The 72,089-nt window shown below is 41.6% G+C and overlaps 5 protein-coding genes across 9 annotated transcripts; 4 read left to right on the top strand and 1 right to left on the bottom strand.

Annotated features, from left to right (window-relative positions):
• The first annotated feature begins 14,190 nt into the window (after window positions 1–14,190).
• LOC134193148 (tyrosinase-like) lies at window positions 14,191–17,436 on the top strand. Its single transcript, XM_062661948.1, has 4 exons — window positions 14,191–14,338; window positions 15,556–15,639; window positions 15,781–17,106; window positions 17,169–17,436. Exons 1-4 carry the CDS (start codon window positions 14,278–14,280, stop codon window positions 17,246–17,248), a joined length of 1,551 nt encoding a protein of 516 aa, XP_062517932.1. The 5' UTR covers window positions 14,191–14,277; the 3' UTR covers window positions 17,249–17,436.
• A 22,202-nt stretch (window positions 17,437–39,638) lies between these two features.
• LOC134193153 (uncharacterized) lies at window positions 39,639–44,741 on the top strand. Of its 5 annotated transcripts, XM_062661953.1 has the most exons (6): window positions 39,639–39,693; window positions 41,254–41,515; window positions 41,572–41,657; window positions 43,005–43,205; window positions 44,259–44,356; window positions 44,506–44,741. In XM_062661953.1, exons 2-6 carry the CDS (start codon window positions 41,275–41,277, stop codon window positions 44,600–44,602), a joined length of 723 nt encoding a protein of 240 aa, XP_062517937.1. In that variant the 5' UTR covers window positions 39,639–39,693; window positions 41,254–41,274; the 3' UTR covers window positions 44,603–44,741. The 5 variants fall into 5 exon arrangements, 4 of the variants coding, with proteins under 4 accessions (XP_062517937.1, XP_062517939.1, XP_062517940.1 ...); XR_009972019.1 differs by lacking the exon at window positions 39,639–39,693 and having other exon boundaries at window positions 40,988–41,515; window positions 43,005–43,300; XM_062661955.1 differs by lacking the exon at window positions 39,639–39,693 and having other exon boundaries at window positions 40,988–41,515; window positions 44,259–44,352.
• Window positions 44,742–45,395: 654 nt separating this feature from the next.
• On the bottom strand, window positions 45,396–48,460 carry LOC134193163 (tyrosinase-like). The gene is given in 5 exon segments (XM_062661967.1): window positions 45,396–45,675; window positions 45,740–46,308; window positions 46,311–46,821; window positions 46,962–47,045; window positions 48,263–48,460. Coding segments are annotated over 4 exon segments (1,125 nt in total). The 5' UTR covers window positions 48,447–48,460; the 3' UTR covers window positions 45,396–45,675; window positions 45,740–45,962.
• A 1,179-nt stretch (window positions 48,461–49,639) lies between these two features.
• LOC134192825 (short-chain collagen C4-like) lies at window positions 49,640–61,070 on the top strand. The gene is made up of 6 exons (XM_062661583.1): window positions 49,640–49,650; window positions 49,707–49,776; window positions 49,823–49,876; window positions 56,976–57,015; window positions 60,316–60,390; window positions 60,446–61,070. The coding sequence occupies exons 1-6, from the start codon at window positions 49,640–49,642 to the stop codon at window positions 61,006–61,008; spliced, it is 813 nt and encodes a 270-aa protein (XP_062517567.1). The 3' UTR covers window positions 61,009–61,070.
• A 3,574-nt stretch (window positions 61,071–64,644) lies between these two features.
• Window positions 64,645–70,172, top strand: LOC134192823 (uncharacterized). Its single transcript, XM_062661582.1, has 3 exons — window positions 64,645–64,716; window positions 68,085–68,552; window positions 68,611–70,172. The coding sequence occupies exons 1-3, from the start codon at window positions 64,645–64,647 to the stop codon at window positions 69,316–69,318; spliced, it is 1,248 nt and encodes a 415-aa protein (XP_062517566.1). The 3' UTR covers window positions 69,319–70,172.
• The last annotated feature ends 1,917 nt before the right edge of the window (window positions 70,173–72,089 follow it).

Below are 72,089 nucleotides of genomic sequence, written 5' to 3'. Positions count from 1 at the left end.
TTGTGGTAAGCAAGGCACAATCCACACTATCTTTCCAGACTACATAGCAGCAGTGTCCATCCCTGGTCCAACTCCAGGCGCCTCTATGCTCCCTCGAAAGCAATTTGCCCTTCAGCTGGGGTGGAAAATCGCGTCTCAATCGACGTACCGTTCCAGCTGCATATATACATGTAGGTCTCTGAGCTTTCAAAGATGTTCTAAAGTACAAATAAACACTACTTGACGAATAGTAGTTGTCAACATATAGGTGATATCCTTTAGCCTAGTACCAGACCCTTTCGCGCCGTCGTGCCCGGTTCCCGTATAACACGAAAACGCCGGAGAGGGTCTGGGATCATACCGCCTACTTTCTTCACCTAGGGTCACCCACGTCATCTAAGTGTCACCCCACGTCACCAACGTCAATACTTTCATGCTATTAGTTCATTATGCTGTAACAATACACCATTCTATCAAAACAAATTAGGCATTACGCTATCTACGATATTCCATAATTGCATACATTCATTATTTGTTTTTCGTTCGTCTATGAGACATGGAAACCGATTCATTCACAGAGCGATCTCCTGAGTTCGATTCACGTTATCAGAAGCTGTAAGGTAAAATGTGATTTGATCACCAGTAGCCTGGAGTATATGCATGCACTAAGTGCTGCTCTATGACTGTGCTAGGCTACAAGAACAATATGAGTCGGGAAGCTCATCAGATAGAGTTCCAACGAAAGTGGTAATAAACAGAGTTAACTGTAGCATGTTGGCCGCCGGAAAGGCAACGCTGTCTTCTGTGGATGTTGGCAAACTAGTGCGCCTTGCCTTTGGATCAACTGTAGAGAGGAAAAGCGCCAGAGTTTACGGCTGCCGCTCATACGTTTACTGTGGTATCAGGAGAAAGAGTGATCATGAGGAAAGTCCAGCCAAACGTTCTTACACACGCTCCCAAAATTACATCACTGCTTTCCTCCATAGACCAAGCTGACACCACTACAGGACAAAAAGATATCTACAGCTTGGCAGCAGTCTGCTTACTAGCGAAGAAGGCAAGTCACAAGAGGTTTTCAGCTTCTAGTTAGTCTGATGTTGGTTGCCAGGGCAACTAGTAAACAAGTCATTACTACTCTTAACCATATGAGTGTCTGCTTATCATATAGTCAAACTTTTAGGTATGTGGAAAACGCTGCAAAGGCAATAGAGCAGAACAGAGAGCTTCAACATGGAGACTGGATCGTTGCCTATGACAACATAAATATTAAGAAACGTGTCACCCATTAGAGACATGCCAGACATACAAAGGCATGGAACTTCACGAGCCGTTTGGCTGTCAAAGTAGCCAGAATTCCCTCACCTGATTACAACACAACAGAATTACCACAATGCACTCGAGGAGATTTAGCTGTAGAAGACATTCTACCGAATGATGATGACGACAAAACATTTCACGAATCTGCTCAGACAAGAGTTCAGAAGGTACTCATACACAGGTTCAAATGCTGCAGTCACCTTAAAGCAAGACATCGATATGACAACCATGACCAACCAACAACAAAATCTATTATCCACCCTATTGCAGTGATAGACATAGATGAAAGTTACACTGACAATAATGTTACTATTCTTGAAAAGTTTTAAAATTTTTTGGCGATATATGACACTGTTCAACAATGTGTTGTCGGTGACCAAGCGACCTGCAGGGCAATTCGTGCAGCTCGGTGTAGAAGGATAGCAAATATTCCTTAAGCACGCCTCCTATGGGCGAAAGAGAATCCTGGTGATTTCCACTTCGCATGGGAGTGCCTAAAAGTCATCTTCCTCATATTTTGGGAGTCACATGATTTTCCTGGCTCATTGGCTCATCTCAGCAAACTGATCAACCAAACTGGAGTCACCGCTGCTGCAAAAAATTTCAACAATCCGATGAGTTTCTCAACATGCATTAGAAGCACATCTTACTGCATCCCTCATCACCTTTCTCAACATATCTGCTACAACAGATTTAATTGTACAAGATGCAACCATTATAACGATCTCATGGCTAAATGAAACAGCCAAGAGATTCGCCAATGAAGTGCTAGTTATAGGAACAGATGAAGATGACCATGATGCAGAAAACCTGTATAATTTCCATCGTTCTTTTCTACGCAAGTCCCTCCTTTACGAAGATTTGAGGAAAGCCATCAAGAACGAAGATGGCCCAAGAGTTCTCCAACATTGGCGAATGTGGTTACTGTACTTTCTCGCAACAAAGAGAAGAAACTACAGCAATGAAGCAGCAAATCTCTTAGCCAATCTGATGGCTGACTTTTGCAAGAGGCTTGCTTACATATTAAGTCACAACAGAGCTGTTAATTCTCTGGGCATACCTGGTCATGAGAATGCAATAGACATGACAGTAGAACAGGACAATCTTGTCATCAAAACAGCTTTACGATCTTCTGGTGGCAGTATCACACTCCATCATTTAAGAGTAATAAGCTTAGCATCTCAGCTAATACATGATGCACCACTGTTATGCGATCAGGAAGTTCATTCTCCTCATGTAGGTACAAGGCATACAAGTACAAGTGCTGAAAAAGACATCCAAATGATGACATCCAATCTATTGGCCAGTCAAGTCACTTGTCGGATTCCCAAAAGAAAGTTGCCATCAAACAGACATTTCACAACACCAGAGAAAAAAGGATATCAAGTTGCCTTATCCAAGCAATGGATTGCAAAGTTCCTAAGTAAGACAGACCTGAAAATTGAGGACAATCAGTCAACTGAAGACCATGAAGAAATTGATTCTCTTGATGATATACAGCTATGACAGAAATAGACACATGTACATAATATCGTAACTACTTGTATTGAGAAACATAGCCTAAAGTGAGTTACTAGTGATTTGTAATCTCTCCTAAAACATGTCTACAAGCTGAAGTGCTCCTTGTACCATCACTACTAATATTGGCTATAGTGCAAGGAATGCGAAACTCAATTAACTTAAAACTGCTAAACTGAAGTGCCTTACAACTCCTAGTGACCTAACATCATTTTACGATCGAATCTTATTACATTTTATAATAGTTTATCAATCATAAACATGGATAAGACCCCATCTAGTCCTCTCGTTCTGTATCTTGTGCTACCTGCCGTTCTTCTAAGTTCAAGTAGTGCTTTCTTCAAAGCAGCTCTCTGACCAGCAACAACACGACGTGATCTCAACGGTGCAGATCTGCATGGAATAGGAGGAAGTGGTAAGGTGCAATCCACCTCTGGCTGAAAATATGAGGTCGCTCATCAGATGCATTGCAGAAGGAACAGCACAAATCACTATCAGGTAATGGCTCATCTGACTGCAAAATCTTGTAAACAAGAACTCTTCTCAAACATACTTTATTTGAGGCAAGAGTCACAATTTCATTGTTGCACACTGACAGCCTACTGTCCTGAGAGTGTGCCACAAACCGAACACGGCACAAACTTAGTGAATATCTCCCTCCACGTCCAGCAAGTTGCGCAAGCTCAGATCCACTGTCTGGCAAACCGAATAGAATAACTTCACTGATGTCATCAATGTCCACACCAAGGCCAAACGCACTAGTAGCTACCATGACTCGCTGCTTGCCACACTTGAATTCTCCATAGTGTTGAGATCGCCCCTCAAGTGTCATTGTGACATGGTATTGTCCTACTGTACCATTGGTTATACTACTGCAGCTGTACACAAGATGAACATACACTTTATACAAACATCCTTTGATCTGCAAAATATAAGGGTTTTTGGAATATCTTTAGAATACTTTACAGAGGACAACATAAAAGCTAACAAGTGGAAGACTGACGAAATGGAGGTGGATGAATCCAAAGAAAAATATAAGTTTGGACGATTTAGAGATCCAGATACTAGAACATAGTCAGGAATATTCAGATGTTGGGTTACAGAAGTAATAAGGAAAAGTGGAGCTGTTGCTGAGAGAGCCATAATTGGGACAGTATGCAGGCAAGAACGAATAAAACTTAGTTCCTTGTAAGAAGGTCTAAATGTAGACCCTACTCTTCGATCAGATGTACTTCATCAATAGCAATGAAGGAGATTGCTGTCTTCAATTGCCTAGACAATGCGTTTCGCCAAGAACTTGATGTGATCGCTTCTGGAGACGTATAAACTAGACAAACCACTGTTACCCACCATTGCCTGACCAAAAGATTGTCCAATACTACTCACTTAGTTTGTACTTGCTGGAAGAAATGTCTTTCAACAGTTTCTCGTCTGAGAAGGACTCAATTCGTGTGACAAATACTCTCTTTTTTACCAGTTTGGCGACTTTGAATCATCAGGAGGCTAATAACTAAAGCAAACTGGCTGCTTCAAGCAACTGCATCTATCTGATCATGCATCAATGATATCAGCGGGCTTATGATCACACACTCCGTTCAAGAGAAGGGTAGGCAGTAGGTAGCACAAAGATTTGCCGCCCGAAGTCTTCAGTCGAACAAACACATCCTTGTTCGAAAGAATAGCATTGGAGGCCTCCCGCTGACCTTCACGATAACTATGGTGTCCAAATACGTCGGAAAGAACAGATTTCATACTGAGGTCAAAATTCGCGCTTTCAGAAGCCATTCCGCGCTTTGTGAAGAGTCTGCACACAGCTGCGCAGATCAAGTACCCTATGCTATGTCTGAGACCTACCACTCTGGTACTAGTAAAAAGAATCTACCATTCCGTAACGGCCTACCCAAAGGCTTCCCACCTCCCAGCTTACCGTGTCTTCTACGCCTTCTGAAAACATCCTGCAGGTTGTTCAACGTAAGAGAAATATTGGCGATCGCAGGAGAAACGCGACCACGTCCAAGAGACTTTCTGTGTGACACATGAGAATAGCACTTACACTAATCGTGTTAGTATCCCGAGGCTTTGTGACATACGAGCTAAGATGATCTTGTAATAGCATAAACGGTAGGCAGTATGATCCCAGACACTCTCCGGTGTTTTCGTGTTATACGGGAACTGGGCACGACGGCGCGAGAGGGTCTGGTACGAGGCTAATATCCTTTGCCCAGAGACCTTGCTGGAGCGTCGGGGTTGCGAGGTTCCAAGAGATCGATGACAACCCTGGAGGTCAAGCCTTCTTCGGTGGCACCTTCCTTGAACCAAGGTAAGCATCAAAATCGACAATGTAGCCGGCTCCCAGGGGGAAGTTTGGGTCCCATGATGTTGCTGGAACTCATAGCTTCAACCCCCCAATTGATGGGCTTCTTAGGCATGTGATGTTTTATGCCAGTTCTACCTGTGAAGAAATACATTAGAATAAACAAAACACAACAACCAAGTGCCAACAGATTACCTCTATACCGGAGCATTCGTTCATCTCTACAAACATTCTGCCCCGGATGGTAGAGATGGCGGCAGGCGTGCTTCATCTAAAATTGTAACTGCAATGTGATCTGCATCAATATAAAACTTCCAATACACTTACGTGGTTAAGGACAGGACGGATTCTAAATAGTCTGTACCCAGGGACGCCTGCCTTCTCCGCTTGCTTGTCTGCCGGCGGTTGAACTGGTCTGGCTGCTGGTACTGGTAGTGCAGCTGGTACATGTACTGGTACTGGTTGTGGTGGTGGTGGTAGTGGTGATAAAGCTGCTAGTGGTGCAGTTGCTGCTTGTTCAGCTGCAGCCAGACAAGGTTGTTTCTGAGGCTGTCTAGGAGGGATGAATTTGTTACCTATTTACAACATCAATCAAATCCTTTCAGACAGAAAGCTTGCCTACTTGACATACCTTGACTGCTCTCATGACAGCATTAAACCGCCGGCAAGACATTACAATTACAGATTGTAATCTATGCATCCAAGAAACCGTACGTCGGACAAGTTGTCTGTAATAGCTGGCAACCGGACAATTCCCATGCCCAAGAGGAGGCCAAAGATGGTCTCCAGCTCCTGTGGGTTGGTGTCATGCTGCCACTGGCAGTTCTGAAACTCAGCACGATATTGCCCCTTTGCGTTGGTATGTCAAGCGATATCCTGGAAGACAACTTCCGGAAATAAGACCTGGAACAGATCAATTGGTGATGGTTCCACCATACCTGCTGGAAGCTGGGGACATGGATTTCGTGATGGTTCAAAGTCACAATTCTGAAATAATTCAAATTCAGCGGTCAATGATGAAGCTACTAATTAGCATCAAGTTATATAGTAGCCCACTAACCTGACACTGCAGACCCTCATTTATATCACAGCAATCAGGATGGTGGAGACCAAGATTAATCAACTGTCTACAAAACAGAATTAACACTTAGCACTACCCTAATTAATTATTTAATGCACGAACTGTTCTTGTGCATCAAACAGCCTTCGTCTGCCCTTTGGCAAACGTAGATTAGAGAAGCAGAAGTCATGGCTTCAAATCCAACATACTGAAATACCCACATTATGCAAATTAACAGCAGATTTAGTGCTAGCATACTTCTTGTTCTGGTCTGGAGCATAAAAAGGAGCCTCACATGGTTTCTGTGCCCCTTCACGGGCACGTGGTTGAGCTCGCCTCACACACATAGAAACCGGAAGCTATTAAAATAACGAAACTACGGATGCGAAACAGGCCTGAAACTTGGCGCAGGGACGTTTCGGCTGCGTGCGAGCCCGCAGACCCATTATCGCCACCCTCCTCTTCCTCCGTTCCTGCCACACCCGATTCGTCGCTGCCAAGAAAAAATTCAAAATCAGACAAAACCAAAACGGTCGACGTACGCACAGCCTCATCTAAATTACGCCACCAGCTACGACAAAAATGTGTAGCAGATATAACACGACGAAGTTGCAGTGTATCTTTCTCTCTACAACGCGATATCAAGAAACTCGACGAGGCTGTTCGGTTGCGGTGCAATGGTTGACGTCACGCAAACCGGAAGTCGCATAACACGGTCGAAGAACGTTCTATCTCGCACGAAACTGAACAGAAGAAGCACTTGAAAACTTACTCAGTAGACTTGTTTTCTTCCTGGTCAAACTCTTCAGCCTCCACGACTGCAGCCTGTGCATCAATTTGACGTTGTTGTGCCTTGTCATTCCACTCAGAGTCTTTGTCGCGCTGGTCAGCACCAGCAGCGACTCCGAACTCTTTCTCTTCATCCCCATCAAAATGTACGTACTCCAAATCGAGCTTATCAGGAGCGGAGACAGGCCTACAAACTCGGTTTAAAGCGCGACGACCCTTCAATGTTCTTGTATGACGACAGGTGACAAAAATTCTGAGACTGCAAGAGAACCTTGTCTGTTATTGGTCAACGTTGCCCACGTATTTTGAACCCGTACAACAAAAATTACTTATAATGTAATAGTTAGATGTTGCAGCAGCAAAATCCCGTATATACCGGATGTCGATCGCGCGCTAGTCTAGCAGGCGCAAACTACAATAAGTAGACTTCTCGCTTGTCAGAAACGTGTTGCTAGAAGTTCACTAACGTGATGACTTCTTCGTCAACTGTTGAAATCGATGGCGTCATGGCGAAAATCAAGAGCGAAGCTATCAGACTTGCCTTGGAATGCGGCCACGCCCTAACACATGAAAATTAGATGGCTAGGTTATATCTAGCTAGCGCATGCTCCCATCTCAGTGAATCGTTTTCGCGAAATGAGACCAATCGCTGCAGTCTGTTTGACATATATTGTATGTGGACCCGTGGGTCCGTGTTTTCCACTCAGCCGTGACCGCTTGCTCTTCTAGTATTGCCATTCATTAGTCTACACGTATGCAATTAGGTCCTGTCCACCTCGGAGAGTCTCGCGTAGCCAGACCCCTTTCCGCCGCGGCCTCCCCGGCGAAATGAGGTCTGGTGTACGGCCTTTGATGTCGCTGTGTGCCGCGTAGCCAGAAATCGGCTATCTAAAGACCGGATTTTGTTTCTTAAACGCTTCACTAAAGACGAGACTGGTATGCACGCAATGCAATCCTATCTCAGCTTCTCTTGTTTCGTAGAGAACAACTCGAAGACTACAGCTAGAGTCGTTGCTGTTTGTGAAATCTGCTTTTTCGACAGCAGCGATTAAACGATTTGGTCTCTTCCTGGTTGCTACTGTATGTGTTCACCAAAACAATGCACAAAACACATGAAATGATTACCCAAACACAGAAAGACGACTCATCTTGTTTCGATGACGTCATGCAACTCCAAGCCCTTCCAGATATCGCTCACTCCGGACTGTATGCGGTCACTTTAGACGTCAAAAAACAGCAAACAGCACTGAGTACGTTCGCATTTAGTCTCCGTTGTGGCACGAACGCACAACGCTAGATCGTACGACGTCGATCATGGCTGCATGAAATCGAAGCCTGTCAACGTTGTAGTGTATTGATACTTTGTATTGCGCAGTGCACGTTACTTAGATAAAGCACGCTATTCATTGGGTTCTATAAAAGGACACACGCACCATAAATTAGACATTGGTGTTACACTCACTCGGCTGTCGTGTTGCTACCCGTGCCACCTTACATTTTGGTGACAGGAGTAAAAGTTGTGTTATATCTAAAGACTCTCCGCAAGCGTTTGATGGTTCGGGTAACTTGCTCTCATTTCTTGACCGTGTTTCCGTGTGGACATCTTTGAAAGAATATAATGGAAAGAAAAAAGCGTTGGCTCTTGCCTCGAGACTTGAAGGACCAGCGTTTGAAAACTATCGACGACTGACAGACGAAGAGAGGACAGACTACACAACAATTGAAGCTTCGCTAAAACGAGAGTTCATGTCCGGAGGAGCCGACCGAATGCAAGCGGTGAGAGAATTAAGACAGCGTAAATGGATGGAAGGTGAGGAACCGATTGAAGCGTTTGCTCATGAGATAGCTAGATTGTTTGACTTGGCTTATCCCGAGTCTAATGATGTGAAGACACTTGCACGAGACGCATTTCTAGAGGGTTTACCACGTACCTTTCAACTGTACGTAAAACTAGATGCGTCTAATATGACAAAATCGCTACGTGACCTTACAGATGTGGTCCACCACTTACATTTGGTGGGAATCGGGAAACAATCGCGCAGCTATCCATCACATCTACCGGTAAGTCATGTTTCAGAACCGGAAACGCAGTCATTGATGGAAGTCTGCAACATTCAGTCATTTCACGAGCCTAAAAATATCGCCCAATCAGTGAACAGCCGTCAACACCAGCCTTGGCAACCAGAAAGATATAACGTAGGCCGCGATCGTAGACGTAACCCCAGGAGACGTTTCTGTTATATTTGTGGGAGTCTTGAACACATTCGACCGAATTGTCCGCATATTCGAGATTGTCACCGTTGTCTAAAGCCAGGACACCTCGCCAGGAATTGTACAGCTCCCTGCCCAGCAACAAATCGTGTAGACCAGGCAAAGGAAGGGCGTGTTTCAAATCTTACAACCGCTAGACACGGACTCATTTTGGTAAGGGCTACAATTTACGATCGAAACTACGCGTTCTTAGTCGATACAGGAGCGGATATTAGCCTGCTACCGTACAGCGTCGTGGAGACCAATAATTTACCGTTACGACGTCGTATGGTCCGGCAACCAATAATGGTGGATGGATCCGCTCTTCGGTGTGAGGGCATGACGGATATGTTGACACTAACGATTGGTCCTAGTAACATTTCACAATCATTCTACGTAGTCAGAGGACTTGAATATGGTATCTTGGCGATGGACATACTGGCACATCTCAACGTGCAAATTGACGTTGCTACGAAAAGTCTGTATCTCCATGGTCAAAAGGTCTCCACATTCGAAACTGTCACGGCGGCTACTAGTTCGGTTTGTCTGATAAAAATTCGGTCAAGTCTACTCACTATACAGAGTGGTAATTTCACCAGGAGAAGAACGGACAATATGGGGAAGAATTCATTCAAACACTCCAACCACGTGGACGGGTGTAGTAGAGGTACTGCATGAATTAACTGAACGATCGGGTCTACTGGGATGTGCAACTGTAGCGGAAGGAGGTAAAGAGAAGAATGTTCCTGTTCGCGTCTTGAATGTCACGGAAGACCCAGTGACCGTTTATAAAGGCCAATCGTTGGCCGAGTTTACTGAAGCTATGATGAATGAAGGCAGAACACGTGACGATGCAACAAAAACCGGTAAGATAACGTACGACCCTATCGCAGAAACGACCCTTGGAGAGTCCATTTCCACAGAACAGAAAAATCGCCTTAAGAGGTTACTGCAAAGGTATAACAAAGTGTTCGCTTACCCAGGCAACGAGGGACAGGTAACTCACATTGAGCACACCATTCCTCTAACAACGGACAATCCGATTGCATGTAGACCTCGTCGCCTGCCAACGCAATGGAGACCCGGAGTTGAAGAAGAAGTACAGAAACTGCAAAGACGAGGCGTGATACGACCATCTGAATCGGGCTACGCAGCACCGGTGTGCCCAATAAAGAAAAAAGACGGTTCAATACGTCTCTGTGTAGATTACCGCGCCCTCAACTCCAAGACAAAGGATACGGCGATTCCAACTGGAAATTTAATAGAAGTTGTGGAATCGATGGCAGGAGCCCAATTTTTCAGCCACATTGATCTAGCGCACGGATACTACCAAGTGCCGATTGCTGAGAACGACAAAGAGAAGACGGCCTTTCGAGCCCCGTCGGGCCTTTACGAGTTCAATCGAATGCCATTCGGATTGAAAGGCGCCCCAGCGACGTTCTGTAGGATGATGGCTTCCGTGTTTGGGCACATGACCCCCCTACAACTCGTACTGTATATGGACGATCTTTGTGTTTTGTCGGTTTCGTTCGATGATCATCTTAAACAGTTAGAAGACACTTTTAAGACGCTGTTAAATTACGGCCTCCGAATTAATGCCAAGAAGTGTCAATTTGCAATGACTGAAATTATCTTCTGTGGTCTACGAGTGAGCAAAGATGGACTGGGCCCAGATGCAGAAAAAACAGCCACAATTGCGAAGATTCCCAAACCGGTAAACGTCAAAGAGGTTAGAATGTTTTTGGGTATGGTGGGCTGGTATCGACGGTTTATTCCGCGGTTTGCAGCTATCGCTAAACCAATGTATAACCTCTTGGAGGGTGACAAAGCCTTTAGATGGTCACACGAATGTGAAATCGCTTTCAGCACTCTGAAAGAGATGTTGATTTCTAATACAGTTCTGAGTCATCCACATCCAGATAGAACGTATGTTCTTACAACAGACGCTTCCATGGTCGGGATAGGAGCAGAATTAGCTCAGCAGACGCCAGAAGGAATAAGACCAGTTGCCTATTTCAGCAAGACACAGTCCAAATCAGAAAGGAAGTATTCCGTATATGACAAAGAATTTCTCGCCATTGTGATGGCTGTCCGTCATTTTCGCCATCAGCTCATAGGAACTAAGTTTTGTTTGAGAACTGACCATCGTCCACTGCAGTTTTTGGCCAATACCAAAGACCCCTGGGGTAAACGTGCTAGATGGATTATGGAATTGGAAGAATATTCATTTACTGTAGAATATATAACTAGTCGAGAAAATGTTGTGGCTGATGCTCTAAGTCGACTTGAACACGAGAAAACCCTGAACTTCGACGAATCCGAGAAAATAGGTCAGAACAATAACCCTCCCAACCCGATCGCCGCATTTCGACTTCCGGAAGCTGCAACGATAGTAGCCAGTATAAGAGACGACTGGTCTATGGAAGAATTTATGAAGGCACAACAGAGAGACCCACTGTTAACAGAAATCAGCGATATTGTGGGTAGGGACCAAATTGGCCCACGTGTTGATATGAAAAATCAATCAAAGGTGGTAAAGGTAACACTGAAGGAAAATTTGACTTGGTCCCCTGAATGTGTGCTCCAGAGGATCGCTCCGTCTGGACTGTTGCAAAATGTTGTACCGTCGACGTTAGTTGCAGAAATATTACGTCTTGCCCACGATGAACCCTTTTCAGGACACCAGGGAGTGAAGAAAACGCTTCAAAGAATCTTACAGCGGTTCTGGTGGCCTACAATCAGCGATGATGTTACACAATACACAAAATCATGCGACGTTTGCGCTAGAAGAATGTCGGCATTTCCAAAGGCACGAGCACCGTTAAAAGAGCGACAGCAGGCTACACAACCATTGCAGAATATTGAAATAGACATCAAGGGTCCATTGCCGAAAACTGATAACGGCGCTCAATATATATTCGTCATCCAAGACGCGTTCTCCCGATTTGCAGATATGCATGCGATCTCAAGACAAACGACGGAAGAGGTATGTGAGAAATTGCTTGAATGGATATGTAGATACGGGATCCCCACATGTATACATTCGGATCACGGCACCTGTTTTACGAGTCGAGCATTTGAAGAATTTTGTTCACGGTATGCCGTTAAACATACAATGTCGACTCCATACCACCCACAAGGGAATGGCTCGGTTGAACGCTTAAATCGCTCCTTGGGTGAAACGTTGTCTAAATTGGTCGCCTCGAATCAATTAGATTGGCAGAAACACCTTCCTGAAATACAGTTTTGCCATAATACCACATTTCATGAATCTATCGCCACCACACCTTACAAGGTCGTCTTCAAGGAAGATCCTAGAACAATAATTCATGCGGCCGCAGACGTGATTCATAGGCCACAATCTGCCGGAAGCAACGAAACCCCATTAGAAGTTGCGACGGATAGAGATTCTGGAATATCTAGGCTCTATAGCAGATTCAAGACAAACTCGGAACGAATGGCAGTACAGAGAAGAAAAACTTACAACAAGTCGAAGCTCGTATTCCACCAGTATTAACGTGGTGAGTTAGTATGGGTTAGGAATAGAACGGGAAGACGGAAAGTATCAAGATCTCTTTCATCGCGTTGGATAGGACCGTATGTTGTTGTTAGACCAATATCCGATGTTGTCTACGTCTTAAAATTGCCCCATGGCAGTAAAGAGATAACACTACACCACGATGCTCTGAAGCCATACGTACAACGTGAAGGACGATTTATGCCCGAAAATACATCGAGGAGTCCACGTTCCAGGAGCAGCCGACCAGTAAAACGCCCCACTTCGACAGAAAATCATGACAATACGGTCGGTTGCGAGAGTACTGACTCAGGAGAAGAGTCACCATCCGAAGCGAAGGGAGGTGCGGAAGACCAGCCTGGAATGCAACTAGAACAAGAGAGCCAACGCGCTTCACCTGCACCACCAGTTGTTCTAAGAAGATCTAAACGGATTCGCAAACTACCCAGACGATTGGACGATTACGTTATAGAACCAAACGATGGGGAGGATAGTGATGTAGTGTATTGATACTTTGTATTGCGCAGTGCACGTTACTTAGATAAAGCACGCTATTCATTGGGTTCTATAAAAGGACACACGCACCATAAATTAGACATTGGTGTTACACTCACTCGGCTGTCGTGTTGCTACCCGTGCCACCTTACAACGTCAACGTCCCCGCGGCCGCGTTTAATCGCTGCTGTAGACATGCAGATTTCACAAACAGCAACGACTCTAGCTGTAGTCTTCGAGTTGTTCTCTACGAAACAAGAGAAGCTGAGATAGGATTGCATTGCGTGCATACCAGTCTCGTCTTTAGTGAAGCGTTTAAGAAACAAAATCCGGTCTTTAGGTAGCCGATTTCTGGCTACGCGGCACACAGCGACATCAAAGGCCGTACACCAGACCCCATTTCGCCGAGGAGGCCGCGGCGGAAAGGGGTCTGGCTACGCGAGACTACAGCTCGGACAATTGGATCGCGATCAGTCCGATCCACATTGCGAGGTGGTTTCGATGGCGATCCGATCGCGATCGGTTGAATCTATCTAGAAATAGTGGGCGTTACCTTCACGTACTCTATTCGTCAGCAGCGTGTAGTCGGAACAGCTAACACTCCTCGCTCGTTTTTGTTCTCGCTCACCTTACGTCGTTGTATCAGTGCTTTCCACAAGCAAGGAAGCCACACGTACACATCGGTCATCAGTCACGTGATTTCAAACTGAGGTGGAGGTATCGTTTTCAAACTGCAGTCTGGACGCTCGCCATCCCGATCGGATTGCGATCCATTCTGGTCTAGCGTGGAGAGGCCTCTAATGTGAATGAAATGTGATCCCAACGGTGTAGTGTGAATGACACAGTATCCCTGATCGCTTGACGCACAACATCGTTCATTGCGCAGCTGTGCGATCTCATTTCCTGCACAGTATCATGCGTACTACTGCTGAACTCCTCTTCTTGTCGCTCTCATTTTTGTTCGCTTTCTTCACCTCTTTTGGACGATGCCAGTTTCCCAAACAGTGCATTACCAACGATGGCGGCTCGTTCGCAGTTATGGAAGAATGTTGCCCAGAAGCTGTACCTGGGAATAGTGCTACAAGATGCGGCGGTCAAGGTAACGCCTAGAGATTTGTCTGCATGTAATAGGCGCCTGTGCGGATGGTAAGAATGAGTGATACTGTACCCATTGTCTGCATGGGGACGCCGCACGTCTACCATGGCAAGACAGCTGAGCCCAGGACGTATATCATAAGAGCAAATTTCACGGTCAAACATGTTCTGGTACGTGGTTTCTACTGACCTACAGACAAATCTCGCAGAGTCTAATATCAATTATCGGAGACTTCCCACTAACAAACACTGGCGTACGGAAACCAGACGAAGATTTCTTGTATCTAAGGCATGAATGTAGAGAGTAGTCACACGGTAACACGATGTGCTAGATTCAGCTTGATCACTTGGCGTATTGCTGTTCACGGTGACAAAATTGAACTTCCGCTGCTTTTCCCGTATATCGGATACGCCCATCAAATATCGGATAGTTGCAGGTTTTTGCTTTCGACGGTACCACAGTTCACTGTCTGCACTTTGAAATAATAGGTACATGTCTCTTCTACTCGCAGTGACAACAACAGATCGGCAGCTTTGCATGTTGCTCTTCAGGAAGCTGAAGAAGAGGGGCGGGTCTTGTTCTCTAACATCGAACCCCCGAGTGTGCTTGATGCGAGTGTAAATAGGCGAGAACCGCGATGAACTGTGTTAATACTGACTGCCTTATAATACTGACAATACGGTTGCCTTCAAATTGCCTATTTGCCATAGCTTCACTTTGTACTTCCTTGATGTCTATTGTTTTAAAATTCTTACTTCATGTTGAAAGTATGTTAGGGCGTGGTTACGATCTATCACATGACTTTCGTTATTATCTAACTTTGTGCAAATTTATTCAACCTGCCAATATTGATTTCATACTAATCATTCCTTTCTAATTTTCACAGCCATCATACTAGATAGCTAAGGCGTCACTCATTTACTGAAAACCCCCAATTCCTCCTATGAGTAAAGCACAACCACTGAACTAAATTGGCAAGAAATTAGAAGTATAGTGCAAGTGAAAGCAGATAGTACTCTTGAGTCTGTTATTGGTTGGTACCTCTATAGTCATGTATGAACTAACTGCTAGTCTTACACGCACCTATGCACGCAATCACACACTATACAATGGTTTGCTTTGAGCTTTGCAATTACATGCACATAACTTTTTACAATACCAAGAAGTATTGAAAAAATGGTTAAATTCTGCGTGAAAACATCTATTTCAATTTGATTTAGGCAGAGGAGTCTGCGTCGCCTTGAACACGAACGACTATCATCAGCAGTTCAATAGATCCAGCTACTCAGCTTGTATACAAAACGGTATGACGCCATCTTATTGTTTTCTAAATTAAAATGAGCTTCTAATCTACTAGTCGCTCACAAAGTTAAAATCTTATGCAAGATCGACGCTGTCCTAACATCGTGTCCTCATTTTTAAATTTATTTTTGTGTCATTTTTAGACCCACGAATAGGATGGCCCTACTCATTTGGTGTGAGAAGATACTGCAAGTGCGAAAAGAACTGGGATGGTCCCGGATGTAGAGAGTGCGCTGAAGGATACATAAAGGACACAGACAATAGCTGTGTTGTCCGGACGGGATCCCAAATGCTTATTCGTAAAAACGCATTAAAAATGAATGACGAAGAATGGGCTACATTTTGGAGGGTGATCAACGAGTCCAAAGTTACATCCAGCGATTACTTGGTGTATACGGGAAATGGAACCACAACAACAGACGGGAATCCTCGCCTTGTCGGTAACTTCAGTTTTGTTGACAACGTGACCGTTTACAATGTTTTTGTCTGGTTGCATTACTATGCAACAAAAGGAAATTATGGCAGTCCGCCAGTACCAAAGCAATGCGATTTTGCGCATGAGCAGTCAGGGTTTCTTACTTGGCATCGCGCCTGGTTACTTTTTGTTGAAAGAGAATTGCGAAAATTGAGTTCTACGCCAGACAATTTTACAATTCCTTACTGGGACTGGACAGACCCGAGCTCATTAGTTCCACTGTTTAATAACAATAAGCGATCACGAATGGGCATAAGTTATTTCTACGACGGTGTCGACGCAATGCCTAAAGTAATAGAGTACACGAGTAATGAAGCGGCCAATTTTGAATCAGACGAATGGCAAACGGTTTGCGTCAGTGGCAGAAACGAAGGACCGAATATCGAGTCCGTGTGCGACCCCTCTAACCCGGATAAGGACCATGTGAAACGATGTCTTGGATGTATTGTGGGAGCTTTGGATAACAGAGAGCTACCAACTGCGGACGAACTAGCAAAGATGCTAAACAGCGCGCCCTCCTTTGATGCACCGCCATGGAACAAGGAGCCCAATGGTGTCCAGAGCTTTCGAAACTCACTAGAAGGCTGGGTTCACATATCTACAATCGATCAACCAGGAAATCCAACTTATCACGAGTTTCACAACAGGGTTCATATTTACATGGGTGGAATTATGGCTGACGTTTCGCCAGCTCCTAATGATCCAATTTTCTTGCTCCATCATGCTAACATCGACCGTCTCTTTGAAGTATGGTTGAGAAAAGAAGACCGAGGAGAGTACGTGCCGAATAGTAATCAAGCCGTTCATCCGGGACATGCCAAGAATGATTGGATAATACCAATTGTTCCCTTTGTAACGCACGGAGACATATACAAGACCGCACCGGTTCTTGGATATGAATACGACAATATCGAGTTCCCACATGAACCCACTATGGCTACTAAAGCTAGTGCAGATACTGAAGCTACACAAGGGACTGGAGCAGCTGTACACAGTACGTAAACTTTAGTTGAAATTGAAACTACAATTTTGTAATATTGATTTTTTTGGTTGCAGTGGCTGTTCCCGCTTTGACACAAACCTTTATGGTTGCTGCTGCTGTTCTTGTTGGCTTAATGTGTCACTATTTTACTTGAAATGTTGGATGACAGCTGACTAATGCATGCTAGATTACTGAAGCTGCTGGTTAAGTTTGTAGAGCATCGCGGTTGGAAATGCTGATTTGCCGTAATAGTCATGCATGCAGTACTGTGTTACTAGGCTAATAGCAGTTTGTCCCTCTGAATGTTGCTGTTTGCAATTATGCAAATATTTGAATACAAATCATTGCATCTCATATTGACCAAGTCCAGGAATTACGTTGATCACAGTTGCCTTTAACTAGCCATATAACTTCCCATGATCATCCGCTGCTTTTACATTTTCTTCATGTGTGATCTTTCCCACATTGAGTCACCCAAACAGCCCTTATGCATCTCAAACAGAACGTGTTGAGGCGTAGACTACCCGTCCTTATAGCCAGTTTTCTGATCCATACAACAACGTCGGTATAACCAAGTTTCACAACATTCTGACCCTCGCCTGTTTGCTGAAGCTTCTGTTAGTAAAACACCTTTTTAACAAGCTCTGCGTAAACGCAGGTAGAATACTCAAAAGTTTGAAAGACATCTTCTAGACAATCTCCTTGTGAATCAATCAAGCTATACCTACACACTTCAATGAACCTCTCAACAGAGTCGGAACATCTCAGTTGTTTGTGATTTATAACTATTCAAACTAGCAGAAGTCTCAAAGGCATCTGCAATTCTCTGCAACTCTGACTGACACGGCACACCAAACTAAGTCATCTGCATATCAAGAAAACTTGATCTTTTCACTACTACTCCTATATACTCTTATCTCTATAACAAAGATATACTAACACATTAATTGACATTACTTTTAGGTGAACTCTATCTAATGCTCTGTAAAACAAATCTAAGTTAAATATTTAATTTATTGATCATATTATAAATGGTTACCGTTCTTGTACTAAAAATTACTAATCAATAGAAACAATTCTATTACATATAGAAACTATGGTATGCAATAATTTAGTAAACGTTGACAATGTTGATTTCACTCTAACGTCATTCGCTCTTCTTATCTTGGTTCACTGAAATGAAGAATTCTACTTCATGCTCCATTCCTTTACGAAATATTTCAAAGGCTTTCCCATGATCCAATCTTTACAAAACAACAATAACAAAACACGTTAATACAGATAGTGAAAATTAACACATAGACACAAACAAACATGAATACAAAAACACACAATAAAATGTTAATACCCATATACAAATAACAGTTTCATATCCAACGAACGGGTCATATCTACATGAAAGCATACAGCTCAATCGTTGCAACGGTGTGGTAGAGGCGCATGAGCAATTATTGTCCATACAGTACATAGATACATTCACTTTTCTGTTCTATAAAAAGGATCCATTAGACGCAGTTCCAAACTATCTTGAATACAAAACAATATCATACCGCACACACACACAAACACACAGATACACAGACAGAAACACTGACAGACAGACAGACAGACAGACCGACAGACAGACAGACATAGACACAAAGACACACAAATGTACAAATGGACAAATTTCAAGGCCTCCACGTCATTCGTGAATGACGTCAACCTTACGATTAGTTGCGGAGATAGCTCCCCCTGCCTCTAGAGACAGGGAATCCATGCGCTGACACACAGACACACACACAGAAACAAAGACACACAGACACAGACACAGACACAGACACAGACACAAACACACACACAGACACACACACACACACACACACACACACACACACACACACACACACACACACACACACACACATACAAACACACACACACACACACACATACAAACACACACACACACACACACACACACACACACACACACACACACACACACACACACACACACACACACACACACACCATCAATCCATTTGCTGCGTCTGCCCCACGATTACAATAAGGGTACAGGAGAGGCAGGCCAAAAGCATCAAGTCTACACTGCTCAAGGTATGTCTTGACAAAACCCGGGTGATTATAAAGATCTTGTTGTTTGAAAGTCTGATGACAAATTGATATGGAATATTTGAAGTGATTCAACAAACACATACAAACACACACACACACACCACACATACAAACACACACACACACACACACACACACACACACACACACACACACACACACACACACACACACACACACACACACACACACACACACACACACACACACACACACACACACACACACACACACACACACACAACACACACACACACAACACACACGCACACACAAGCACACACTCACACACACACACACACAGTATCTTCCAAATCCTTGATTACTGTGCGACCAAATATACTTAATTCACATACGCTGCTACGCCTGCTGAAACCTAGGCTCGATAGTCCAGCCGGTCATCTCCTCTCCCCCCCAGGCAGAGAAAGACCAGTTAATTAATACATCTTTTTAAAACGTGGAAAATTTTCTTACAAAAATGCAAGAGTTTGTAAAGTTTTTACACAAAACCCAGTCATCAGGGTCATATTTCTCACATGTACATCCGCAGTACATCACATAGAGGGGGATAGATTGTGCTTAGCAAGCGCGATAGAGTGTATGTGAAAATCGAGAGACTTTTGATTTGTTTGGACATGTGCTCTTTGAATCGACAAAAGCTCACGCACGCACACAACACGCCTGCACGAACAAAGGCACAACACAAACACTCAGGCACATTTACAAAACACGAACTTAGATGCGTGTGTATCCACAAATGAACTCCATCTGTTGTTGGCATTATCATTTTGCTGCCGAATCCAAAACGAGTAACTGTTGGTAGCACTCACGTACGGCAACAACTTCTCTCCCAGCCAATTCCATAGTCTGTTACAGGGCAGCAATGCAATAATCGCATCATAAGGTGGCAGAGTTATAAAAGCCTTTTCCATAAAATTCTTGTACGCTGTGGCGGCGCTGTTCAAGACAACATTTGACGGATCAGTAACGTGCCACTGCGTAAGCATATTGGTAGCCTCATCTGACCATAACTAAAAAAGGATAAACGCAAATCTATGGTATTACTAGTACTATAATACAATAATCAATATCATATGTACATAATTTCTAATTTTTAATATATGTGTGTGTGTGTGTGTGTGTGTGTGTGTGTGTGTGTGTGTGTGTGTGTGTGTGTGTGTGTGTGTGTGTGTATAATTACTATTTGTTACAAGTCTCAGGAGGCACTAACCGTACCATCTATACTACATCTGGATAGTATCACATAGATACAATTATATAATATATGTCTATAACATATATCTCGACATCAATTGACACGACAAAAGATATGCTAAAAGAACACGCTGGAAGGCCAATAAAGCACTGTCTCAACAGTCCAAGCTAATATATGTAAAATCATATTGGCATTATATAACTTTAATGTAACAGATAGCTGTTCATGCAGGTTAGTGGTAGCATTGCTCATTGCTATATTTCCTTGATAGGCAAGTCTCTTAGTAATGATGACCAGCAAGCTATGGCTGGTCCACAATCCAAAAGTCTCAACTAGTGGGTGGAATGTGGCATCAGCAGATTTCAAAAAATCATCGTGACAGCTGTCTTTTTCAACCTCACCTGCTACTGTTGCTGCATAAGAATAGTGTTTAGCTTTGATGATGTACTGTGGTTCAAAAAATATATAGCGGCTATTAGCCACAGTCTCGCATCTGTAGTCGCAATTTGCAATGCAATACAGCAAACAGTAATTTTAATCGATTTGGTTAATACAAGAAGTAAATAGAATCCAACAACTATCTTTGAATATAGAAATTGATACACCTAAAAAAATATTGACTGCAACTGGCATTAATTAAATAATACACTTCAGAGAAACTATCAAAATATAACAATTCAACAATTGATACATTTAGAATGTAATCAATGGATGGTACTGTAATTGATGTTTATGCATATTGTACCTTTAACTCTGCGGACGCAAACATCTCCAAATCTTCCAAATTATTCTGTTTACAGACAGTAATGAGAGATGACAACAAAGAAACCCCTGTTGACATAAACAGAATCAAGTTATGTATTCATGTAACAAAAATAATCATCTACCACTGTGTACATAAACTGCGTCTTGAGTTGCATAGTCTTTGTAAACCGTAGGATCAAGTGTGCCTGTTTTAATTCCTTGTATGAATTCTGTGTTTAGTGCTCGATTAGCCAAATCCAGGCAACTGTTGAAAAGATCGTCAGCAAAGGATATGCCACTGCGGTCGGTCCCGTCTTCCATAACACTTGAAGTGAAGTCAATGCAGGTGTTCTTCACTGCACAATCCGTATCTGCATTCATCATTCCTAGATGTCAATGTCAATCCTACATGAACGAACAGTTCATATGCATACATATATGTATATAGACACATCCTATGTCAACCCTCTCCCTTCATCTGTAGTGCCATTTCATCTAATGCCTTCCCTCCTACCCTCCGTCCTCTCCTTCCTGCCTCCCTTCATTCGCTCTACTCCAGTGCCCTCATCGTCTCCCTCCACATCTTTCCTCCTCATCTGAACCACCAATCCCTCCAATCTCTATCCTTCTCATCCTGTCCTAATTTCGGCCTATAAACTCCCTCCACCCGTCCCCTACCTTTATTCTTATTCCTTGCAATCTTCCTCCCTTCCTCCCTTCCTCCCTATAGCTAATTGTAGTACATATTTTGCAGAGTCTAGTGACCAACATGGCAAAGTTCACCGCCATCTTGACAAACGACCTCAAATACGTCGTATACAAAGAGAATTTACTACAAACGGTTTGTTCTAGGCTTTTGCATATATATATATATATATATATACATAGTCATACATCAACTAAATGATGCTCTCCAATATCGGACACTGGCGTATGGAAACCAGAATAAGATTTCTTTTATCTAAGGCATGAATGTAGAGAGTAGTCACACGGTAACACGACATGCTACATTCAGCTTGATCACTTGGCTAATTGCTGTTCACAGTGACAAAATAACACTTCCGCTGCTTTTCCCCACTATCGAACCATCGCTGGGTTTTTTCTTTCGACGGTACAGTTTACGGTCTGCATCTTCGAATAACAGGGGTATGTCTCTTCTACTGGCAGTGATAATAACAGATGGGCAGTTTGCACGTTGCTCCTCAGAAATCTGAGGAAGAGTGGCGGGCTCGTTCTCTACTAGAGAACACCTACGTTGCTTGATGCGAGTACAAATAGGCAAGAAATGCGATAAATTGTGTTAACACTGACCGCAGACGTTTTGTAAATGCCCTACATGTATGAAGAGCCTTTGACTCGTCTCTGTATTGAAAGAATTAGCTAGATGGCCGTACGTAAACAAATTATTTAAATGATCGAATGAATGAAAACGTCTAGAGCCCTCCCTTATCTAGCTTGACCCGAACATTGCCATCGTTCGCGAACAAATAAATCTAGAGACGGCGGTAGCTGATGAGCTTGATCAGGCAGTGTAAGGCTTCGCTTAGCCAGACCCTACAGCCGCGTCATATACACCTAGAACACAGCTTTTTCTATGGTAGTTGTCTATTCCGCGTCTACGTTGAGCATACATGCATCATAAGAGTCATTTTAAGATCTAATTTTCTCTCCAAATACTTATTTTTGGATAGGTAGGGAGGTGAGTCAAGACTTTCCGTTTTCTGTGGGCATTTAGTAGACGTATGCTATCAGCATTAACCCAATACTCCATGGTTCTAGCCTATATTGCACTCGCATCAAGCAAATCTGTTGTCCAATATTAGAGAACAAGACTCGCCCCTCTTCTTCTAGCCTCGCAGTGTGGCTCGCAGACACGGATGCGCTGGTGATCCACACTGCGTCGGAGGCGAGGCTACTCTTCTACAGCTTCCTGAAGAGCAACGTGCAAAACTGCCGATCTGTTGTTATAGTATAGGATCTATTATGTCAAAGTGCAGACAGTGAGCTGTTCTACTGTCGAAAGCCAAAACAGGTCACTGTCCGATGTTTGATTGGCGTGTTCCCTAGATGGGAAAAGGAGCGGAAGTTCTATTTCATCACAGAGAACAGCAATACAAGAAATAATCGTCTGGTTTCCGTAAGCCAGTGTTCGATGTATGACTCTACACTCTACAGTACTAGCAGTTGACTCGATCGAGATCAGATCACTCACTTGCTCAGCTCACCTCAGCTGTGTATTCCTGATCCACCAATCCGGCTTTTAGATGAACTGCAACTTCAAGATTGAAGTGTGTCTTCTAGACGAGATCAGTTTATATGTGATATTTCTGTGTACCCACGCCTTTATGTATCTGAATTTCCAATGCCTAGACATAACAGAACTGTGATAATTCTAGACCTGCCCCTCTCGCTTGCTCTACGTTTCCCAAATATTTCTAGAGGAAGTCATTGCACGGAAGGTCAAACCACATTCATGTAATCAAATAAATAACGGCTCACTACGAAGTTCGACGGAAGGTCAAACCGCATGCATGCAATTAGCTAAATAGATATCGGTGTACACTGGCTCACGGCGAATCACATGCATCAGATTCGCGGCGAGATTTTGTAATGGATATCGAGTTCTACTGAATTTTCTTTGTAGACATATCTGTGTCAATAATTCTAGACCTGGCTTTAACGCATGCTTCTACGTTTCCACAAATATTCCTTGCAGAAATTATTCCACGGCAGGTGAAGCCGCATTAGGTATGCAAAGCGTAAGAATGTGCATAGATGAAATATAGTCTGCGGCGTATAAATAACATTTACTTGAGTTTACATTTGACTGCGTGTATTTTGAGTTTCAATAACAAGGACAAACCTTAAAAGTTTAATAGACGATCGAAGCCAAAGTTTCAATAACAAGGACAAACCTTAAAAGTTTAATAGACGATCGAAGCCAAAGTGCCAGACTAGATTTATTGGACAAATAGACAAACAGAAAATTAATGCAAACAGACATGTCGAGGGTTTGTTCGCGAAGATCAGGCCGACGAGTAAGTCTCAAAGCTCTCTATAGCCAATTCACCCCGATTTGACTACCGGCTTTGTTGCCATTTGCTAATTTTTTTCTTCATTATGATATATAAATTTGCAGTTAGTTGTGCCAGATTGATTGATCTGTGGTGTGAACCCCGCATGCAGAAAATTCCGTTGAGTGAGAAGCAAGAGTAAACTTTGAGAGAGAGAGAGAGAGAGAGAGAGAGAGAGAGAGAGAGAGAGAGAGAGAGAGAGAGTGAGAGAGAGAGAGAGAGAGTGAGAGAGAGAGAGAGAGAATGGTCACAGAAAATAGTGTCTGAAATTACTGGCACGTACCAAGCAATTATGTAGAAGTGGTAAGGCCTACAGTGCGGTAACAATCATGGCCTGGTCAATGATTAGAACACACTAGAGTACATGGCTAGTTGTCTGGCCAATAATTAATTAACATATATTTTCGAAAATAAGTTTGTGACTATCTGAATGTGGTCGACAATTGCAAAAATTACATTTAGTTTACATGTATCTGGTTAATAACGTAAGTTGTTTGCACTATAGGTACATTACATTACTTATCTGAAACGGAAATAGATGGAAGCAGACCTCTGGTAAAAGTTCTCCCTAGAAAAGTGGTCAGACCATCTACGGCTTTGAATCAATAGTTCGTGAATGTGATTAACCTTTCTAACGAGTGAAGATCGGGCAATGCAGCTAGTTTACTAAATAGACTCCAAGTACATGTTTCACTCTATATACACATGCCAAACCACTCAGACAATTTCAACAACACAACGCCGTTAGAAAGTAAAACGAAAAAACCAAAACTCTCCACTGGTCCTTCGAAACTAGCAATTTACAAGCAATTGACACATTTTATGCTGAAAGTCAAACTCACCAGATTTATACATGCAAGGGATTTGAGAGTGAATGCTTATATCAATTATCTTCATATAGTGTATGTTCTCATCCGCGTCAGTGGCCAATACTTCCGAGTGCTAGCTTGATCATTCTAAAGAAAAGACCGCAGGCTTTTACGTTGTCATTTCTTAGTACCTCGTGTTAGCTTTTAGCAACGTCTATACGAGAAGAGAAGCATGTCAGGACACCTCGTTTGTGCCTTTCTGTTTTCAACCAGTATAGAGAGACGCGCTGTAAACATCAGATCCTGTAGCAGGAAATCCGTTCTGGCAGAAAATCTGTTCCTTCCGAGACGGATTTCCTAGGAAATTTGTCTCGTACTGGCCATGTAAGCCGTGAATTCTGCTTGAAAGTGTGACGGAAAAATTGGACTGCCGACACTATTTTATTCAAGATAGGAACAACGCATTTACATTCTGCGTGCATTCTCGATATATCGGTAGCATGCAGTCGTCCGTAAACGTAAGTTCGTTCACAGTGGGCGGAGACTAATGTATAGCGGGCCGTCGTGTGGGCGTTGCACATAACCTAGACTCCTAGCTAGGCAATACGTATTTGTTGAAACCCTAGCTGTCATGGAAGTAAATATACAAACTTCCTAGTAGTTTAGATTACGTATATAGGCCTGGCATAGGTAGTCGTCGTTTTGTGATCGTGAGCAAGACAATTGAAATGTACAGTCTAGGTATGCACTCATTTCCGTTGTAACGACAGTGGTATGGTATTTACTGACATAGAAATTGATATCAGCAAACATTGACTATCAACAGTGTTAGATGCAGCACAGTGTAGTAAAGGATTGATCATACTGTAGTACGGGACGTGTGAATAGTTGACGGTAGGTGGCATTCAACTCCTGAAGGTGTTTCTTGGTTGTCAAGTACACACACTCCCTAGCTACAATACAAAACGATGGGGCGACGGAAGTTCATGAATCGATTTATTCGCAGTTTGGTCACTTGCACGAATCGTTCTTAGACTCATCTATAGTCGGACATGAAAACGATTTTTTAAGGTAGGTCCTATCATGAAACGTGGTCGTGGGGAAGACAAATTTGAGATTTGTACACAAACAAAGACAAAAAGACAGACAGACAGACAGACAGACAGACAGACAGACAGACAGACAGACAGACAGACAGACAGACAGAAAGACAGACAGACAGACAGACAGACAGACAGTCAGACAGACAGACAGACAGACAGTCAGACAGACAGACAGACAGACAGACAGACAGACAGACAGACAGAAAGACACACACACACACACACACACACACACACACACACACACACACACACACACACACACACACACACACACACACACACACACATAGACAGACAGACACACAGACAGACATACATACATACAGACAGACAGACACACAGACAGACAGACAGACAGACAGACAGACAGACAGACAGACACACAGACACACAGACACACAGACACACACAGACACAGACACACACACACACACACACACACACACACACACACACAGACACACACACACACACACACACACACACACACACACACACACACACACACACACACACACAGACACAGACACACACACACACACACACACACACACACACACACACACACACACACACACACACACACACAGAAACACACACACACACACACACACACACACACACACACACACACACACACACACACACACACACACACACACACACCAAAAGCTCAATGGAGAGCCATATTAGACCACACCCAGTTCTGTTGTGCGACCCGGATTAGAAGCCTCGCTACGCTCGGCAGTTAAACAGGAAGGTGGATAGGATACAGTTTGCAAACAGTGTTATTGTCTATGTCACTAAGATATGCATATCCCTGCAACGTGTATGTCATTCCTACTATTGATGCTGTCTGTAGGGTACTTCCTAAGGTCCTTGCTAACAGTCCTCCTCAAGCACAAGAATTCCATCATAAAATTGTCAGTTACATGTCCTGCTGCACCAATCACCATTACAAAGATACAATCAGAATATTTACAGCAGTCTTCAGATCATGGTTTCAATTGCTAAACCTGTATAGTCGTTGCCCACACTTACTTATCATTTCTTCGTTATCATCATCATTTTGACGCCAAATTTAATTATTTATTTATTTTATTTATTTGTTTATTTATTTTATTTCTAACAACATTGCTAATAGTTAATAGAGCCTCTGAGGCAAACTATACTACAGCAGTTTCTGATTGAGCGGTGTACACAAGACGAGAGAAGATTCTTGTACTTAATCGTATTCAATTCATATATTAGTTGAACAAATGAAAGATACACCTATGTTTATATGCAGTTTCTACGAAAATCTCACATATTTACCTGTTTACCGGCCTGTACAGTACAGCAATTCCTAACATAGTTTATAACTAAGTGAATGGACTGAGTCTGACATTGTAGGGAAAACTTTGGAGCTCTGCTCTCCTCATTGTCACAATCTCAACAGTCACAGCAACTTTTGAACATTGGTCAGGATCTGAAACGCTATACGCTACAGCTATAGAACCTGTAAGTAAACAACACGTTAAAATAAATTACGTTAAAAAGCAAGATTGGGATTTTGCTCCATAATGTGACGGTCAAACAAGGTCAACAACGAACAGGGAAGGCAATCAGCTCCTACAGATAGCTAATGATGGAAGGAATCCCATGCAAGCAGTTACACCTTAAACACCATTTCCTTCCACAGCTTTCTGTTTGCCGCTGCGACAGGGTACGGACCGACGCAGTACAGACCGATGGCTATTTAGAGAACGTGAGAAACTCAATCTGCAAGCAGACGTCTGTACACGCATGTGCAATTTTTACTTGTACTTAGCTAACTGTGGACGAAGGCGTCACATGGCAAATTTCAATCAGACACAGCAGTAACACGAAGATCAGTTTATTCGGTTTAAATTTGACTCTCTATCCCAGCAACAAGGCGTTGCGTCCGCTAGAACTCTACATGTTCTCTTGGTATCTCCTAATCTACAGACTATACACCTACAAAATAATGACAGTCAATTGCAGTACTTGGTAGATGTAATGTTTGCTTACTGCATTCCAGAACAAGTTGATATCATCCAGGCCGGATATGGTATGCCAGCGGGTTACACTGTAAACGTGGAAATTTTGGCGTGTTTAAATTTTCGCGTTTTTTCATCAGAGACTATTTCGTGGATTAAAATTTTCGCGGTTTCACGCATGTCACGTGGTTCTATGCATCACGTGGTCCACCTATGGCGCTGCTGAATTGGCTACGTAAAGCGGGGGATGTAGAGAGAAGACCGTGTCTTCCGCAACCCACTGACGTTCCCGGTCTACCTTCTACGACAGTGAAGGCTGCAAATGATTGTGTGTCGCTTCAAGAAGGTTCCCTACGAGGGCTGACCTCAAGCAAAAAGAGAGAGTGAGTACTGCGTGTACAGTGCCGCGGAACGATTGAGCATAGCTCGTTATGCAAGCGATCATGGAGTTGCACGAGCAGCCAGACACTTCAGTAGTGTACTGATCCATCGAGTGAACGAAAGTACGGTTCGTTCGATACAGAAAAAATACCTCCAGAAGGGTAAGCAACAATCAGGTGAAGTCGCACTTGTCTCTCTTCCAAGACAGAAACGTGGACGTCCATTGTTGATTGGTGATACATTGGATCACATGATACGGAATTACATTTTGAAACTTCGAGAAGCAGGCGGTGTGGTCAGTGTACCCATAGTGATAGCTGCTGCTCGTGGGATCATCGCCCAAGAAAGAAAGGACATGCTGAGTGAGTTTCGAGGTTCTTTTATTCCAACTAAGAACTGGGCTCGTTGTATGCTAGACAGGATGGGGTTTATCAAACGGAAGGGAACCAAGGCTGCCAAAAAGAAATCTGGTAACTTTCCTGAGATAGAACAAAATTTTGTTTTTAAGTTTCTAGATGTAGTGAGTAAGCATCAAATCCAAGCAGATATGGTTGTGAACTGGGACCAAACTGGAATTCGCATGGTCCCTTCTGGTAACTGGACTATGGAAAAGAAAGGGTCCTGTCAGGTTGCAATTGCAGGTATGGATGATAAACGAAAAATTACGGTATTGCTTGCTGTCAACATGTTAGGTGAAACCCTACCCAGTCAAGTGATTTATCAAGGTACCACTGATCGTTGTCATGCCAGATATGACTTTCCTGATTCTTGGAACATAACTCATACTGCTTTCCATTGGTCAACAGAAAGCACCATTTTAGAATACCTAGAGAAAGTGGTCGACCCATTCTTTGTCCTGAAAAGACAGGAATTAGGACTGCCAGAGAAGCACCATGGCTTGTTGATTGTTGATGTTTCTAAAGCCCATCGAACAGACGCTGTACGAAAATTCCTAGATGCAAGGTACATTTCTGTGTTGTATGTGCCAGCGTGCTACACAGACAACTTACAGCCATTGGATTTGACCGTCAATAAGTCATTTAAAGAAGACTTACGGCAGTAATTTCAAAACTGGTATGGCGATTAGGTCAGACAATAGCCAGGCCGGGTTACTTCTATGTGCGACATTACTGTAGACCTCAGATTGTCATCTATTAAGAATTTGCATGCTGGCTGAATTGTACACGCTTATAAGGCAATATCTGAGCGCCCTAGGCTCATCAGAAGTGGGCTTTCCCAGACTGTTCTATGCATGCCCTTGCCACTTCCTTGTATTGCTTCAGCAAAACACTCAGTGTCTGTTACTACTCCTTCGCAGTCCAAGAAAGTAAAGTCCTATGACCAGTGTACAGATGACCTTTGCAATGATGCCTCTGTTGCATTGATTGTAGAATACTTCAAGTCAGTTATTTCTTATGTATTACCATCACAATTCTGCCAGTCAAGGTTGAATGGACGAAATGGCAGCAATGCTTGCACGGTTATATCTATTTGTGTAGCTACCCTCATTATGCTAGATTGTGTGCAAGTACCCGATAGTGGTACTGTAGAACCATCACAACAGACCATCAGAGCTTTCGTTGCATGTATTGAAGAAGGCAACAAACGTTATTATAGTACTGGGTGCAGAGGCTTTTTGTCCGTTTACGGTGCGATGGAGAGTGCCTGTTCGGATATGAACGTGACAATTGCCAGAGGAGGAGATTTTGGCGTGTGGGATTACGACCAGTTCAAACAAGATCTTCTGACTATCAGAGACACAGCTGTTGGAGCAGGCACAGTTAATACTGGTGTACCTGTAATGCCAAGTCACTTTTCAGTCGCAATTGCATTAGATCCTCGCAATATGTGTCTTGCTGTGTTTGACAGTCACTCTCATCATGGCAGTGGTATGAAGCTTGGTGCCTCCATAGCTGTAGCTTCATTAGATGACGTTGGTATTCTGCATATGGTAAAGTTTCTTGATTTTGCTCTCAATGGATATGGCTTAGCAAATGGAACTATGAAGGGTGCAGACATTATCATATCAGTAGTTTGATTAGAGTACTAACAGCAGTGCAGTTTGATTCAATTGTGTTGTGTTACTAGCTAGTACAGTAGTACTTCTACAGTATACAGTACTATCAGTATAAAGTTTGATACTAGTGAACAGTATCCCTTATACGGGACTTTTCACGGGGATGTCACGTGAGGAATGGGCCACGTCTTCATAAATTTTCGCGTCGTGTTTATTTTCGCGGAAAAAACTTCAAACGCGAAAATAGCGAAAAATTTCATCACGCGAAAATTTCCACGTTTACAGTATTCGGGTGCATTGGCGACGTTGCTAGGTAGTCATTGAAAGCGCTGAGCCTGGTATTTCTTGTTGGCACATCGGCCAGCAACTAGCTCTTCGAACAACTTGAGGATGAAATCTTTATGACTGATCTGGAAGTGCCTGGATATTAATATCAACTAAACAACCCATATAAGCAAACTCACCTTGTCTGAACAGCTTCGATACAAGATGTACGAGTTGGTATTGGTGGTCTCGAAGAAGTTGAAAAGAAAAACTATAGGCCAACAGTAGACCCTCCTCAAGACCGCATAGAAGCTGTTCATCTAGTCGGAAGAGGTCGACACCTCCCATGAGCTTGTTGTAGTCTGGAATTCCCGGACGTGCTGGCACATCCCTTGCTGCCCCTGAAAAGAGATCACGTCAACATTCTCCATCATCAACATAAATTGAAGTCCTAAACCTCAGGCGGCCTTGCTTCTGCGTTGAACTAAGACACCAGCAAACGTGCCCGGGTGTACTGTGGTAAGCAAGGCACAATCCACACTATCTGTCCAAACTACAAAGGAGCAGTGTCCATCCCTGGTCCTCCTCCAGGCGCCTCTATGCTCCCTCGAAAGCAATTTGCCATTCAGCTGGGGTGGAAAACCGCGTCTCAATCAACGTACCGTGCCAGCTGAATTTATACATGTAGGTCTCTGAGCTTTTCAAACAGATGTTCTAAAGAGCAAAAACATTGGTGGAAATCTCTTCAATCAAACAAATAAACACTACTTGACGAATAGTAGTTGTCAACATATAGGTGATATCCTTTGCCGAGAGACCTTGCTGGGGCGTCGGGGTTGCGAGGTTCTAGGGGATCGATGACAACCCTGGTGGTCAAGACTTCCTCGGTTGCACCTTCCTGGAACCAAGATAAGCATCAAAATCAACAATGTAGCCGGCTCCCAAGGGAAAGTATGGGTCCCATGATGTTGCTAGAACTCATAGCTTCAACCCCCATTTGATGGACTTCCTAGGCATGTGCTGTTTTATGCCAGTTCTACCTTTGAAGAAATACATTAGAATAAACTAAACATAACAACCAAGTGCCAACAGATTACCTCTAAACAGGAGCATTCGTTCATCTATACAAACATTCTGCCTCGGATGGTAGAGCTGGCAGCAGGCGCGCTTCATCTGAAATTGTAATTGCAATGTGACCTGCATTAATATAAAACTTCCACTACACTTAGGTGGTTAAGGACAGGACGAATTCTAAATAGTCTGTACTCAAGGACGCCTGCTTTGTCCGGTTGCTGTTCTGCCGGCGGTTGAACTGGTTTGGCTGCTGGTACTGGTGGTGCAGCTGGTGCATGTACTGGTACTGGTTGTGGTGGTGGTTTTGGTGGTGATGATGAAGCTGCTAGTGGTTCAGCTGCTGCTTATTCAGCTGCAGCCAGACAAGGTTGGTTCTGAGGCGGTCTAGGAGGGATGAATGTGTTCATCTATTTACAACTTCAATCAAGACTTTTCAGACAGAAAGCTTGCCTACTTGACGTACCTTGACTGCTCTCATGACAACATTAAACCACCGGCAAAACATTACAATCACAGATTGTAATCTCTGCATCCAAGAAACCGTACGTTGGACCAGTTGTCTGTAATAGCTGGCAACCGGACAATTCCCATGCCCAAGAGGAGGCCAAAGATGGCCTCCAGCTCCTGTGGGTTGGTGTCATGCTGCTACTGGCAGTTCTGAAACTCAGTACAATATTGCCCCTTTGCGTTGGCATGTAAGCGATATCCTGGAAGACAACTTTCGGAAGAAAGACCCGGAACAGGTCAATTGATGGTTCCACCATACCTGCTGGAAGCTGGGGGCCTGGATTTCGTGATGGCTCAAAGTCACAATTCTGAAATAATTCAAATTCAGTGGTCAATGATGAAGATACTAATTAGCATCAAGTTATATAGTAGCCCACTATCTTGACACTCCAAGCCCTCATTTATATCACAGCAATCAGGATGGTGGAGACCAAGATTAATCAGCTGTCTACAAAACAGAATTAACACTTAGCACTACCCTAATTAATTATTTAATGCACAAACTGTTCTTCTGCATCCCACAGCCTTCGTCTGCCCTTTGGCAAAGGTAGATCAAGGAAGCAGAAGTCATGGCTTCAAATCCAAAACACACTGAATTACCAACATTATGCAAATTAACAGCAGATTAGTGCTAGCATACCTCTTGTTCTGGTCTGGAGTATAAAAAGGAGCCACACAAGGTTCCTGTGCCCCTTCACGGGAACGTGGTTGAGCTCGCTTCACACACATAGAAGCCGGAAGCTATTCAAAAAAACGAATCTACGGATGCTAAACAGGCCTGGAACTTGGCGCAGGGACGTCGACTGCGTGCGAGCCCGCAGACCCATCATCGCTACCCTCCTCTTCCTCCGTTCCTGTAACACCCGATTCGTCGGTGCCAAGAAAAAAATTCAAAATCAGACAAAACCAAAACGGTCGACGTACGCACAGCCTTATCTAAATTACGCCACCAGCTACGAGGAAAATGTGTGCAGATATAACACGACGCACTTGCAGTGTATATTTCTCTCTACAAAGCGATATCAAGAAACTCGACGAGGCGGTTCGGTTGCGGTGCAACGGCTGACGTCACGCAAACCGGAAGTAGCAGAACACGGTCGAAAAACGTTCTATTTCGCACGAAACTAAACTGAAGAAGCACTTGAAAACTTACTCCGTAGACTCTTCAGCCTACAGGACTGCAGCTTGGGCATCAATTTGACGTTGTTGTGCCTCATCATTCCAATCAGAGTCTTTGTCGCGCTGGTACCGGTCAGCACCAGCAGCGACTCCGAACTCTTCCTCTTCATCCCCGTCAAAATGAACGTACTCCAAATCGAGCTTGTCAGGAGAGGCGACAGGCCTACAAACTCGCTTCGAAGCGCGACGACCCTCCAATGTTCTTGTATGACGACAGGTAACAAAAATTCCGAGACTGCAAGAGAAGCTTGTCTGTGATTGGACAACGTTTTCGACGTATTTTGGACCCGTACAACAAAATTGCTTATAATGATGTTGCAGCAGCAAAATCCCTTATATACCGGATGTCGATCGTACGCTAGTCTAGCAGGCGCAAACTACCCTATGTAGACTTCTCGCTTGTCAGAAACGTGTTTCTAGAAGTTCACTAACGTGATGACTCCTTCTTCGTCAACTGTTGAAATCGACGGCGTCATGGCGAAAATCAAGAGCGAAGCTAGCCTCGAACTTCCAGACCAGAGAGCGCGCGAAACGCGAGAACTCTAGCGAAGCTATCAGACTTGCGTGGAATGCTGCCACGCCCTAACACGTAAAAATTAGACGGCTAGGTTATATCTAGCTAGCGCATGCTCCCATCTCGGTGAATCGTTTTCGCGAAATGAGACCAATCGCTGCAGTCTGTTTGACATATATTGTATGTGGACCCGTGGATCCGTGTTTCCACTCAGCCGTGACCGCTTGTTCCTAAAATATTGCCATTCATTAGTCTACCTACACGTATGCAACTAAGGCCTGTCCACCTCGGACAATTGGATCGCAATCCGTCTGATCCACATCACGAGGTGGTTTCGATGGCGATCCGATCGCGATCGGTTGAATCTTTTTAGAAATAGTGGCCGTTACCTTCACGTACGCTATTCGTTAGCAGGGTGTAGTCGGAACAGCTAACTAACATTCCTCGCTCGTCTTTGCTCTCGCTCACTTTACGTCGTTGTATCAGTGCTTTCCACAAGCAAAGAAGCCACACGTACACATCGGTCATCAGTCACGTGATATCGAATGGAGGTGGAGGTATCGTTTTCAAACTGCAGTGTGGACGCTCGTTAATTAAAGTGCCACTTCTGCTCTGTCGTTTCATCGCTACGCTCCCTTGCGTAGCTGCATGCAGTCTCTTATCAATGCTCGATAATGGCCTGGAATTGAAATGTCGACAAGGCTAGAACAACGTAAAATTCCAATCGAAATCTGAGTTCTTAGCTAATTATATTAATAGGAAGCACGCTGAAGAGTTTGATTACATATTTACTTCCGTCCAGAAAGGCGGTACCGAACTAGACGTGGTGGTAATGACAGCGCATCTAGGGTTGCAATCCACACTGCGTCTGGGGCAAAAAGGAACAATTGGAATTATCCAATCGTTCTTATCGTGTCCCGGATAAACAGCCTTGCTACCGTCCTGTCCGTTTTCTCCTCTGTCTTCTTTCCTCAAGCATACTGAAAACGACGGTCGACGTTTGAATGATGGAGCAAGGAAATTGATTATTAGGAGCCCCGCAAAAATAACAGCCGCAATTTCACCCACCTAAACCGTGAAGTCGGTAGTGAAATTGGAAAATCTTTGAGTTTCCTGGTTAATCAATTGAAGTTGTATGGACCCACCACTACAACAGGTTTTGAATGCTCTGAATACCATAGGGTTTCTGTTCCATGGTGGGGCATCGTACGAAATCGGGTTTGTTAGCATTTTATTTGTTCCTCTGCAGATGAAAGCTTTCGATTATACAAATTGCCAATCATACGTCCAAGACATTGTTCGACGTGTCCGTCGTCTGGTATAGATCTCATCTAAAATGTATATTCGAAAACTTTAGGCATATCATCGATTCCGTCGAGTGTATATCTCTTGCCCATTCGCGATTGCTCATTGTCACTAAACAGCAGAATTACTGTTCTCGGGTCAGTCCAGTCCCCGTAAGAAAATGCAAAATTGTCTGGCGATTCCTTTTCCAGAAAGAGTAACCAGGCACGATGCCAAGTAAAAAACCAGAATTCATATGAGCAAAGTCACAATTCTTCTACACGGAAAGACTGTCTTTCGTGGCATAATAATGCATCCAAACATGTATATACGGTCACATTGCCAACTAACCTGAAGTCACAGGTAAGGCGAAGGTTTCCATCCGCTGTTGTCTTTACACTTCCAATGTAAATAAATAATCGCTGTAGGTAACTTTTGACTTGTTGAATGCTCTCCAGAAATTTGCCTATTCTTTGTCAGTTATTTGTAATGTGTTTTAAACACAAGCAATTGGCACTTCGCTCGGCCAACACAGCTATTGTTTGAGTTCTTCATGTATCGTTCAGCGCACTCTGTACAACCTTGACCGTCCCAGTTTTTTCACACTTGCAGTATTGTCTCACACCAAATGAGTACGATCATCCTATTCGCGGGTCTGTAGATGACGTGACAAACACGTACATTGATACAGCATCAGAAATCGTTCTGCCATACGGCTGAAAACCTTTTACTTTTTAACGGATTAGCAACCCTCCTAATAAACGGGTACATGTGCATAAGTTCTTAACCGGTTGGAAACTCATATTTGACAACAAGTATGGAGCAATACCGTTTTGTGCACAATGTTAGTATCTGGCTCTATTGAGTTGCTGACTATATTTTTTTGTGTTCAAGTCGACACACGCGCCTTTACCTTAAAGTAGAAAGATATATGGCAATTTAGCCATACCCACTTATTCCAATGCTTGTTATCATTCATTGCAAATTATGTAGCACGGAAAGTGAGCCCAAAGCAAGTCATGGTGTAGTTGTGGTTGCGTGCGTTCCTGTACGTGTAACATAAGTATAACTTTTTGGGACTTGAAATCATAAACCTGGTCAGAAATATATATAAATGCAGGCAATTGCAATGCTAAATTATTTTAATTTGAAATGCAGCTTACACTTTAAGTGAATGAAGGAGATGAATTGAGGTTTTGAAAAATTGATTCGAGCAGTAGTATATAATTATATGATGGCTATGAGAATTAGAAAGAGATGTCGATTTGCAATAAATTGCTTGGTATTCGTCTACAGCTCATATAGGATGCAATGTCTGTAATTAAGTGTTGCCTCTCAACTCTTCATTGAATTAAAATTAAAATAAAACCTACAATTTAATTAATAATAAGAAATTTAAAATATGCAATATTCAAACACCGACAATATAGTATAGTATATATATATATATATATATATATATATATATATATATATATATTATCTGTGTGCGTACGTTAGCATTTGTCATGTGGTTTTACCGCAAAACGGTAAGACGGATCGACAAAAGGACGATGCCAGATGAATGCAATTTTGAATCCGTAACATATGCGCAAGACATTGAAGTAAGGGTCCTTTTCGAGGTGTCGTTTCTGTTATAATTTCTCGGCGAGAAAAGTGAAACAACTCTCGATTTTGCTCCCTTACGCGACTAAAGAGCAAAAGAGACTAATGCGTGACAAAAGGAATGGAAAGGAAAAGTTAAAGAAAAAGAAAAGTCTTTTTTTAGTTTCTGCGGCTTACTTTGACAAAAGTTATTGCTACGCAACCATTATCACGTGACTACGCGACCATTGTTACGCCACTATCTTAGTAAACGATCCAACCGTAAACGAAGAATGAAAGGCAAAGCCAGAAGAAGAGCAACTAAACAGTGTGTTTCCAGAGTTCCCGCATTTTGTTTGACAGAAATTATTGCTACCTAACAACGCAACCATTGTTAGGCGAATAAGTAAGACAGAACACCGTCGCTCGCCTAACAAAATGCTAGCCAAAGCATTTACTAGTTTATTGATTATATCATTTTTTAATTTAATGTAAAGAGATAAGCGAAACATTCCAATAACAGTAATGTGCGCACATCACAAGACATTTTACTTATACATATATTGTCATTAGATAATATATTTTGCAAAGAATGTAAAGGTGTGAAAAGAAGTAGATGCTATACATGCACATGCTCAATTGCAGCAATGTCTAGGATTGGTTTGTAGGTGTAAATTTTATATATCAGCCTACCAAATCATGTTTGACCGTAAAAAGTTCTCTTATTCCATACGACTAAAGCTGACAAGCTGTAGCTGTGTTGCCAGACATGCAGCGTTTATTAACAATAGGTATACAGCATTGTAACACTCGCGCTTACCTTACCAGTACACGTACCAGGGTCGTAGCCAGACCTAAAAAATAGAGGAGGAGGGACTTGTACCTAATCCAGACACGGGTATTTTCCTTCCCAATGACGTGAATACCCTCCGTTGTGGCCTTTCTTTGGGAACGTAGGGCATGTATTTGAAGCCCTTTGGTTTTTTGAAGTGTCTTTCCCTCACTATAATATCGTCTAGCCCTTTTTGCATGGTCAATGATTCGTGAATCTTGTCCACTTCTTTGGAGTACCTAAAAGCTCAAGCTCGGATCCAGACGGGGGTTCAGGGGGTTGCAACCCCCTCTTTTTCAATAGGCTTGGCTTAATAATTTCATATAATTTCATTAGAAAAGAGAAATTAGTAATGTTCTAGATAACTGCTAACGTTGAACCCCCTCTTTAAAAAAATTCTTGGATCCGGCGCTGCAAGCTACTAGACTTTCAATACTAGCTGCAAGCTTACATCCCTTGCATACACGCACATCTACTGTCTGATACTGAATTCTGATTTCCGTGCTTTGAATGCATGCATGGGTAACACATACGATATGATCCACCTAAAGTTGTGAGGCTTTTCTGGATCCGTCACTGTCAGATGCCGGACGTTTGAGTCTACATTTAATTAACGTCATTGGCAAAGCATTCTTTGAAGAGCCAAGCTTTCATCATACAAGAGGCTTCGCTGAAAATTTGAAACTAAATGAGAGCAGCAAGGAGACGACTTCACCACTAAGACGGGTTCAGAAGGAATGAGGAAATTAAAACAATCTATATGCATTTTACCGATCTGCGCAATGATCACAAACCAATATATAATCAATGTTCCTTGTCAGGTGAGGATATCACTTTGATGACGTACAGTTAAAGCTAAATTATTTTATAATAATTGTGAAATACGTAATATATGCATAGATTCGATTATGTTTGCTACTTATTGTTGAAGCTGTGCAAATCTAGTGTTTCCACAATGAACACGTCAAATTGTCTGTTTGTTGTCGGTCTATTTGGCTGAAATTGGAAACGGTTTTGTAAAGAGATTAAATATTTAACCCAGGATTTTGCAAATAATGTTTTAGTTCAAATTTTTGTCTTAATCATAACCAAACTTTGCAAGCACAATTGGATAAACTTCCACCCTGTAAGAGTTGCCACACAATTTCCGCCAAAAATTCGTAGTCAAATGTCACTTATGATTACATTGTTAGACGAATTCAAAATTCAGTCAAATGGGAACGCAAGTAAGAGTTATATTAAGGATCCATCAATGTGGGTAAGCGTTGCCTATTGCGGTTTGACTTGTGGGGAGTAACTACTGTCTGTTCACCATAAGCGTGAACTTTGAAATTCATCAACATCTCTGCTGTTTAGTGGACTTTCGTGATGATCTCGGTATCATTAGAAACCGCTAGGTCTGGCATTTCTGTTTATCAAATTATCTAAGCCCTTTCTACAAACGAAACGGAAGGATAGTACTTGTGCATAGCAAACACAAACGGGTGGAGCAATGGCTATTATCCAATTATCTTGTAAGACCAACGGATCAGCAACTGGAACCATTTAAGATAATTAGTATAACATGGTCCACCTGGGGCGCCTCTTAGTGCTCTAATGTGCACACCTGGTGTGACCTCTACTTCATTACTCACCTCCGAGTTCACGCTTATTGCGAACAGACAGTAGTCTAGCTAAGGTGCACCTGAAATAATGGTTTTTGTGCTTTAGCACAATCTGAAAGTACGTTAATTAGTGGAAGCGTATTCTACAAAACATGCGAGACAGACAGGTTTTATTTAAATTAAATTTAGCTAATTTCTGGGTGTAAGGATTTCAATGGCGATGTTGACGCATGCGCAGTTACCAGTTCTTGCTTGAGTACACAAACGACGGGTGTCTGCTCGATTCCTCCAGGTAAGAATAGCAGAGTTTGTTTGGATAATTGGACTTGTACATGTAGTTGTTGTCGTTTGAACTGGACTACTAGTCTAGATCTAGTCTGCGATTTCTACGATTCGTAATCTTGTCGTGATATAACTGATGCGCTCTAGTTCTTTGCGTGTAACCACAGTTAATCACGAGAACAATTCTGTAGCTGATCGGTACCAATTAGTGGCAACACAGGGTGGAGAGTTCCAGTTTGTAAACATACGGGCAATTTATGTCTGGTAAGAGTATGTTTACAATCAGATGCTACATGCAACACGTTACTTTTTCGATGAGTAAGATTACTATTGGTAAATTGCATAGCATTATATTGCGGAGCAACGATGGAGTTATTTGTGAATTGTCCTGGTGATGTGAGGACAATTAATTAATTTACCCCGTCACCTGTTTTCATGGTGATGGGGTATATTGTGACTCCAGGCTTAAATTTTGGTATCCCCAGAAAACAGGAAAAATAAATAATGATTATATGGTTGTTATCAGCTTGACAACACGGTCTTCAGAGCTTGACTGTGTGTTAAGAAATACCATGCACACATGGAACTTGTTCACAGGAGAAATATTTATGTTGCAACACAAAATAATTGATTATCCAAAAGGTGGTGCAAAGTCTTAGACTGTTGATAACATACTCATTCGATGAAACTCTTGATGTGCTGTACACCATCAAGAGTTTCAAGTTTGTGGAAGACCTGGCACACTTGCAATGACAGTGTAGAAATGAGCTGGGACTGCTGGATTACTGTGACACTCTTGCTTTTCACTTTGTAATGGCAGAATGTGGTTTCACCACTTTCATACCGTTATGTTAAAAACACAGCAAGGTGTCGTCTGAATACAATAGTAATGCTCTTCTGTCAATTGCTTCTCATAGCAACAGATAATCATTATTTAGAGATTGACTATGATCATTATCCACTGTGTAACTCTAAACATGCAGCCTAGTGGCATCTCTATATTCTACCGCAAGTCTTAAAGATGATTAATATGACTTGTTCTGCGTTAGAGAGAAATATGGAAGGAGGGAGTGAGGGAAGAACTAAGGATGGAAGGAATTGAGTGATGGGAGAGGGGGAAGGAGGAGGTAGAGAGGGGAGAAAGTAGAGGAGAGAGGGAGGTAAGGAAGAGGAGACTGATGGAGGAAGAAAGAAGGGGTGAAAGGAATGAGGGTAGGAAGGAAGAAAGAGGAGGAGGATTGTGAAAAGGGGAGGAAGGGAGGAAGGGAGGAAAATTGCATGGAATGAGAAGAAAGGTAGGGGACGGGTAGAGGGAGTTTATAGGCCAAAATTAGGACAGGATGAGAGGGATAGAGATCGGAGGGATTGGTATTTCAGATGAGGAGGAAAGATGTGGAGGGAGAGGACGAGGGCACTGGAGTAGAGCGAAGGAAGGGAGGCAGGAAGGAGAGGACGTAGGGCAGGAGGGATGGCATTAAATGGAATGGCACTACAGACGAAGGGAGAGGGCTGGCATAGGATGTGTGTCTATATACGCATATGTATGTATATGCACTGTTCGTTCATGTAGGATTGGCATTGACATCTATGAATGATGAATGCAGATACGGATTGTGCTGTGAAGAACACCTGCAGTGACTTCACTTCAAGTGTTATCGCAGACGGGACTGACCGCAGTGGCATATGCTTTGCTGACAATCTTTTCACCAGTTGCCTGGATTTGGCTATTCGAGCACTTGACACAGATTTCATACAAGGAATTAAAACAGGCACACTTGATCCTACGGTTTACAAAGACTATGCAACTCAAGACGCAGTTTATGTATACAGTGGTAGATGATTGTTTTTGTCACATGAATACATAACTTGATTTTGTTTATGTCAACAGGGGCTTCTTTGTTGTCATCTCTCATTACTGTCTGTAAGCACGAAAATTTGGAAGATTTGGAGATGTTTGCGTCTGCAGAGCTAGAGGTACACTATGCATAAACATCAAGTACAGTACCATCCACTGATTACATTCTAAATTTAACAATTTTGAATTGCATATATTTTGATAGTTTCTCTGAACTGTATTATTTAATTATTGCTAGTTGCATTCAATAATATTTTAGGTGTATCAATTTCTATATTCAAAGATAGTTGTTGGATTCTATTTACTTCTTGTATTAACCAATTTGATTAAAATTACGGTTTGCTGTATTGTCTTGCAAATTGCGACTACAGATGCGAAGCTGTGGCTAATAGCCGCTATACATATTTTTTGAACCACAGTACATCATCAAAGCTACACACTATGCTTATGCAGCAACAATAGCAGGTGAGGTTGAAAAAGACAGCTGTCACGATGATTTTTTGATTGCTGCTGGTGCCACATTCCACCCACAAGTTGAGACTTTTGGATTGTGGACCAGCCATAGTTTGCTGGTCATCATTACTAAGAGATTTGCCTATCAAGGAAATATAGCAATGAGCAATGCTACTACTAACCTGCATGAACAGCTATCTGTTACATTATGGTTATATAATGCCAACATAATGTTACATAGCTTAGCGTTGAACTGTTGAGACAGTGCTTTATTGACCTTCTAGCTTGTTCTTTTATCATTCCTTTTGTCGCGTCAATTGATGTTGTGATATATGTTATATACATATATTATATAATTGTATCTATGTGATACTATCCAGATGTAGTATAGATGGTATGGTTAGTGCCTCCTGAGACTTGTAATAAATAAAAATTATATATATATATATATAAATTAATATATATATATATATATATATATATATTTTGCTTATATATTTTATATTCTTCTTCTATACAAACTACCCCAAACTGCCCTAGACTACCCCAAACTACTCTACCCACCCAGTCCCTAAACATAACTACATTATAGTGACAGGAAAATCTCACAAGTCGTCAAAGTCCAGGTTCAGTCTACTGTATAATAGCTTGGCATTATACTGCCACAGTCTCACGGACAACTGTTCCATCAAATTTGAGTATGTCTGAGAGAGAGGTATGCTGTTCATTGATGAAGCTTTTGAGGCTATGATCTTCAGCGTCTCTAGACTTGAGGGAGACCGGTGTCCTAAAGTTTCTACAATGAGCGGGTAGAAATGACCTCTTGCTTGAGTAACCACCTTGTCATACTTTTTGTTTTCTCTATTGCACCAGCTTCTGCTGCGGCACCTGGTTTTATATTACATTAATATTTAATATATATATATATATTAAAAATTAGAAATTATGTACATATTATATTGATGATTGTATAGTACTAGTAATACCATAAATTTGCGTGTATCCTTTTTTAGTTATGGTCAGATGTGGCTACCAATATGCTTACGCAGTGGCACATTACTGATCCGTCAAATGTTGTTTTGAACAGCGCCGCCGCAGGGTACAAGAATTTTATGGAAAAGGCTTTTCTAACACTGCCACCTTATAATGCGATTATTGCATTGCTGCCCTGTAACAGACTATGGAATTGGCTGGGAGAGCAGTTGTTGCCGTACGTAAGTGCTACCAACAGTTACTCGTTTTGGATTGTGCAGCAAAATGCTAATGCCAACAACAGATGGAGTTCCTTTGTGGATACACACGCATCTAAGTTCGTGTTTTGTAAATGTGCCTGAGTGTTTGTGATGTAGTGGTGTTCGTGCAAGCGTGTTGTATACGTGCGTGAGCTTTTGTTGATTCAAAGAGCACATGTCCAAACAAATCAAGAGTCTCTCGATTTTTACGTACACTGTAGCTCTCGTGTTAAGCACAATCTATCTCCCTCTATGTGACGTACAGCACACGTACATGTGAGAAAAATGACCCTGATGACTGGGTTTTGTGTAAAAACTTTACAAACTCTTGCATTTTTCACGTTGTAAAGAGATATAGTAATTAACTGGTCTTTCTCTGCCTTGGGGGAGGAGATGACCGGCTGGACTATCGAGCCTAGGTTTCAGCAGGCGTAGCAGCATATGTGAATTAAGTATATTTGTTCCTACAGTAATCAAAGATTTGGAAGATACTGTGTGTGTGTGTGTGTGTGTGTGTGTGTGTGTGTGTGTGTGTGTGTGTCTGTGTTTGTGTCTGTGTCTGTGTCTGTGTCTGTGTCTGTGTGTCTGTGTGTCAGCACATGGAGTCGCTGTCTCTAGAGGCAGGGGAGCTATCTCCGCAACTAACCTTAAGGTTGACGTCATTCACAAATGACGTGGAGGACTTGACATTTGTCCATTTGTCCATTTGTATGTATGTGTGTCTGTGTCTGTCTGTCTGTCTGTCTGTCTGTCTGTCTGTCAAATTTTCATATATTTTTATACATCAAAGCTAATACAGGTGAAACTAAAGTAACAGCTAATGAACAACAAGTGTCACAACTACAATTACAATTACACAAATAACAATTAGCATTAAAAAGCTCCCCTACGGAGCCTACAAACCGAAATTTAGTTGTCTGTCTGTCTGTCTGTCTGTGTTTCTGTCTGTGTATCTGTGTGTTTGTGTGTGTGCAGTATGATATTGTTTTGTATTCAAGATAGTTTGGAACTGCGGCTAATGGATCCTTTTTATAGAACAAAAAAGTGAATGTATCTATGTACTGTATGGACAATAATTGCTCATGCGCCTCTACCACACCGTTGCAAGGATTGAGCTGTATACTTTTATGTAGGTATGACCCGTTCGTTGGATATGAAACTGTTATTTGTATATGGGTATTAACATTTTATTGTATGTGTTTTTGTATTCATGTTTGTTTGTGTCTATGTGTTAATTTTCACTGTCTGTATTAACGTGTTTTGTTATTGTTGTTTTGTAAAGATTGGATCATGGTAAAGCCTTTGAAATATTTCGTAAAGGAATGGAGCATGAAGTAGAATTCTTCATTTCAGTGCACCCAGAAAAGGAGAGCGAATGACGTTAGAGTGAAATCAACATTGTCAACGTTTACTAAATTCTTGCATACAATAGTTTCTATATCTAATAGAATTGTGTCTATTGATTAGTAATTTTTAGTACAAGAACGGTAACCATTTATAATATAATCAATAAATTAGATATTTAATTTAGATTTGTTTTACAGACCATTAGATAGAGTTCACCTAAAAGTAATGTCAATTAATGTGTTAGTATATCTTTGTTATAGGGATAAGAGTATATAGGAGTAGTAGTGAAAAGATCAAGTTTTCTTGATATGCAGATGACTTAGTTTGGTGTGCCGTCTCAGTCAGAGTTGCAGAGAATTGCAGATGCCTTTGAGACTGCTGCTAGTTTGAATATTTATAAATCACAAACAACTGAGATGTTCCGACTCTGTTGAGAGGTTCATTGAAGTGTGTAGGTATAGCTTGATTGATTCACAAGGAGATTGTCTAGAAGATGTCTTTCAAACTTTTGAGTATTCTACCTGCGTTTACGCAGAGCTTGTTAAAAAGATGTTTTACTAACAGAAGCTTCAGCAAACAGGCGAGGGTCAGAATGTTGTGAAACTTGGTTATACCGACGTTGTTGTATGGATCAGAAAACTGGCTATAAAGACGGATAGTCTACGCCTCAACACGTTCTGTTTGAGATGCATAAGGGCTGTTTGGGTGGCTCAATGTGGGAAAGATCACACATGAAGAAAATGTAAAAGCAGCGGATGATCATGGGAAGTTATAAGGCTAGTTAAAGGCAACTGTGATCAACGTAATTCCTGGACTTGGTCAATATGAGATGCAATGATTTGTATTCAAATATTTGCATAATTGCAAACAGCAACATTCAGAGGGACAAACTGCTATTGGACTAGTAACACAGTACTGCATGCATGACTACTACGGCAAATCAGCATTTCCAACCGGGATGCTCTACAAACTAAACCAGCAGCTTCAGCAATCTAGCATGCATTAGTCAGCTGTCATCCAACATTTCAAGCAAACTAGTGACACATTAAGCCAACAAGAACAGCAGCAGCAACCATAAATGTTTGCATCAAAGCGGGAACAGCCACTGCAACAAAAAAAATCAATATTAAAAAATTGTAGTTTCAATTTCAAACTAAAAATTTACGTACTGTGTACAGCTGCTCCAGTCCCTTGTGTAGCTTCAGTAGCTGCACTAGCTTTAGTAGCCATAGTGGGTTCATCTGGGAACTCGATATTGTCGTATTCATATCCAAGAACCGGTGCGGTCTTGTATATGTCTCCGTGCGTTACAAAGGGAACAATTGGTATTATCCAATCATTCTTGGCATGTCCCGGATGACCGGCTTGATTACTATTCGGCACGTACTCTCCTCAGTCTTCTTTTCTCAACCATACTTCAAAGAGACCGTCGATGTTAGCATGATGGAGCAAGAAAATTGGATCATTAGGAGCTGGCGAAACGTCGGCCATAATTCCACCCATGTAAATATGAACCCTGTTGTGAAACTCGTGATAAGTTGGATTTCCTGGTTGATCGATAGTAGATATGTGAACCCAGCCTTCTAGTGAGTTTCGAAAGCTCTGGACACCATTGGGCTCCTTGTTCCATGGCGGTGCATCAAAGGAGGTCGCGCTGTTTAGCATCTTTGCTTGTTCGTCCGCGGTTGGTAGCTCTCTGTTATCCAAAGCTCCCACAATACATCCAAGACATTGTTTCAAATGGTCCTTATCCGGGTTAGAGGGGTCGCACACGGACTCGATATTCGGTCCTTCGTTTCTGCCACTGACGCAAACCGTTTGCCATTCGTCTGATTCAAATTGGCCGCTTCATTACCCGTGTACTCTATTACTTTATAATTTCCTTTTGTTGCATAATAATGCATCCAGGCAAAAACATTGTAAACGGTCACATTGTCAACAAAACTGAAGTTACCGACAAGGCGAGGATTCCTGTCTGTGGTTGTGGTTCCATTTCCCGTATACACCAAGTAATCGCTGTATGTAACTTTGGACTCGTTGACCACTCTCCAAGATGTAGCCCATTGTTCGTCATTCATTTTTAATGCGTTTTTACGAATAAGCATTTGGGATCCCGTCCGGACAACACAGCTATTGTCTGTTTCCTTTATGTATCCTTCAGCGCACTCTGTACATCCGGGACCATCCCAGTTCTTTTCGCACTTGCAGTATCTTCTCACACCACACGAGTAGGGCCATCCTATTCGTGGGTCTAAAAATGACACAAAAATAAATTTAAGAATGAGGACACGATGTCAGGACAGCGTCGATCTTGCATAAGATTTTAACTTTTTAAGCGACTAGAAGATTAGAAGCTCAATTTAATTTAGAAAACAAAAGATGGCGTCATACCGTTTTGTATATAAGCTGAGTAGCTGGATCTATTGAACTGCTGATGATAGTCGTTCGTGTTCAAGGCGACACAGACTCCTTTCCCTAAATCAAATTGAAATAGATGCTTTCACACATAATTTAACCATTTTTTCAATACTTCTTAGTACTGTAAAATGTTATGTGCACGTGATTGCAAAGCTCAAAGCAAACCATTGTATAGTGTGTGATTGCGTGCATAGGTGCGTGTAAGACAAGCAGTTAGTTCGTACACGACTATAGAGGTACAAACCAACAACAGACTCAAGAGTATCTATCTGCTTCCACTTGCACTATAATTCTAATTTCTTGCCAATTTAGTTCAGTAGTTATGCTTGACTCATAGGAGGAATTGGGGTTGTCAGTAAATGAGTGACGCCTTAGCTGCCTAGTATGATGGCTGTGAAAATTAGAAAGGAATGATTAGTATAAAATCAATATTGGCATGTTGAATAAATTTGCACAAAGTTAGATAATAACGAAAGTCATGTGATAGATCGTAACCACGCCCTAACATACTTTCGACATGAGGTAAGAATTTTGAAACAATAGAAATCAAGGAAGTACAAAGTGAAGTTATGGCAAATAGACAATTTAAAGGCAACCGTATTGTCAGTATTATAAGGCAGTCAGTATTAACACAATTCATCGCGGTTCTCGCCTATTTACACTCGCATCAAGCAAACTTGGGGGTCCGATACTAGAGAACAAGACCCGCCCCTCTTCTTGAGCTTCCTGAAAAGCAACGTGCAAATCTGCCGATCTTTTGTTACCACTGCGATTAGAAGAGACATGTACCTATTATTTCAAGGTGCAGACAGTGAACTGTGGTACCGTCGAAAGCTAAAACCTGCAACTATCCGATATTTGATGGGCGTGTCCGATATACGGGAAAAGCAGCGAAATTTCAATTTTGTCACCGTGAACAGCAATACGCCAAGTGATCAAGCTGAATCTAGCACATTGTGTTACCGTGTGATTACTCTCTACATTCATGCCTTAGATACAAGAAATCTTCGTCTGGTTTCCGTACGCCAGTGTCTGATATTGTGAAGTCTCCGATAATTGATATTAGACCCTAAGAGATTTGTCTGTAGGTCAGTAGAAACCACGTACCAGAACATGTTTGACCGTGAAATTTGCTCTTATGATATACGTCCTGGGCTCAGCTGTCTTGCCATGGTAGACGTGCAGCGTCACCATGCAGACAATGGGTACAGTATCACTCGTTCTTACCATCCGGGCAGGCGCATATTACATGCGGACAAATCTCTAGGCGTTACCTTGACCGCCGCATCTTGTAGCACTATTCCCAGGTACAGCTTCTGGGCAACATTCTTCCATAACTACGAACGAGCCGCCATCGTTGGTAATGCACTGTTTGGGAAACTGGCATCGTCCAAAAGAGGTGAAGAAAACAAACAAAAATGAGAGCGACAAGAAGAGAAGTTCACCAGTAGAACGCATAATACTGTGCAGGAAATGAGATCGCACAGCTGCGCAATGAACAATGTTGTGTGTCACGCGATGAGGGATACTGTTTCATTCACACTACACCGTTGGGGTCACATTCCATTCACACTAAAGGCCTCTCCACACTAGACCAGAATGGATCGCGATCCGATCGGGTTAAGTCCTTCACGCACTTTTGACCGCTTACACAGATTCTCAGGAGAAGCTGCAATGCGTTTCAATGCTCTACTTCAATGCATTTGACTGCTGCTAGATACTGCACGCAAATTAGCCGCACTACAGTCGTTTCCTGTAAAGACTACGCTATCTAAGATGACTTGTAACTAACACTAATCATGTCCCTAAGAACATGATTAACGCTGACCACAAAGAGCGGTACCGAACCAGACGTATTGGTAATTGCAGCACATCCGGGGCTGCAATTCACACTGCGTGTTGGGCGAGGCTATTTGTGACCCACGGTGACATTTACAAGACAGCGCCAGTTCTCGGATACGAATACGATAATATCATGTTCCCGAACAAGCACACTGGCTACTAGGAGTAAATCTACTATCCACTAAAGCAACTGGAGCAGCTCTACACGGTATGTAAATTCAATTAAAATTAAAAATTTAAGTTTGGGTAATTTTGATTTTTGGAGACAGAGACTGTTCCAGCTCTGACGTCAACATTTGTGGTTGCTGCTGTTTTACTTATTGTCTTAATGCGTCAGTCTTTTGCTTAAAAAGGTGGACGACAGTTGAATGTACTGCAGACTCTTTCTACAGCTGCTGCTTTATTCTTTACAGCATCGTAATTTGAAATGTTGATTAGCCGTAATAGTCATGCATGCATTACTGCGGTACTAGTCTAAGAGCAGTTTGTCTCGCGTTAACGTTGATTTGCAAGTATGCAAATTATAAAATATAATTGTCTTTTATGATGTCTTCACTGCATATGACTGGCTAAAGTGGTTTTCACATCTTTACTGTTATCATCTATACTCTATAGACTATTTGAGGTCCACCTCATATACTCGTCATGTAATACCATATTCTTTTCGAACTTTGGCTAGGCTAGTCCAAGCTAACGTTATCCTACAGCATGTGCACAGATGCAAATAAACCATTAGGGAATGAGGAAGCTGAGGTGAGACCGGTCACGAGTCTACCAAGGGTGATTGCATTGTATTGACACACCCTTATATGACGGTAACGTAGGAGTGGCTACGCCAGATTGTATAGCATATTTGCGAGTTCATGCTGACATCAGCCAGTTGATAGCAGTCAGCTTGGTGCGACCTCCAGGACCATTTCATAACACAGTTCTAGACAATGCAAACGTTAGTCATATTTTGTATTTTTGTACCGTTGTCGACAGTACTGCAGGCAACAGATGAGAGCAGACAGTTATTACAAACGATCACCAATCTGGAGAAGAAGGTAGGTTGCGCCTATTGTTCTTGTGTACCATTAATTAACTGTGAAAAATGACACGTGCTGTTGCACAAGTGTACCATTAATTAACTGTTAAAAAATGACACGTGCTTTTGCACAAGTGTGAATTGTGACACGTGAAGCATGTTCGCCTTTGAAACACTAGAGGTACTGCAAGCAAATAGCAAGACGTTGATGAACTAATGAACGAAGCGTTCTAGACTTTGGGTCAACTGGAAATTAAGTACGATATATGTCGTCAAGAAGACAACTCTATCTATAAAATGACACAAAGCTTTGTTTTCGTGCGTTGTATGCTCGCAATTGCTCCGACATCTCTACTAATATCTGGAGCAACTCGCCAACTTCAAATACTTGAGCTTCTTTAGTGCTTTATGCCATAGATATAGAAAACATAAAAACATGAGTAGACTGTGCATGTAACTGAGAGCCATTTTTGCACCTATAAGTGGTGTGATAGTCGTGGTCAATGAAGGTTGACCTGCGAAGTAGAACTGCACATGTTGTGTTGAACGTACACTGTGTGTAAAGAAAATAAAAGAAAAAGTGTAGTCTCGAAACAACACAGGTATTAATCAGATGTATTAGCACAGTATGCGTCGACTTACTAAACACAAATTAATTAGAACAGAAATATGAGAAAATTTTCTATGCCTATGGTATTATAGTATAGTACATTAGATGTAAATAGCTTAATGTATGTATTAGGTATTCAGGACACGTCTCTGCCATTCACTTAGATCACGGTAATGTAGACGTGTTTGGGATACCTCAGCTAAATCAAGCTATTTACAAGTAAATATATCACATTACTACAATACAATAATACTATAATACCCTGCTCTAAGGAACTTGGGAATTGGAGTAAACTGTTCACTGCTTTGGTACCGAACTGAGAGACGATACTGCAAACATGTCTTGCTAAAACTGTAGCAACGGGACAAAACATGCCCTTGTCTAATTTGTAGTAACCACGAGTGGAAAGGGCAGAGTTAGGGTTAGGGTAGGGTATTGTTTGGTGGTAGTGTTACGGTGAGCATCATGGATGGAGTTGTGGTTACAGTTGGGTCTAAGGTTAGAATTTATGACGCGTTTTACATGCTAGAATCGGAATTCCCGCGCACAAAGGTAGAGGTTTTGTGCATCAGGGGTAAGGGTTTTGTCTATCAGGGTCGGGTTTTCGCCTATCAGGGGTAGACGTTTGCATCAGGAGTATTGATTTTTTATCAGGATTAGGAATTTTGTGCACCAGGGTTGAGGTTTTGTGCATAAATGAAAGGAGTTTTGCCTGTCGTGGATAGGGGTTTTGTGCACCAGAGGTAGGGGTTTTGTGCATCAGGGGTAGGGGTTTTGTGCATCAGGGGTATGGTTTTGTCTACCAGGGGGTAGAAATTGTCTATCAGGCGTAGGGGTTTTGTGGATCAGGGTAATGATTTTGTAAATCAAGATTAGGAGTTTTATGCATCAGGGATAGGAGTCTTGTGCATCAAGGGTAGGGGTTTTGTACATCGGGGATAGGAGTTTTGTCTATCAGGGGTAGGATTTTCGTCTATAAGAAATAAAGGTTGTGCACCAGGTGTAGGAGTTTTGTTCATCAGCGGTAGGGGTTTTGTATACCAGGGTAGGCGTTTTGTCTACCAAGGTTAGAAGTTTTGTGCTTCACGAATAGAGGTTTTGTACATCCGGGTAGAAATTTTGTCTACCAGAGGCAGAGATCTTGTGCACCAGGGGTATGGGTTTCATACCTCAGATATAGGGGTCTTGTCTACAAGGGGTAGATGTTTGTTTATCAGGCGTAGGGGATTTGTGCATCAAGAGTAGGAGTTTTGTGCATCAGAAGTAGGAGTTTTGCCTATCACTGGCAGGGGTTTTGTACACTAGGGGTAGAGTTTTAGTGCATGAAGGGTAGAGCTTTTGTGAATCAGGGGTAGGAGTTTTGTCTACCAAAGGTAGGCTTTTTGTCTATCAAGTGTAAGGGTTTTGTGTATTAGAGGAAAGGGACCAGGGTGGGGTTTGTGCATCAGGTGTAGGTGTTTTATACATCAGGGGTAAGGGTTTTGTTAATCGAAAGCACGAGTTTGTGCATCAAGGGTAGGGATTTTGTGCATCAAGCATAGGGGTTTGTGCATCAAGGGTAGGAGTTTTGTGCATCGGGGGTTAGAGTTTTCCCTATCACGGGTAGGGGTATTTTGCACCAGGAATAAGGGTTTTGTGCATCAGGGGTAGGTGATTTGTCTACGAGGCGTAGGCGTTTTGTGCTTCAGAGGTTATGGTTTTGCCTACATGGGTGGGGTTTATGCATCAGGGGTAGGTGGTTCTTGCATCATCGTTAGGTGTTTCTTGCCTCAGGTTTAAGGGCATTGAACATCAGGGGTTTAGTGCGTCAGGAGTAGGGATTATTATCATCAGGGTAAAGGTTTTGTGCATTAGTTGTATAAGTTTGTGCATCAGGAGTAGGGGTTTTGTGCATCACGAGTAGGGTTTGTGCAGCAGGCCTAGCGATTTTGTACATTTTTCATAAGGGGTATTGTGCAAAAGGCGTTGGGGATTTGTGCATTAAGGCAGAGGGGTTTTGTGAATCCGGGTATAAGTTTTGTGCATCAGTGGTAGAGGTTCTGTGCATTAGGGGTAGTGAATCCCTACGTCTAATGTTATAACGCCACTGCAAAATGTTGGATTGGTTTTGATATTTGCATGTCAAATTTCCGCGCAATTTGATATACCGGCACCTACTATTTAGGACACTTGTTTCTAATATCGAAAATTTTTTTCTAACAGAGCCGCAAATAGTGCCACAGCAGCTACAGTACTGTACTTTTCTACAGGAGCGTACTATACGAGGATTACTTCTTTGTTACAACAGGCAGCGCATTCAAGTTGAAACTTGTCAATGGAGCGGTCAGTCACGATCCACAGAATTGCAAGCGGCCTGCATGCATGCAAGGCTACTAAAAGTAGCTCGGCCCCGCAATCTACTTTCGAAACGTTTTGGTTTTCTAGCTAACTCAATAGATAACGTCGCTATTCATGTTCATTTCCCGCCAAACTGCGCAATGATGGTCGCCAGACGAATACCAGATAGACGCAATGCCCTGTTTGCTGAAAATCTAGTAAAACATTTCACTAAGTGTTTTCAAATTTGCGCGTTAGTCGTTGGGGAGAATGAGCTATGCGCATAGTAAGGCGTGTTTTCGGTTGCCGTGGTTTTGTACCCATTTGTTGTAGTTGCTAAACGCAGTATTTATTCCAATCATAAAAACTGTTTTCTAATATTCCATATATGATGATGCAATGCACTTACAAAGCATATCTTCTCGTTGGTGAAGACAGCGGCGACTCCATTAAAGTAGCGTTGACAGGAAGTCGATAAAACGTGTCAAATCAATTATCAATTGTTACAAAAATTGTTTCGTTCGAAAGCGCAATTAATATGCTCTTCTATGAATTATAATATTTAATTCTGTACTGTGGCTACAGGAGCAAATAATAAGCAAACGACGACTTTCTTGAGCGCTCGCCAGATAATTACATCGTTAGATAGGGCTGACTCAAAACTCCTACTCCTGATGCACAAAACCCCTACCGCTGATGCACAAAACCCCTACCCCTGATGCACAAAACCCTACCCCTGATAGACAAAACACCTATCCCTGATACGCAAAACTCCTACCCCTAATAGAGGAAACACCTACACCTGATGCACAAAACCCTTACCCCTGATTAACAAAACCCCTACCCCAAATAGACAAAAAACCTACCCTTGATGTACAAACCCCTGATGCACAAAACCCTGACCCTGATGCGCAAAACCGTTACTCCTGATAGACAAAACACCTATCCATGATACACGAAACACCGATCCTTGATGCAACAAACCTCTAACCCTGCTGAACAAAACACTTAAACTTGTTGCAAAAAGCACCTACCATTGATATACAAAACTCTTATCCTTAATGCACAATTAAGGACAGAATTAATTATTCCTATATTGGTACGTATCACGCGCCATAGGGGTTAGGGTTATGTATAGAGATTTTTGACAAACACACTATGTGGGATACACAGATCTTAAAGAACGACAGACTTCGTCACAATTTGGAAATGAATTATCACAGAGAAAGAGCAAATCTGAAAGTGCTGCTTTATTAACTGTACGTTATTTGGTGCGAGGGAAAATGTGATATATTACAATTTTTATTACTTATTAAGTTAATGATTTGCTCCATATTGATAATTATAATGGATTTCAATTTAGTATATGTATATTAAAGTGGCATGTAAATTAGAAGAATACTTCACCGCTTGACGCATGTGCAGTAGATGTTAACGTACGTTAAGACCTTGGACTGCAAACCGAACGCTAGCTGTGTTGTACAACGCATTGATTTGGTCTTTATATTCGAGGCCAACTACGGTAGCACACAAGAGACGGGTCTAGACGCTTCAGGCGACTCTGACAGTGAAAGGGAACGAGTTACAGTTCACTATGCGACTCAGTCGTTCGTACCTTGTAGACACCATATGATCATCCTGATCGACTTCCAATCGCTCGGTCTTTCTCACTCTTCTCCATGATTCTTTTCACGAATGGAGGCCATACTACAGTTCGAAAGGGCTTGAGTGATGCGAAAACACATGGAAACATGCTTCGCCCCGCTTAAACGCGTGACATCAAATACCTTCGTTTTACAGCCTAAACATCGCCGTATGTGTGCTTTTCGCCGTAGATCGAAGGTGAATCAGTGATACGAAAGCAAAGTTAACTTTCGCATAAGCAAATACCAAAGTCTACAAAAAGCGGTAAAACGAAACCTACACTTATTGGACGTTATTTGGAAAACCGCCAAGTACAATTTTGTTTTTAGCCTTAATATAATGCTCAGCTGTCAGGTTTGGTCCGAAATAGCGCCAAACGTCTCAACTTGAAGACTACTAGAAACGATTAGCGGCCGAGGGCGGAATGGGAATGTTTATAGCCACGTGAGATCGCACAGCAACTCTTGATGTGTTGATCATTCTCGGTTACGAGCGACGCAAAAAAATGATGTGGTACAATAAAGTAAAATAGCTATATAGTTGGGTAGCCTCTTACCAGACCCTCTCGCGCCGTCGTGCCCGGTTCTCGTATGAGACGACATCTAATGAGACGTCATTTTATACTGAACCCACGGGCATAGCGTGACTTCTAGAAATAGAGGCTAAACTTGGCGATAATACGAGTCATCAACATTTTTATGCTGATACTGTTGAATCAGTGGCAGATACAGACTGGAAAAAAACCGTAGTGTAGGTACGTATCTACAGCTTTGGTAGTCACACATATGAAAATTAGATTCCCATTTCTATGGCCTCGCCTACAGATAATGGGGCTATAGCCTGGTCACGTCATTCACTCTGCGAATCGACCACGACAGTGCGAGAGAGTTTGGTACAAGGCTAGTAGTTTGGCGTTCGGTTATGTCTACCAGTTCTTTCTAATACAAACTACAATTTATTAATGCTTTTACCGTTGTGTGTATTATTTATTAGTTAAAGAATATTAACTTTTCTACTATCACATGCATTTTTTGCAAGAAAGTTTTAAAAAGCCTTTGGTCTAATTCTAAAATCTTGCCTTTTAACTAAATCAACCTCGAAATTGCTACGACTATCATCATCATTCGGAACAGTATCTCAACATTAGAAACAAATGCCGTTATAGATGCCAGATTTAAGACCATATAAGGCGGTAGGGCTAGCCAGAGTACTCTTTATAGAGTGAACATTTCCCAGAGGCTATTTCATGGTTGTAGGAACCAGTTAGTCCTGTCTGTCTGTTTTCGGTGGCACCATTTAGCAAAGACTGTGTACTTGCAACAGTCGACAATTGCACAAAACTTCCTGTTAAAAATACAGGTGATGAAACACTAATATATTTAAAGTTAAAATAAAAATAGACTAGAGCATCTTAGTTGATATTTACGTTGTCCTGAGGTAATTGCATAGCCACATAAAACAGTAATTGTTTGTAAACGAGAGCATTGATTCAAGAACACGTTGTTTAGTAGAATATAGGTCGTCTATAACAGTATGCTGGAAGACTGCGTTTTGGGTTGCTATCTTTGGAAACGCCCTCTTACCGCGCGTTAGACCCAACTTTTAAAATACTTCCTACCGGCCTAAATGCTGATAAAGTTAGTTCAAACTGTTGAAAACAATATAAAAAGTACTATCAAGGGTCTAACTATCGGTTGAAAGGCATATATTAAACATATCTGACTAACTAATTACATTAACTAGATAAATAATACTGTACATGCATTTTATTACAAATTTAACGTCATTTTGAATTTTGATTTTCTTTTGCTAATTTCTTTGAATTTGGTGTAAGATTGCAGACATTGAACGAAAGTTTACTTCGTTAAAAGTGCCGAGATCGGGTAAGACTTGTGTTTTGGACTAAATCGTAGACACACACACTCGCGCGCGCGCACACACACTCACATAAAATGGCAAATGGCAAAATGACCATTGGTTAAGGAGCTGCCGTTATACGGTGATGCTCACCAACCAGATGCTTGGGTTTCTGTGCACTAAGTAGGAGCAATGGGCCGTGCTAAGCAATCTCCTGGAGCCTGACCACGTGCTTGCAGAATCACTGACTGCGACGCCAATGGTAGTGTGATCACTCGATGTCCCATTCGGACACCAGTGGCTAATGGACTTTGTCGCAGTCGCAGGCATTTGCCACCCCAGTCAAAGATCAGGTACTCATTTATACTCCTGATTCTAGAGAACCAATTGTGTGTAATTTTTTGCTGAAGGAAGCTATGCCATAGCTCTACGTCACTGTGGAATGGAGTTTACAACAGTGCAAGATATCGGATGTTTCTATTCTCCAAACACACTCTCTAACCAATTGAGCCACAGCAACACACACACACACACACACACACACACACACACACACACACACACACACCACACACACACACACACACACACACACACACACACACACACACACACACACACACACACACACACACACACACACACACACACACATTATTAATTCATAATGTTTTTAGTTGATGGTTTCCAGACTGGACTTCCTGGCCGTGATGGACGAGACGGTCTTCCAGGTAAGCAATTAATGTCAATTCAGCGGTAAAACATAAAAATTTGCCTTATCTTTTGCCCTAATTTATTTATATTGCAAAGTTATAAAACGTAAGACTACTGAATATATTAATGTCCTTTAATATCTTGTAAGAATATGTAAAATAAATAGATAAATATACTGTATGTAGAAATTGATACTGTTAATATCTATTGAAGGTAATAACAAAACCTCAAAATCTAAAAGTTTTATTGCAAGAAAAACGATAACTGGTTTTTGTCTCCAACTGTAGGAATTTAAATTATGAATAATAAGTAATTTTTTTACAAATTTTATTTTAATTGCTTGGGATAAATGTAACACATTGGGCATTTGACAATATATTAAAAGTTAGTGGACGCAAACTATTATATATAACTAGACACATGTCCCGTCCTTCGTACGGGTATAATACTGTAGTGTAAAGATAGGGTTGTGAACACGTCAAGTGCAATCTTTGTTGCGATGTGCCAGATGTGCTGAATGAATTCGAATCTTGATCTTCGCGCTTGTTTCGATAAACATCGTCACACTCACCTTGTAGCGCTTTCTACACAAAACGTGTAGGCTGGATTTGGTGCAAATGCAATAGGAATTTAGAGAGAAACGATAGCGCTAGAAGAGTAATGTTCCGTCTTCAAGAGATGTTCTTGATTGCTCGAAGATTTGCGAAGGAAGACGACGCGTACGGTATACACAGGACTGGTGTGAATGTGTGTTGAAATAAACTGCAATGTGTAGCCTTTGCGTCATCGAAAAATTTTACGCGGAGTCAGCCCCTTGAGAAGGGCCCTGGTGCATAATTTTTTATTCCTTTACGCAAGACTTTCTCTTCGCGTTCCGAGCGTGCTTTCCGATTTCGGTTGCGGACGAATTAAAGACGTAGCCGCGTATCGCGAACACACGCACAGACAAACAAATTGATCTTTACATGTACTAGATTATATCTGTTGTATTGCCTTAAACAGTTTCTCATTTACATGTGTATATATGCTAAACAAATACTCTAAAGATAGTACCTCGCTTTCTAACCTCAAATTGTCTCTCTGTGTGCGTGTGTTGCGATGGGCGGCCACATTGTCGTCCGTTCGCAACTAAAATCGGCACGCACACTCTTCACGCAAAAGAGAAGGATTGATTATTTTTTAAGAATAATGCGTTTCCCTTCAAGGAGTCAAGTCCCGCAAAAATTTTTCCAAAGACACAAACGTTACGCCTAACAGTTTATTTGAACTCACGCCCATACCTGTCTTGTGTAGACTTTACGTGTCGTCGTCCTTCACAAAGCTTCGAGTTATCAACGATTTCTTGCCAATTGAAGGTGCTCTTATAGCGCTTGCGTTTCTCTCAAAATTCTGATTTACAAATTTTTTAGCTGCAATTCTTGCTATGAGCAGTTCATTCTCTAAGATGACAAATTTTTATTAGATTCGTTGTATTCGTATTCCTAGAGATTAATTAATAATCGGATCGCTGATGCCATGCAACAACGCAAGCGCGAACTTTTGAATAGTCAACAAACACTAAGAAAAATTATGTAAAATACTACAGATTATACTATGTTCATACCTAGACAGCACTCCGGGTCTCGGCCAATAATCGCTCTCACCGGGTGGCAAATCACAGCAACTTCCGGTTAAGGATTGGGTAATTAAATAAATAATTTATATACACCTATTATTACCGCGTGACTTGTTTAACATCTTACTTGTAATAAACTAGACAGTCTTTCCAATTTCTAACTTTCGTACACTCTTCACTGTACGCGATTCATTAGAGAGAGACAATGCTGTATATACCGCCCTTTGTGATTCCATATTTTTTCATATATATTACTGCACCGCCCAATGATCAAGACAACTAGAAATTACCCTTTCAGCGCGAGTTAAACGGCCACTCCTGTTAGCACAAGTTAGCCCGGAGCAATTGCTATTCGCTGTCTGCTTGTCTGACATAGCAATGTAAATTGAACAAAATTGCAAAATACGTTAAATGACAATTATCTTGGTTGCCTCAAGTTATTTATCTTTGTGTTCCTGCATAAGTATCCTTTTCGATACTGATCGACTTCTTCGCATCTATCTAGATACAATCTATCCTTCCTGTTCCGTATCCAGAGGTGCTTCCCTTGAGAGATAATCTTCGTCTAAATCACAATCGACGGACTATTTTGTCATTTAGCAACATCACAAAGTGTAGAGGAGAGACCATTAGCAAACTGGACCTTAAACAACTCAGTCGGTTGATAATAATAGCCATGTGACTTGTTAGCACGCGTGGCTCTCTTTTCATAATGTCAACAGTAACTCAAGACTACGAACACCCTCGCCAAATCCTAGACTTTTCACACTTTTTGAGCAAAATTTATTTGCCACAAGGCCGAGTAGTCATACAAAATAAATCACTTATCTAGCGTCGCCTTTCGATGTTATCATACGGCGCGCCACTTGTGCCGTAATTCGCTATTTCTACTTAAGTAGAAATAATACTACCTAAGTGAAATTCAATTCTAATTAAGTGAAATTCAATTCTACTTAAGTGAAATTCAATTCTACTTAAGTGGAATTCATTTCCACTTAAGTGTAATTCATTTCTACTGAAGTAGAAATCAGTACTTCTACTGAAGTAGAAATTCATTTCTGCTTAAGTGAAATTTGTTATTTCCACTTCAGTTGAATTGAATTCCACTTAAGTGGAAATGAATTTCACTTAAGCAGAATTATTTCTACTTAAGTAGAAATAGCGAATTACGGCACAAGTGGCGCGCCATAGTTATCACGATACATTAACTCGATTCTCCAGATTTCGCTCTCGCTAACAAATTTGTTTAGTTGTCGTTACACTTTCCGTTTTAATCTGTAAAAATAATAAATATAACTTTGGAGTGTACCTAAAGTATTCATATTAACAAAATCATTTAATTATTTAACTTGTAATATAATTTTGTTATTGAATTAATTCGATCAGTTGCTTCATTGTTTCCAGGGAATGTGGATATCCGATGCACCCTTAAGTTTGTCTGATTTATGTAAGTAATTATGCATTTTGTCATTGCTTTAAAGCTACAAAATTATTCAGGGACTAGATATAAATTAATACTAATGATTCTATTTAGTAATATTATAAAGTAGTTTGCTAAGTAATATAAAACATGTAAGTTACTCTAACTACCATCTAACCTTGTTTCTTTAAATAGCAATCGTTTTATCTCTGTTTGTCTCTAATACAAGTCAAGAGTAAAACTATATTTGTATAACGTGGTTATATTGATATTGTTTTATAGGACCGGCTGGACTACCTGGGAGAGATTCGTGTTGCCAATGCGACAGTAAAAATCACTATAATCAACAACCCAATGGTAGATGCATGCAGACACAATATATACTAATTATTACTAATACAAAGATTTGTAGTCGTGTCTAATTCTTCTACATCTGTCACATACACAAGATGGGGACGCACGTCTTGTCCAAAACATGCAACGCTAGTGTACAAAGGACGAGTTGGAGGTGGACATTATAATCACAAAGGGAGTGGAGTTAATGCACTGTGTCTGCCTGACAATCCCATCTACGACAAATACTACACTGGTGCTCAAAGTGTCAGTCATGTATACAATGCAGAGTACGAAGTATCTAACTTTAATCCCTTTTCTGGAGTTCAACCACAAGATGACGTACCTTGTGCCGTTTGCAACGTTGATTACAAAAGTACCAAAATCATGATTCCAGCAAGAAATGAATGTCCTTCTCAATGGCAGAAAGAGTACTCAGGATATCTCATGTCTGGTCATTATAATCACCCTCACTCAATCGAATATCTGTGTGTCGATCGTGACGCAGAAGCTATACCAGGCACTATTGCCAATAGAGATGGCATGCTTCTGTACTTCGTTGATGGAGTGTGCGGAGGTCATCTCCTTTGTAGTCCTTATGTCAGTAATCGAGAGCTTACATGTGCTGTCTGCACCAAGTAATCAAAGAGAGATTGGCCTTGCTGACATCTCACATGTGTCATGCATGCTATAGACAACTTATGTCCGTGTTCTCAATATATGTTCATTTTGAGTTGAGTCATATGTTGACAGTGTAGTTGTTCTTTTCATCGTACACTCACTGTGCACAAGTACATAAGTATTTTATCAATAAAATTTATGTCTAGTAACTAATAAATGTAATCATACTATTAGTTTGAAATTAGTTTGTTTCTAAGAAAGTCTCTATATTAAGACATTTCTTCCATTTTCTTCCGGACTTTATTGCTCGTTTTCGATGTAAGAATGATCACGGAATTAGCTATCATAGTATGGATGCTCAATCAAATGCAAACTGCATTCGCCTTGGAAACCCGAAGTATATTATGGCACACCCTAGACTACATGCAGATACGTATAAGGCTATGGAGACTGCGAGTAAGTGATAGTTCATTGGAGCTTAGGGAAACTCACATATATACGTCACTATACATATTTGTACTATTTTGTAAGTATATGTATATGTATGCATCCATACATGCAATTATGCATGTTGTTACATTTTGCATAAATGATAAAATCACTACTTAAGCTTTTGCGCATGTGTCACAAGGTACGGTTTAAACCCTGTATATATTTAGGAATTGCACCGGCAAGGTAGCGTTGTGAAAGCCCTGTCATCATTTTGCACACCTAGAAATGGTAAATAATATAAAGACTAAAATTTCTGAAAATGGAATAGAATAAATGTTTGTACGTTGCGTGCTACATCCTAATCATAACAACCTAGAAAACAATTGCTAGTATTGGAGGCCCTTGCGCAAATTTTCTTCTTCTTCCCCACGAGCATTTATTTTGAATAGCATTAGACTTGGGAAAACTCTCTAGAATTACTCGAATTCTAATATTTTGCAATTGGAAGTCGAAAAGAGGAAGAGGTTGGCTGCGCAAGACTGTACAACCAACTAGGCAAAACATTCATGAAAGAGTTTATCACTAGAACTGAGTAATTGGATCAGGTTTGCAATTGTCAGGTCTACTTCCCTTTTACCGTCTCTTCATTGCTTTGAATGATTGCTTTCTGCAAGCTGGTGAAACTTGTGACATCCAAATTAGATATGACCGTAACTGTCACACTGCGGACAGAATAATAGAGTCTTCAATGATCTTTCAAGTAGTACTCAAAACTATAACTGTCTTTGACACCACAGATATAACGGAAGCCCTTCTCGTTTAGGCTTTCCTTTATCTAATCGAATTTTAGTCTGCCTCTTACTTACGAATTGAACTGATTGATCGTAACAGTTTCGTGTGACTGCGACACTGTCCTTAGCTTCTACAAATACTAAATCATCACCTAAAACTTGTTCTAGGGTCCTACTAAGTATACATAAGTGAAATTATTCATAAAACTTTTAATCATCTTATGTTCACTGATCAAATGCGACCATCATACTCAGCAGCAGTAAACTGGCAGTTGGAGGCTTTTGGTTCAGTCCATCAAAGTAGAACTGCAATGAGTTATCCGGCTGTTGTTTTCGACGATGCATGTACACAAACTCTCTGTATACCATTACATTTCCTTTGCAAGGAGAAAAAGATCTAACCTGTCACTCAATTCTTCCGTAATGTAGTCATTGAATTTTTTTGGAAGAATTGAATTCCCAGGCGAAGGCGTAGCTCTTAACGAAGTCATCTATAATGGGCAGGTTTCATCTAGTTGCTTCATTGATAGTATGATCGTTCTCTGCCAACTGCACAAAAAATGAAGAACAGTCTTACCAAACTGTCAAAACTTTGATGGGAGTCTTCGTTTTCCCCTTTTTTGAACGGGCCAATAAATTTACAAAGTCTCTTAATAAGTGTTAAATGACTTGAATCCTATGACCGCGGCTTCGCCGTTTACTTCTAGCCCAACGCAAACGGTTCGCAGAGTCAATCTGTACAGAAAAGACAAGAGAATTGCCCAATAGAAGGAAAGACAACAAACAAAGTGGATTAGCACAACTCGCTTATTCTTGCGAATGCTAAAATAACGGTTATTAATATCCATAGTCACTATGATACTAGTTACTAGAATACTATACAACAACCACACCCAATATTAGCCTAACCTCGGCCGCCCAGATTTGTGTAGAGCCGATCCACGTGTCTGGGATGATACCGCTTTTTCTCAATATATTGCTGTTGGTCTTAGGACCAGCATTAGCCTTCAGTTCCACAAATACATACCTTTCAATTAGAGCTGTAATAAAAGAACGACGAAGACATGTCGCGCTAGAACATCGTTTCGATTCCGCTGCACAGATGCCAATGTGCTTACTGTAAATACGGTTTTATCAATTTGTGTGTTAGTAAGAAACGAGAGCGGGACGCTAGGAAACACTTTCTTTTACTCATGGCGCGATCTGCATGTGTCTCATCACCGTTAATCCACTGCGAGTCGCTGTTAGTCGTCGCGCGTAGCCGCGAATAGGAGATAAAAATTCGCAATGCGCCTATCCGCTCTGACTCGTCACCGATTCCATGTGACTTGCCGCGAAATCGCGACAAAGCTTTGCCGTGAATTCATCGCGAGACTTTGTCTAGTAGACGTGATCATGAAGTTGTCGAGCTTGCAGCTGTATAGTGTAGATGTCGAAGCATCGGTTCGTGAATTAGAACAAACGGCTATAGATCTGTTACTAGAAGGTGTCGTTACTGCCGTTGACAAGAGCAGAATACAAATCACAACGTGTACAGACGTGATTTTTGCGTGAAGACCGTACTACAAGTCATCCTCTGTGTACAGTGTATAGCCTCGCAAGCCAAGCTCTTCCGCGCAGTCGCTGAGCTAACCGCACGTGAATCACACGAGGAGGAGGAGCTTTTGCCGGAATTGCTACAGCGCGAGAAGAACCTGGTCGCTTTCGAGAATGTCATAGTGACGTGGGACCCCGGATCCGGTTTTATAGCTGGATAAAGCTAATTCAATTAGGTAAGCATTAAGGTATGAAAGTTGAGAAAACGCAACATCGCTTCACGCAGTTGCTTGTTTTGCACGAAGTACGTAGTTGACATCGTCGGTCGCTTCTAGTATGTATCTAGCCAGCTCAGCCATTTAATACTGCAGTGTCACGACTCCTTTTCAGCATTCAGTTTCGCCAACATTGCACCGCCGAATCTAGATCCGCAGCGCTGTAGTTTGAGAAATGAACTCATTTTACGCGGCTAGTGTATGCGTAGGTCGCGTCACTCTCCTGGTTAGCGAAAACGATTGGTTAATCACGTGCTGAATTTCATTTCCTCAAATCCTATTGGTCAAACGTTCCGTCAAAATAGAACACCATCCTTTTCAAACGCACGAATCGTATCGTAACATATATTGACGTAACGTACCTGGTTCACTGACGACGGTCGTTACGTTGGCCCAGCGTAGGATATGTAAACCGGCTGTAACACACAATCACACGAACTACACGTAAGAAATATTACTATTTATATACCATGTGCAATCTGTGTCCAATACAACTAAATATTTGCCTAGCTAATTAATCGTTTCTGCTAGATTTAAATATATGGATGCCAACTCGATCTTCGTGTTTTCACTTCTAGATTATCGTGCAACTTGGGAACAACGAGTGAGAGAGAAGAAGCATCATGTCAGAATTTCTCTTTCGTGCCGCCATGCTTCTAAAATACATCGATCTATATGATACTCGTCCAGTCAAGGTAGGGAGTCTATTGATGCTTAACGTAGTTACTCAAAGTTGACTTCGCCTTGGAAGAGCGCGCGCGTACCAAGCCTCCCGGACAAGGGGTGCCGGTGAGCATGCGTGCAATTCCCGGCCGCCTTGAGCAGTCTTCATACGCATAGTTTCCGTCGCCGGTCTTCCTCTCAGGCAGTCTGGCATCAGGCAGATATGATACTCGTTCAGTCAAGGTAGGGAGTCAACTGTATAATATACTATGTTGGCTTAGCCACTGGAGCGACCTTGATTCTCAATTGGTAGTTAGTGGACATGTTACAACCAAAATTTTGACATAAACGACGTGCTGTCTTTCTGCGCACCTTTCCAGCAGTAACCTGCACCGTTTATTCAAAGAGAGCCTTAGCTTTGAAATTCGTCTGCTGAATGTTGTTTTCTCGACACCATTTGACTTCAAATAAATTGGAACGCAGGTAAAGTGATATATAAATCTTTTAATTAAGTGCATGTGCTCCGCACAGAGTAATTGGAATATTTGAACTGTTGCATCCACTCCAAATTGTGCACTATGTATTGCAAATTTATTTCCTGTGTGCAATTGAATAAAATAGAATTGATAATAGGGTACATGCATGTAATTAGAAAAGTGGAAAGTACTCAGGGAATAAATTTCTATTCAAAACTACTACCAAATATTTATTTATTAACAGATAACACTATACAATTTAAATCTACATAGGATATGTGTACACACAACGTTTATTAAATTGAGTTAATTACGTTACGTTAAGTTAACTACTCTCGTTTAAGTTGATGGTATCACTCATAGTGTTGACACTTGTAGGTATTCCAGGGAAATGATTTTAAATAATTGGCAATTTATTTAAAACAACATACATTGGCATTGCACGTTAGATAGTTTGTGACATGAATGACAGCATACTGGTGTGTGTGTGTGTGTGTGTGTGTGTGTGTGTGTGTTTTTGTGTGTGTGTGTGTGTGTGTGTGTGTGTGTGTGTGTTGTGTCTGTCTGTCTGTCTGACTGTCTGCCTGTCTAATCATCTGTGCTGTCTATTGTTTATATTTGAAAATTCGTTTTTTCGTTTTCCTTTTAAAGTTTAAAAAATAAACAATCTGTCTATCTGTCTGTCTGTCCGAGAGATATTGATCTTTTCCTGCGTTCAGTGACACCAACCAATGCCCTGACATTGTTGACTACAATCAATGGCCGTAGGCAATACATTGCGATGTTAGTTATGTATGTCACAGCCTGGTTGTCAAGATAAAAAAAATTCTACGTTTCTAATGACACTTCGAGCAGTACATGTAAGCAGGTAATATAGAAGGGGCCTGAGTTTGGAAACATTGTTGATAAATACGATTTTCTGTTAAATAAATACAAGTAAATACTGGTTTTAGAAGTATAAACCAATGTATCTGTTCATTAATTGCTTCTGCAATATTTTAATTTAAAAAATTTGTTGTACGAGTTTCAGTTTATTCATAATTTAATACTAGTTTAGTAACTTAATTCCATATTACAAACTTTATTTGTCTGTACTGGCCAAGGCAATGATTAGACAACACAAGAGTGGCTTAATTGGACAAGGCAAGGCAGTGAAGAATTGAGCGATGTCATCTCTAGTAGAATGGGAGATAATGTGCAGTATGAGAGTCAACTCGCTCATTTACTATCAATCGAACTAAAAATGGTTGCCGATTCTTGAGCTACATTTCTGCTACGTGTTACTGAGAAAACCACCAAGATTGCTATTATACTGCAAATATGAATTTACTTGTTTATAGAGCCAAGATCATTCAGTGTGGGAATTACAAAATCATTCTGTCGACAACCTATGGCCAACACAAATCGCCCTACTTTCTGTCGGTCTGTCTGTCTGTCTGTAGAAGCAGCCCTTAAGATCAGGTTTAGAGGATTCGGTCTAACACAGGCCAGCCAAATTTCTCATGCAGCTTACTTATCTTCATGGTGTGTGTCTGTCTGTCTGTCTGTCTGCCTGTCTTTGTGTGTGTCTGTTTGTTAGTCTGTTCATCTCTGCTTTCTATTGTCTATATTTTGAAATTTGCTTTTGTTGTATCTTTTAAAGTTTAAAATCAATAAACAATCTGTCTATCCGTCTCTCTGTCCGAGAGATATTGATCTCTTCCAAGGTTCAGTGACAGATACCAGTGCCCAGACATTGTTGACTACAATCCATGGCCGCAGGCAATACATTGCGATGTTACTTAAGCACAGCCTGGTTGTCAAGACAAAAATATTACTACGTTTCTACTCACACTTCTAACAGCACATGCAAGCGGGTATTATAGAAGGGGCCTCAGTTTGGTATTGTTGTTGATAAATACGGTGTTCTATCGAGTTTCGCGTCAACAGCGAAACAAGGTTTGGAATATGGAATCAAGTTAATAATTACACTAGCTTGAAACTAACTGTACTAAATTATGAATGAGCAGAAACTCGTAAAACAGATGTTCTCTAACTACAACATTGCAGAAGCAATTAATGTACAGATACAGTGGTTTACATGTCTGAAACCAGTCTGTTTTCCGGCGCAGTTTAAAGGCGAAATTAAGGTCTGGATGCGAGAGACTAGTCTGTATGTAAATACATATTACAACAAACGAAGAAACAAAGAACAACAAAATGACAAGTACACATCATGTACCTGTCATCAATACCGGGCAGTTCAAATCATCAAAACAGACAGATGTCGTCCTTCTTGGTTTGTACATGTTCATTTAATGTCAAAATATGTCATCACTTAAAGGAGAACTCCCGCGCTAATGCAAGTTAATGTTTAATCAAAGTCCTAGTTGCCACAACTCCATTCGCATAACAACTTTTTGCCTAAGCCTGTCAGGAAGAGAGAAGCAAGAAAGTAAAGTTGGGGGCGTGTCACGTGGGCGCCGCCATCTTGGATGATGACGTAAGTGTCTTACCTTCGCGCATGTGTACATTGCTTCGTAGGCAAATCTTGCGTAGGATGGTGTATTGCATTGCGTACGGCTGTAATAATAAAGATAAGGACAGCCACGTGGTGTGCGTTTCTATCGATTACCGCTTAAGAACAAGCCATTGCTGAAAGAGTGGTTGTCCAGGCTTCATCTGAAGGATCCGCCCTTGTCACAGAATAGTCGTGTGTGTACGGAGCACTTCCACTCCGACTGCTTTGAGCGAGATTTACAAGCAGAGCTCTTAGGAACAAAACAAAGGGTGTGCCTGAAGCCCAACGCTGTTCCAACACTCTTCTCTTTCGTAAGCAGTACATCAACGAGGGTGACCGGCAAGCGACGACAGCATGTTCACGTAAAACAATCCACGCTTCTATAGTACAAACTAGGAAGTTAAGAATATTATGTAATGTGCAGGCTGTTACTGATATACTAGAACAGTCATCATCTAAAGCAGCTAAAGAGGAATCTGACCAAGAATTTGAAGGATTGGAAGACCAGGAGATACCAGAGTCAAACACTCTACAACTAATGTGTGATGCATCAACGCAGTACGATCTGTCACATATTGTGAATCCAGAAGAACATTCATATTGTTTAACCTCCTCTCCCATTCCTTTAGCTGATAGGGCATTTCATCCTCCTTCATTCTTGATAGCGGCTGACCCAGGGAGTCCTACTGCTTCATCGGAGGGAGAGGTATCACGTGACATTTATACTGGTTCAGACTACGATCTTTTCAATGATACAGCTGCTGCAGACACATCAGTAACATCAGTTCAGTTAGACGAAACAGAAAAATTACCACCAGAAGAAGAACAAAAATACATTGTTTTCAGTAGCTGCCTCCAGACCCTTCTTCGATTCTGTCCAACCTGCGGAGCAGTTGTTGAAAGCACATCAAGAACACTCACAAGGAAGCATGTTGACTGTGACACTGCAGTGCTCCAATGGTCATTTCATTACTTTGAACGCACAGCCATTAGTCAAGGACATTCCAACAGGCAACGTATTAGCAGCCAATGCAATCCTTCTCTGTGGTGAAAACTTTGCAAAATTTTCGCAATTTGCCGATGTTTTGAAACTGCAGTTCATAAGTGAGTCTACCTTCTATCAAATCCAAGATGCATACCTCGTACCAGTCATAAATGACTTTTGGGAAAAACACCAGAAATCCATTCTTCAACAGCTCAAATACACCCCCCTATGTCTCCTAGGAAACGGGCGCTGTGATAGTCCTGGCTATTCTGCCAAATATGGCACATACACTCACACTGAGCAGGAAACTGGACTAATACTTGACTTCCAACTTGTTCAAGTCAGTGAAGTTGCCAACTCTGTTGTCATGGAACGCAAAGGATTTGAACGTTCACTTCAAAAGCTTCAAACTGAAGGCTTGCACATCAAACAAATTGCAACTGACAGACATATCCAAATTGCAGCTACCATGAGAAAGAAATACCCCAACATAGACCATCAATTTGATGTTTGGCATGTGTCTAAAGGAATTGCAAAAAAGCTGACACAGAAGGGAAAATCTAAGAGATGCACTAAACTCCTGCCATGGATCCAATCCATCTCCAATCATCTGTGGTGGTCTTCTCAGTCTTGTGATGGAGACTCCCAAATACTTACTGAAAAGTGGACATAAGTTATCCACCACATAGTAAACTTCCACTCTTGGAAAGGTGCTAGCAAGTTTACAACATGTGAACACGAAGAGCTAAGACATGAGGAATGTGACGAAAAATCCTGGCTGAAGCCTGGCTCCAATGCTCATGAGGCCCTAAAAGAGGTTGTGTTAGACAAAAAGTTACTAAAAGACATAACCAAAGCTCACCAAATTTTGTCACACAGGCATGCTAGAAGTGTTTCACTCACTTCTCACAAAGTACTGTCCTAAAAGGCAGCATTTTGGGTATAAGGGTATGATGACAAGAATACAGCTGGCTGCTCTGGACCATAATTACAGCATTGATCGAGAACAAGCAACAAAAAGTGAAGGAATCAAGAGGTATAAAGTTGTATTTCCTAAAGCTACAAAAGCCTGGGTAGCAAAGCCTATAGCTGAGACAAAATCGTATCAATACCTCCACGAAATTTCAACGTCTGTGCTGAAGAGAAGATCAATGGAGCACAATCCCATAAGGCACCACAAAGCTAAAGCTCCACCAGTGGACTTACCCATAAATATAGCTGGGCACGAACAGCCTCCCAAAGAAGAGATTATACGTAGAACTAGTACTCGATTCAATTAGAAGTATTAGTCCAGTTTCCAGTTATTCAGTTAGAAGGTCTTCAGTTGTTTGTGTCAACTACATATTCATTTGTTAGCTAATACATCACTGAGAATCATTAGTATCTCTAAACCCAACATTGTGCCCACTCTTTTCTGGAAACGCTCTGCGTACGGCAGACACCACACACGATGGTATGACTATTCGTACACCTCTCCCCAACATCTCGTGAGCCCAGTGAGTAAATTGGCGGTAAGCCGCCAGTCTCAAAAGCCTACACAGAGAATTGCCATGCACTAGCAGCTGAGAATGAACGTGATCGTTGCTTCAAATCATACCTGGCCGTAAGAGGTTCTGTAATGGAGCCTGGAGAGACGTTCATGACACCTACCGCTGTGCGTAGAACTTCATAGTGCAAGCAGGCAGTGTGAAAACTGACATGCGCTGTCGCACATCTCACGCCATGAAGTCCCCAGCTCAGAGCATCGACTTCCTTGCAGCAGGTACATTCTGTAATGCTCGGTATGACGATACACAAACCACAAGTACACCACTCGGTGTTTTCTAGTCGTTCCGTACGCGTATCAGGGACATGAAGTGTTTGGTCATCGTCGTCGCCACCGCCAGAATCATTTCTGACATATCTCCAGCGTTTCGAACATGTTCAAAGTTATACGGACGGATAGTTTCCATTGTTCTCTTCAGCCGCTGCGAGACATGCGCATAGGGTAAGACACTTCTACGTTATCATCCAAGATGGTGGCGCCCATGCGACACGCCCCCAACTTTGCCTTCTTGTTTCTCTCTTCCTGACAGGCCTAGGTAAAAGCTTGTTGTGCCAATGAAGTTGTGGCAACTAGTACTTTGATTAAACATTAACTTGTATTAGAGTGGGAGTTCTCCTTTAACAAAGAAGTAGAACACAATTGCTTCACATGACCTCTAATGTCTATAGAAAAACTCTGCTGTGTATTGGCACAATAACAGATGTAACTGTTGATATCTATATACAAATACACACATACGCACGCACGCACGCACGCACACACACCACACATACAAAAACACTCAAACACACACACACACACACACACACACACACACACACACACACACACACACACACACACACACCAGTATGATGTCATTCATGTGACCAACCATATAACGAACAATGTCATGGTATGTTGTTTGAAATAAAATGCCAATTGGCCAAAAGGTATATCACTGGAATACCTACAAGTCAACAATACCACGAGTAATACCATCGACGTGTGATAAAATCAACTTAAACAAGAGTAGTTACCTTAATGTATTTTAATCAACTAAATTTATTAAATATTGCGTATACACACACACACACACACACACACACACACACACACACACACACACACACACACACACACACATCCTATGTTTATTTAAATTGTATATTGTTTCTCTTGTAATAAATATTTTGTAGTAGTAGTTTTGAAATAGAATTAATTGTCTGAATACTTTTCTAATTGCATGCATAAACCCTATTGTTAATTTCATATTATTCAATTGCACGCAGAAAATAAATTTGCCATACATAGTACACAATTTGCAGTGGATGCAACAGTGCAAATATTGCAATTACTAATGTGCGTAGCGACTACATTCAAAATGATTTCAAGAAAATTAAATTTGTATAACCGCAAAACATAGCAATTATAAATCACTTTACCAGCGGTCAAATCTATTTGAAGTCGATCAGTGTCAAGAAAACAACGTTCAGCAGATGTCGTTCAAAACCGAAGCCCCATTGAATAGACGTTACAGGTTACTGTTCGAAAGGTGAGTAGAAGGAGAGCACTTTGTTTATGTCAAAATGTGAAAATTGTGGATGTAACATGTCCACTAACTACCGACAATCAAAGGTTGCCACAGCGGCTAAGTCAACACAGCATATTATACAACATATATAGAGTATATTATACCGTGTGTGTGTGTGTGTGTGTGTGTGTGTGTGTGTGTGTGTGTGTGTGTGTGTGTGTGTGTGTGTGTGTGTGTGTGTGTGTTAGATTTGTTTGCCCACTGCTTGTGGGCAAAATATAAACAAATTGAAATATATGTGCATATATATATATATATATATATATATATATATACATATCACAAAACATTGTCAACATTACAGATGGCTAGTCTGTCCAAGATC

The sequence above is a fragment of the Corticium candelabrum genome, chromosome 17 (assembly GCF_963422355.1).
Source record: "Corticium candelabrum chromosome 17, ooCorCand1.1, whole genome shotgun sequence".
Classification (NCBI taxonomy): Eukaryota; Metazoa; Porifera; class Homoscleromorpha; order Homosclerophorida; family Plakinidae; genus Corticium; species Corticium candelabrum.
This window is presented reverse-complemented; position numbering and strand designations above follow the sequence as displayed.

Coding starts and splice junctions, on each gene's coding strand:
- LOC134193148 (XM_062661948.1), top strand. CDS start 14,278: ATGGAAGAATGTTGCCCAGAAGCTGTACCTGGGAATAGTGCTACAAGA. Junction 14,339..15,555: donor TACAAGATGCGGCGGTCAAG/GTAACGCCTAGA, acceptor AATTTGATTTAG/GCAGAGGAGTCTGCGTCGCC. Junction 17,107..17,168: donor GACTGGAGCAGCTGTACACA/GTACGTAAACTT, acceptor TTTTGGTTGCAG/TGGCTGTTCCCGCTTTGACA.
- LOC134193153 (XM_062661953.1), top strand. CDS start 41,275: ATGATGAATGCAGATACGGATTGTGCTGTGAAGAACACCTGCAGTGAC. Junction 43,206..44,258: donor GAGAGCAGTTGTTGCCGTAC/GTAAGTGCTACC, acceptor TCCTTTTTATAG/AACAAAAAAGTGAATGTATC. Junction 44,357..44,505: donor AGCTGTATACTTTTATGTAG/GTATGACCCGTT, acceptor TGTTTTGTAAAG/ATTGGATCATGGTAAAGCCT.
- LOC134192825 (XM_062661583.1), top strand. Junction 49,777..49,822: donor CAGTTCTAGACAATGCAAAC/GTTAGTCATATT, acceptor ACAGTACTGCAG/GCAACAGATGAGAGCAGACA. Junction 49,877..56,975: donor TCACCAATCTGGAGAAGAAG/GTAGGTTGCGCC, acceptor GATGGTTTCCAG/ACTGGACTTCCTGGCCGTGA.
- LOC134192823 (XM_062661582.1), top strand. CDS start 64,645: ATGTCAGAATTTCTCTTTCGTGCCGCCATGCTTCTAAAATACATCGAT. Junction 64,717..68,084: donor ATGATACTCGTCCAGTCAAG/GTAGGGAGTCTA, acceptor TGTAATGTGCAG/GCTGTTACTGATATACTAGA. Junction 68,553..68,610: donor TCTGTCCAACCTGCGGAGCA/GTTGTTGAAAGC, acceptor GTGACACTGCAG/TGCTCCAATGGTCATTTCAT.